The sequence below is a fragment of the Malania oleifera genome, chromosome 1, assembly GCF_029873635.1.
Source record: "Malania oleifera isolate guangnan ecotype guangnan chromosome 1, ASM2987363v1, whole genome shotgun sequence".
NCBI lineage: Eukaryota > Viridiplantae > Streptophyta > Magnoliopsida > Santalales > Ximeniaceae > Malania > Malania oleifera.
Window position 1 is genome coordinate 14,890,565 of NC_080417.1, and position 72,089 is coordinate 14,962,653.

The 72,089-nt window shown below is 34.6% G+C and overlaps 1 protein-coding gene across 1 annotated transcript; it reads left to right on the plus strand.

The window, feature by feature from the left end:
• Positions 1-33,091: 33,091 nt before the first annotated feature.
• On the plus strand, positions 33,092-34,998 carry LOC131154769 (probable WRKY transcription factor 7). Its single transcript, XM_058107536.1, has 3 exons — positions 33,092-34,080; positions 34,225-34,350; positions 34,594-34,998. The coding sequence occupies exons 1-3, from the start codon at positions 33,383-33,385 to the stop codon at positions 34,751-34,753; spliced, it is 984 nt and encodes a 327-aa protein (XP_057963519.1). The 5' UTR covers positions 33,092-33,382; the 3' UTR covers positions 34,754-34,998.
• Positions 34,999-72,089: the final 37,091 nt, after the last annotated feature.

Genomic DNA, 72,089 nt, shown 5'->3' on the forward strand with positions numbered 1-72,089 from the left:
GGGAAGTACAGGTCATAGAAGTCCTCCTTGAAAAAACTCTAGGTCATAACTGCGGGTACTGCCCGCTGCTCCTTCAGTAGCTTCACCGCTAGCCACCACTGCTTGGCCTTTCCTGTTAACTTAAAGGTGGCAAATAAAACCTTCTGCTCCTTGGTATAACACAGCACTGTCAGTATTTTCTCCATCTCCTGCACCCAATTCTCAGCCATGATTGGGTCAGCACCACCTGCAAAAGTAGAGGGATTCAAGCGAGTGAATTGCTCGATAGAGCAACCATGGTTCCTAGGTGAGCAGTTCTGTTCCTCGGAGTCCCACCTAATCTCTGCCCAAGTCTGTTGGGTTAAACCTCGCAGCAATATGGAAGTATCAATCTCATCTTCGCTAGAAGCTCCTAAATCATTATTTCCTCCAGCGTCCACGTCCTTACCTCTGGGATCCATCCTGAAGATAGGAGAGAAATGAATCTTCAATTCCAATATCACAATCTAATCGATGCAACATTAAACTAAATACCAATATACATACAAGTGCTCAATTTAAGGACCAGTCTCACAACTAAGAAACAAAATCATCTTTGGTTTGCCATGACTTTTCTGAAATCGTTGACTGCTTTAGAAAAATCACAAAAAGTCATCTATGTTTTTTTGCTTCCAGGTCACGACACAGATTCCTAAACCTTTCAACATCTAATCTACCCATTTCCTACCCTCTTTATCATTCATACCTATACTCTAGTATTACTCATCCCTAAAGTATGCAGAACCTAACAACCACAAGCTCTGATACCACTTGTAATGCCCCGAACCCGAGAGTGGGGTCGGGGTGTTATGTGTTCCATTCACAAATCTTTGATACCAAATGTAATGCCCCAAAACCAAAAATAGGGTTCATAGTATTATTTAAAATATATCTCTGATACAGCCTTGTGACACCCTGAACTTGCCAAGTGGGGCCCAGGTGCCACGTGTTCCATTTACCTGTACCTAGCTCTATATCATTTACGTAATGAAAATAATAACAAGTCCTTAACAATATACCAAAGTTTCTACATATATGTAATCTCAAAAGGTAATTTCCAGCAACCAGTATTCACAAACATTTATATATACATTTCTAAAAACATAAACAAACCCAATATATATATATATATATATATTCAACGATCTATACCCTCTCTATCTCTCTCTCAAAATTGCTACACCAAGCCCCAAGCTCACTGAGCTCGATCACGCAAAGGTCCTGAAAAAAATGAAATTCCATATCGGGTGAGACACATTTTAGTAAGTTGGAATCGATTACCACTAGTGTGTGGCTATCATAAGGTTTGTGTACAAATATACAATCATCATTTATAAAATTTTTCACAGTTATAAAACATTATCTGTCCTTACTCACATACATGCTAAATATTTTACCAATGAGAGTTCCCAAGGAATGGGGTGATTACCCGCCTATACAAGTAGCACCCCTCTGCTCTGATACCTTATGCAACCTATGGCTAAAACTGAAGCATATCAGGGCACTTACCTTACTCAATAAGCCCTCAAGTGGTTAGTTTATCTCATACTCATACACATATTCACACAAATGTTTACTGGCAGAAGTTCTCGAGAATAGGAAAGATTACCCGCTCATACAAGTAGCTTCCCTCTGTTATGATACATTATCCAGTCCGGTATGGCTACATCTGATACTTATCAAAACACTCGTCTTGCTTAGCAAGCCCTTGGATGGGGTGTATACTTCACCCCAAATAAATTTAATATGACTATATATATATATATATATATATATATATATATATATATATATATATAATACATTTATACTTTACTCTAAATCTGTTATCTTCGTAAAATTCATCTTTTCAAGTTCACATTCGCTGAGATTAAGGTGTTACATATCATCATACCTCAATTTATCTATACACATCATCATCAACGGGGCATTACGTATCGCCGTCCCCCAATACCTTTCTTAATATTACACATTACATTTATTCATTTCCCATTCGCTGTTTTCATATTATACCTTTGGTTAAATTAAACACTTATGCATTTAGAACTCACTACCAGATGGATAATCATTGTCATGCTTCCCCCCCCCCCCCCAAATGACGGGTTGTGCAGGCTGAAGGCTGGACGTAACCCTGGTCGGCCTACTAAAGCTAAATCAACACCACATTCTACAATTTGTAAGTCAAATTGGCTTTCCCACACTGGTCCAAACTTTAGGGGGAACTCTACCCTACTTAGCACAATCGACCATCCTATCGCCACACTCTCCACGTGACATGTGGGTGCACTATTTCTGCCAAAAAAACACACGCAAAACTACTGTGCATATCACGAAAAAACAATCCACCGAAGTTCTCAAACCATAACTTTGTAATTTAACATTCTCAATCATATGCAGTATACAATCACATCACATTTTAATTCTCAACACATTTTCAGTATTTCCTGCATCTCATAAATATATCATAATTCAACACAGTATATTTATTTTACTCATGGCACATGATTTAGAATAATACACATATTTATACATTTACTAAAAATAAGTCCACCCACATTCATCATTCACTTACTAAAAAAACAATTTAGTTATCTCCACAATTATCTAGAAAATTCGTTACTTTCATCTTTCCATTTTCACAAATAATAGCTAATGGACTGGTTGTCGTCTAGTTATGCCAGTATTGACTGCCACATGAGAGAGGTGTTGTTCAGACCGCCTGGAGAATAGGAAATTCATTTTTTAGGGTCATGTGTGCATTTTACACCATGAATCCTTTCTGCTATCCAAACTAGGAGGCTACTCCCTAAAGGGTGCCAAGGGTATATGGCGTTTGTGAAAGACACGCCAACAAAAGAATGGGAATTGGAGATGATTGTTGTAGTACGCGAGTTCCCTGACGTATTTCCAAAGGACTTGCCAGGTTTACCTCCAAACAGTGAAGTGGAATTTGCTATTGAGTTAGCTCTAGGTACGACACCTATATCAAAAGCTCCGTATCATATGGCTCCAGCTAAGCTAAGAGAGTTGAAAGAACAACTTTAGGAACTACTAGACAAGGGATATATTCGACCTAGTGTTTCTCCTTGGGGAGCACCGGTGTCATTTGTGAAAAAGAAGGATGGGTCGATGAGGATGTGCATCGACTACTGAGAATTGAATAAGGCAACGATAAAGAATGAATATCTACTACCCAGGATCGATGATTTGTTTGACCAACTTCAGAGCACGCAGGTCTTCTCCAAGATTGACCTACGGTTTGGGTATCACCAACTAAAGGTGAAAGCGGAGGACGTCTCGAAAACTATATTTCAAACCCGGTATGGCCATTTTGAATTTATGGTTACGCCTTTTGGTTTGACTAATGTACCTGCAACCTTTATGGATTTGATGAACAGGGTCTTCCACGAGTATCTAGACCAGTTCATTGTGGTATTTATTGATGATATCCTAGTGTATTCTAGGAGTGCTACAGAGCATGAAGTTCATTTGAGGCTAGTATTGCAAATACTTAAGGATAATAGATTGTATGCTAAGCTAAAGAAGTGCAAGTTTTGGCTAGAACAGATTACATTTTAGGGGCAGGTAGTGTCTAAAGAAGGTATATCAATGGACTTGAGTAAGATAGAAGCAGTAGTGGACTGGATGAGACCGAAGAGTGTAGTGGACCCGAGTAAAATAGAAGTAGTAGTGGACTGGACGAGACCAAAAAGTGTTCAGGAGGTCAGAAGTTTTCTAGGTCTTGCAGGTTACTACTGTCGATTTGTGGAAGGGTTCTCTAGTTTAGCAGGTCCTTTAACAAAACTCACGCTGAAGACCATGAGGTATGATTGGACGGATGAGTGGGAGCTGAGTTTCCAGGAGCTAAAACGGCGACTGGTCATGGCTTCAGTTCTGACTCTTCCATCCAATGATGGTGGTTTTGTTATATATAGTGATGCTTCGAAAAAGGGTCTTGGCTGTGTTCTAATGCAGTAGGGTAAAGTAGTTGCTTACGCTTCTCGTTAGCTCAAAGAATACGAGAAGAACTACCTAACGTATGATTTGGAATTAGCAGCGGTAGTGTTTGCACTGAAAATTTGGAGGCACTACTTGTATAGCGAAAGGTGTGAGATTTTTACCGACCATAAAAGTCTTAAATACTTTTTCACCCAAAAGGAACTCAACATGAGACAGCGTAGATGGCTTGATTTGATTAAATACTACGACTGTGTTATTAGCTATAACCTACGAAAGGCTAATGTGGTAGCCGATGCTCTAAGCTGGAAGTTTGTGGATGCATTTGTTTTGGCAGTGAAGGTTCAACATCAGATTTGTATGGACCTTGAAAGATTGAGTTTGGAGGAAGTAGAAGGAAACCATCAGGCTGTCCTTGCTAGCTTGGTGGTACAGCCAACTTTGCAGGAGAGGATCTGTGTGGCGCAGAAGGAGGATCCCGAGTTGGTTGAGGTTATGGAAGGAATTCAGAAGGGTTTGAAGCTTAATTTCAATATCTCTGGTGATGGGATATTGAGATTTCGTGGCAGGGTTTGTGTACTGAATGATGCCGTGATTAAAAATGGGTCATTCTAGAGGAGGCACATCATTCTCTCTACACTCTACATCCTGGTAGTACGAAAATGTACTGGGATTTGAGGGGATCTTTTTGGTGGTCCAATATGAAAAGAGAGATCGCCCAATTTATAGAGTAGTGCCCAACATGTCAGCGGATCAAAGCGGAACATCAGAGGTCGGCAAGACCACTTCAGCCACTTGACATCCCTAAATGGAAGTGGGAACACATCTTGATGGATTTTGTTACTAGTCTACCTGTGGCGGTACATAGGCAGAATGCTATTTGAGTTATAGTGGATTGGTTGACGAAGACTGTACATTTCATTCTGATCAGAGTCAGCTACTCTCTGAATAGGCTGGTAGAACTTTATGTGCAAGAGGTGGTACAACTCCATGGTGTCCCTATTTCTATTGTTTCATATTAGGATCCGCATTTTACCTCTCGTTTTTGGAAGAGGTTACAGGGTGCCCTAGGATCGCGACTTACGTTCAGTACGTCCTTTCACCCACATACGGATGGATAGTCGGAGAGGACTATTCAGATGTTAAAGGATATGTTACGATCTTGTGTATAGGATTTTGGTGATAGTTGGATACGATATCTACCGCTTATTGAATTTGCATATAACAACAGTTACTAGGTGAGCATAGAGATGGCACCTTATGAGGCTTTGTATGGTCGTCGATGTCGATCTTCGTTGTATTGGGATCAGGTAGGTGAGCGGCAGATACTGGGTCTAGAAATAGTTCAGCAGACCTCTGCAAAGGTCGAACTAATCAAGGAAAGAATCAAAGTAGCTCAAAGTCGACAAAAGAGTTATGCTCATACTCGTCGACGAGAGTTGGAATTTGAGGTAGGAAATATGGTATTCCGGAGGATCACTCCGATGAAAGGGGTGATGAGGTTTGGAAAGAAGGGGAAGCTAAGTCCTCAGTATATCAGGCCTTTTGAGATCCTTGAAAAGATAAGTTCGGTTGCTTATCGAGTGGCTCTACCTCCAACATTATCCAGAGTCCATGATGTATTTCACGTGTCTGTACTGAGGAAGTACATACCTGATCCATCACACGTACTAAGTTACGAACCTCTAGAGATTAGTGATGCCTTATCGTATGAGGAAGTATTAGTGCAGATATTGGATCGAAAGGTGCAGCAGTTACAAACTAAGGAAATACCTCTCGTGAAGGTATTTTGGCGTAACCATGCAGTGGAAGAAGTTTCATGGGAATTAGAATCTAAAATACGCCAGAAGTACCCACAATTATTTGATAGTACGTGGGTATATAGTAGTGTAGATGGTATAGATTGAATGGTATGATCTTTGGGAGAGTCTTGTTTATAGATGTAATCTTCCGATGTATCTTTTGTGTAACCACGGTATTCCTCCTCTATATGTGAGGGTATGTAATGAAATTGGGCCAAAGTCACTTTATAGGTGACGGTCGACTCTTTGTAAAGCGGAATAATAAGAAAAGTTTATGTTGAGCAATGGTTAGTAAATTTCGAGAACGAAATTCTTATAAGGAGGGGAGTTTGTAGAGACCCAAACCCAAAATAAGCTGGGTTCGTCGACGAAGGAGTCACGTTCATCGATGAAGTCCTTCAGAGCCTCGTTGAAGAAATTTAGAGCCTTGTTGATGAAAAAATACCGAGCGGGTCAAAGAAATATCTATAATTTGGGCTCGGCAATGAAGGGATGGCTTCGTCGACAAGCTATGTGGCGAATTCGTCAACGAGCTGACTTGTTGACGAATTGGACTTGGTCAAAGGCCCTATAAATATCCATTTTAGTTGCTTAGAAGCTAAGTTTCTTTCCAAACTCTCTTTCTCTCTCTACCAATGAAATTTCTCTCTCTCTCTCTCTAAGATTCTTCGTCGTTCGACACCCGTTTCTAAAAACGGAAGTTCTTGCGGTGATCAGAGGAGGAAGTTCTACAACTTTATCATATCAGATCATTATTTTGAGGATTTTCAGGTTTTTCTAAAAATCGCTGTAAGGATCTTATTTCAATTTTGATTGAATATTTGGATATGTTAGAATTGGTATATTCCCAAGAGGGGGGTGAATTGGAATTTAAAACTTTTTCACCTAGGTTAATTTATCCAACAACGGTAAATACACAACCTAGGGTCAGTTTATACAATTTCCAAATGCGTAGATAAGTATAACGTGGAAATTAAGTCATACACATCATTCATACATAACATACATGTGCGGTAAATATAAACTGCATGAATATAAACGAACACATGATATGTTATCAGGGTTCGGCCAACTGTGCCTGCATCCCCGCCTTAAGCTCGCAAGCTCGAGGATTCCACTAAAGGCTCACTTAAGGGTGGAGCGTCACCGTTTACAACCAGGTCAAATTAATACAGGGCTTACCTCAACCTTAACCAGGTCAATTAGCGGGGCTGACCTCAACCTACACGCCTTAACAAGACGACGCACCTAGCTTTCCTAACCAGGTCCAAGCCAATTCGAGACTATTCCAGGGCTAGTCTCCCTCTTCAGGCCCGTGCCTAGAATATACAACAAATGTGTATATAATCAGTTGGTACAGTGATTGTGCGTTCGTGTAAAGAAGATATGTACACAAATGCGCGCAATAACAAACACCACAATATGATTCAATATGTAAGCTCAATGTGGTTTAGATGGTTCAACTCTCAAAGTATTTTCTATTAGTGTAATGCGTACGTGAGAGTGTCGAACAAACAATCTTTGTATCACAAGATATGTTCAATATAATAGTTCACACAATGATACTAAACAGACAATATGTTTATTTCAATGAGCAGGTTTCCTCAATCATATGATGCTCCAATAATATATATGTTCGGTTTGCAAAAGATATTCAATCTTTGTATTCAGCAAAGGATATATGAGTTAATGAATATTGCAACAAAGATCACTATCACAAACACAAATATATTTTCACAAATATATCAATATAAATCACATAAGATATTTGAATATGTTTTGAAAATGATTTTGCAACCCAAAGACAGATACAAGCTTCCTAAGAAATTGTAATACAAATGTAATACTCAGAAGCTTAAGCAAGTCTTCTTAGGATAGGCTTATTAGCAAAAACCTCCTAAGAATCCTTCGGTTTAGCTCTCATGAAAATCGTGTCAAACAAATACAACCAAGAGAGCAAACCTTCCCAAACACACACTCAATCCACTTACAAATGATGTACGCACTATTAAACGATAAGCATGAGTGAATGGGGCTAAAAAATGAGTAGTATAGGGTATTTATTTTTCAAAAAATTCTTCTCTAATCAAAGTGGCTAAATCACTTTTAATATTCTTAAATGAACTCATATATATAGACGTAGGAGAAAATATGACCGTTGGGGACCTATTGGGTATTATTAGGAAAGTTTAATGAAGTTTAGAGCATTTTAACCCTATTTAAAAATTATTAATTGCGATAAAAAATCAGGGCAACTCGAGAGGTCCAGTCGACCAGAATAGGTTTGGTCGATCAAGTCTCATATGGTTCGGTCGACTAGGGAACTTTTGAACTAAGGGCATGGTCGACCAAGAGAGGGCGATTTCCCAATTTTCTGAGTTTCGGTCGACCAGACCAATTTGAACTGCCTGGTTCGGTCGACCAGACTACTGGGAATTCTCCCGAGGACCCTCCGGTCGACCAGGTAGTTGGAGAACAAAAGTTCTCGGTCGACCAGATGGTCAAAAGTTGACCAAGGAGGGTTTCGGTCGACCAAGGATATTTGAACTACCTGGTTCGGTCGACTAGGTGATCAAACTTTTGACTTCAGGAGGTTTCGGTTAACCAGGTGGTCAAACTTTTGACCTAGGGATGTTCTGGTCGACCAGACCCTTTTGAACTACCTTGGCTGGTCGACCAGAAGTGCACCATGTGTGCATTTCATCCCGTTTCAAAACATACAAGCCCTATTCAAGTGCCTAACAAACAAATATGTAAATGTGTGTGTCCTAGGGTCACTTGGGGTCCAATTTGAAGACACCGAAAAAGTTCGGTGTCGGTCGACCAAAACCCTAAGGTCTTTCTAAGGTCCTTTCTCATTCATGGTTTATTTGAGCTTACGTAGTAAATCATACATGTGATGTGTGTGAGCTTATTACAAACCAAATACCTACTTACTATTACAGAACAATTAAATATATTACAATGCTGAATTGTAAATTGGTCTTCAGGCTTTACTTGCTTTGTGCACATCTTGATCTTAACAGTCTTAGTTCCTGCATAAAACTCCAACACTCATTAGATACAATGAGTATTTGTCATAATCAAAACCGGACATGACCAATAAGGTCAATAATATAGTAGTCGAAATTATAGTAAGATTATATTCTGTGGTTTTTAGGTTTTGAGGGTCCCGGGTTGTCAATTTGGACCGTGTTCGTACGAAGTTTCGTTTCGAGTTTAAGGTAAGGGGAAATTGATTACAACAGCATTTTTGGAAAACTAAACTGCTAAAAATCTAGTTTATATTTATATGTATGATTTAATTGCTTATTTGCTAAATTCTACCGAGTAGAAATGCCAATTTTACAATTTTACGATTTTTGGTAAAAACGAGGATTTTGATGTATGATCTCCAAATCTTATGAAAATCATTCATTTGCATATAAACTATAGTAGGAGACGCTTAAATCTTTTACTTTTCCATTTAAATGGTGGTTACTGAACTTTTTATCATTTAGCGGGTTTTGGATTAAACTTGTGTGATATATATTGAAATGGAAATGTATGAACATTCTATACTTCATATATATGAGATATGGGAATGAAGTTTCATTTTGTTATACTAAGAATGTGGAAAATAGAGGCCAGTGATACACCGAGTTGTATCAGTAAACAAAAAGGGGTAAATTGAGTGGATAGGCACCGGTTTGAACCCGATGTGATTATCTAAATTGCGAAAATACTGGAATTACACAGGCTACTATATTTTGCTATAAATTGTATATATGATACTGGAATCATAGCTTGTGACCAAAAGAAGTTGAAAGAAACTTTAGTAAAAGGGGTTGAAAAATACTCCAGTTCGGGGGTTGAAATAAACTCCTAAGGCTAGGTACCGATATTGGCAGTACAGTGCAACCATACATGAGAAATCAGTATGGGTACGTTAGATGGTCGACCTGCGAGGAGTTAGTAAGCTGCTGGTAAAAATAAACCAGGGGGCGGTTGGACTGTAAAAGATGCTCGGCTTTGTCTACATGAACAGGACACTGTTAGAGGCAATTAGTCCACAACCCGTGCCATGGGGTAAACAAGCAAATTGTCATATCAAGCTAGAGGTGTTCTAATAATCATATGCATTACTTAAATACTTGATGTGCAGATAAATGTTATATGTTACAATATTATAAACAAATGTTTCAAATGTATGAGTTTGTATGAAAATGTGCATATATGCAGTCATACACTGTTGTAACACTTTCTTCCTTACCGAGAGGTGTCTCACCCTATTATATAACCTTTGTTTTCAGGTCCATCAGTACGTCGATCCTAGTAGCTAAAGGGACTAGGGAGATTGTATTTTGGTTTAGCTTATGTAAGCATTCGAATCATGTATTAAACTTAGATGAAGATCCTTTCTAAAGGATTGTAATAACAGGATTTATTCTATGTCTAGATTTATGTACTTGTGGATGTGTTAGTAAGCTCTAGTATAAGTCTAGTAGAAATTCCAATGAATGTTTATGTTTTTCCACAACATTTACTGTAAAGACTCGAAAAATTAAAATGATTAAAATAATTAGAAAAAATAATAATAAATAAAGAAAATAACAGATAAATAAATAAAAGGAATGGCGTGGGAAAAAGAAAAAAAATTAAAATTAAAGAAATTAAATTAAATTAAGATGAATTAAATAATTAGTTATTAAATTAAATATTTTTACATTGGATTTTAAAAAAAAAACTAATTGAAATAAAAGAATATATATACATATATAGTAGGTTATTTTATATATATATATATATAAAGTAATCTGAAGAGATAAGAAGAAAGAAAAAAGAAAGAAGAAGAAGAAAGAAGAAAGAAGAAGAAGAAAGAAGAAGGAGGAGAAGCCTCACGCAAACCAACCCCCCCTGCTCTGAATATTTTTCCTGCCAGCCACCTCCGTCTCCGTCTCTCTCTCTCTCGATTACTCGGCAAGTTTGCGACGGATCGGGAAACGGAAGGTGCCATTGGAATCCTGGTTCCGCTGCCGACATTTCTATTGGAGCAGATTTTTCATGAGAACGGATTAGGCACTACTCCTGAGTAATTTTTCCCCATTTTCTCAATTTCGCAGTTAATATGTGGTTAAATCGATGATTGGACACCACCATGAGGTCCTAGTCATCGTCATCATCATTTTGGCATAGATAATTTTCCAATTAGAGTTTTCTAGGCTCTACTCCAAAGCGAGAGTTGGATTTGAGAAATTTGTCAATTTGGTTAAATTTAACTGTATTATTATTTATTTAGGAATTATGGCCCTAGGAAATATTTAAATAATATTTTATTCAGGAATAAGTTATTGGAACTAGGAATTTAATTTCAAGGTCTGGGTGAGCGCCGCAGGCATCTTTTCGGGGTCCCTGTTGGTGTAGTTCAAGAAATTAGGTAAGGGAAAAAATATATATTAAATCATAATTTTTATGAATTTAATAGAAAAATAAATTGTATTATATGTACGTGTATATGTTTCGATATGGGTAAAATGCCAACTATTTAAATTGTATTTTTTTTTTTTTGAGTTTAGGGTTGTTTATTAGATATGTATATGTGAAAATGAACGAATGAAAGTGGAAAGAATTTTCTGATGAACTAAATAAGAAATGAAATGTATTTTGAGCATATAAATGTTAAATGTGGGTTGGCTTATTTTATGAGAAATATGTATGAATTTTACTACTAAATTGTGTGGCATGAGAATTTGTGCAAATTATATGTTAAATGTATGAGATGCAGGCTAAGTAAGTAAGACATTATGAATAAAATGTGACATGGCCTATGATGCTTGTGTGTGTTAATGCAACCATATAAACAGTTGAAAGATGTTGGGTAAAACAGCTGAAAGATGCTGGGTAAATCTACGACAGCTGAAAGCCAAGTTAGCATATCTAGCTCATTTCTATGTGGACTAACTGATGACAGTTAAAAGGAGTTGTGTTAGATTCTAGCGCATTTCTATGTGGACTAACAAATGACGGCTAAAGAGCGACTGTAGTACAAAGGAATGAAATGAAAATGTTATGAAATGAAATGACAAGGAATGACAATGCAATGAAATGAAATGTGAAATGTCAATAATACAAATGGGAAAGAGTCACTTAAAGTGAAACGAAATGCAAAGTTAAGTTATGAACAAAAATGAATGTGCATGAATGTATAATGATAGAAAAAAATGATGTATTATGATATTAGAAGTCTGTATGTACGTAGAACATGTTACGATTGGGTGAGGCGCACCTTTCACCTAAGGGCTTGCTGAGTAAGGCGAGTGCACTAGTAGCTACAAATGTGGCAGTAGCCGCATAACGTACTAGGGCAGAGGGAATCTACTTGTATAGGCTGGTAGATTTCCCTATCCTTAGGGCCTTTGCCGGTAAACTTTTGTATGAACTGTGTGAGTACGAGATCAATTTATCACTTGAGGGCTTACTGAGTAAGGTGAGTGCCCTGGTATGCTTTAGTTGTGACCTTTGGGTTGCCAAATGTATCAGAGTAGAAGGGTGCTACTTGTATGGGCGGGTGATCACCCCTATCCTTAGGTAATCTCATCGGTAAAATATCTTGCATTTGTTTGAATAGGATCAGAGAATGATTTCAAAAATTGTGTTAACGATTTTTAAATGTTAAATAATATGTCATATTATATACTCATGTTGGCCATACACTGTTTTAATATATGGTTTCTTCCCTTACTGAGATGTGTCTCACCCGAATATGAATATATCTTTTTCAGGATTTCCTCGAGATCGAGCTTAGAGAGCTCGAGGTTTTTATAGCATTATTGGGAAATGGAAAAAGAAAAGGGTATATTTCTATGTTAATTTTGGGATGCAAATATTTATGTTTTACGTCCTTATATTTTAAGTCTGTGGAGAAAAGAAAGTTTGTGAAAATATTGAATTGTTTTGGGAGTTATGTAGATTTATGGAAATACAGGTGATGGATGATTTAATATGGATTATAGTTAGAATTAGTAAACTCTGGTATTATGTTATAAGGAGATTATGGTTATGTTTTCTGCTGCGTATATTACGAATTATGGAAAATCAGGATTTTATTAGGATATGATCAGGCATAACGCACTGGACCCGGGTTTAAGGGTTCGAGGCTTTACATTTGTATTGTAATTATGTATGGTTTACACCCGTAGGTCCCTGTTTAGGGCGGGTTGTCTATGTATCTTGAACAGGTACAGGTATTTTGTATTTGGGTTAACGGTGCTGGTCCGTATAAAGGGCCGGGTTGTTACATTATATGTTGATGGTGAGATTATACATGAGTCAACTGGTATTGAGTACAGCACAAGGCCAACAAAGGCAATTCGAGTTAGAAGAATGATGAAGTTAGAAAGTTTCAAATGGAAAATATATGAAGGTTTAGATCAAATATTACATCTTAGAGTTGAGTTCAAAATATCCACAACGAAGGGGTGATGGAAATGTAGTCTATATCAAAGTCCCAATAAAGGATGATGTAGATGTGCTAATTGCATTTGACTCGCAAAGTTCTTGTCCTAATGTGTATATAGTTTAAATTCTTGTTAAACACATCTCTCAAAACATAAGTATGGGTGGAGCTTCAACTGTGTAGAGGGAAGCATTTTTTCATCCTCAATCACATAATGAATACGATATCGCTGAGACAAATAGGCTATTTGATCACCTTTCACTTGTGATGATAGCTATAGATTTGAATGATGTCCTGAGTACATCGTTTCAACTAGAATTTTTGTTAATAGAGTTTGGACGTGAGGAGACTAATTTGTAGGGATTTAATGTGGGACCTAATTTTTACAATGAACCCCAATAATCAATTGAGTATATGCATGACTAAAGTTTGGTTGGAGTTGTGTCAATACCAAACTTTCAAATGGTTCCATCAATTGTTATGAACGATAGGGTGGCATACACGGTTGAACCAATGCAACCTGATATGGACTTTGACCATGAATTAGACGAAGAAGATTATTTAAGGGAGGATTTTGAAGAAGCATAAGGTGGGGTAAATGAGGTCGGTGAACCAGATGATTATGGGTTCATCATGAAAAAAATTTCATGCTCCTGAGAACACAACTATGCGTCAGAGACGGATACACAATGTGCCTCCATTAGCATACATGATTGATGTCGAAGCCGATGATATCCGAACTCAATTTTAAAATTCTCTTAAGGGTACTCGATGGGATGGTGTCTCAGAATTTTATATGGGTATGATTTTTGACACAAAAGATGATCTTATACACTTTGTGAGCATGCACCATGCGCAAACACACCATAACTTTAGGGTGGTGCAATCAAGCCCAACTATATGGTTTGATAGGTGCACTTCATACGAGAGTTGCACCTTGAGGTTGCGTGCATGTCAATGTAGAAAACATGAGCTCTTTGAAATTACATAGTACAAAGGCCCACATACATTCATCAATGAGACTCTTTTGCAAAACCACCCATAGTTTAAGTCAACCTTAGTTATGAATGAAATAAAAGAAATTATTAAAAGTGATGTTGGTGCTTCAATTGTAGCTTTGCAGGCACACCTGAGGTCAAAGTATCAATACCATGTATCCTATAGAAAGGTATGGCTTAGGAAGCAAATGGCAATTGCAAAGGTTTTTGGAGACTGGGATCTTTCATATGACATGCTACCAAAGTGGATCATGTTATGTGTGAATCAAATCCTAGTACAAAGATGAAGTGGGTATGGGGAGATATTCCTAATGCTAACAACTCTGCTATGTTTGCATGTGTTTTTTGGTCATTTGTAGCCTCAATTAAGGGATTTCGTCATTTTCCTCCAGTTCTTTGTATAGATGGAACACACTTATATGGGAAATATAAAGGGAAATTACTAAATGCAATGACCCCTAATGCAAACGAGCAAATACTTCTTATTGCATTCACAATTGTTAAAGAGGAGAGGAGAGTCTGCGAACATGGTCCCGATTTATTTAGTGCATTTGGGATGAAGTGACTAACCGCGATAATATGTGTCTTATATCTGACAAACACTAGAAATTATTTGTTTCGTTCATCATAATGTTGACTGAAAACTGTTGTGTACACACCATAGATTTTGCTTGCGTCACGTCATAAATAACTTTAATAAGAAAGTGCACAATACCATGTTAAAGCATATGGTTGAAATTGCTAGTAGGGAACACCAAGTTAGGAAAATCAATAGTCTAATGGAAAGGATCCTAACAGAAGGTGCACCACCTGCAAAATCTTTTATTAAAGAGATCCTTCTTCACATGTGGATGCAATGTCATGATGGTGGTTGAAGGTACGAAAACATGACCATAAATCTGGTTGAATGCTTTTATGTCGTCCTGAAAGGAACTCACAGTTTACCAGTAATTGTCATTATCCAAATGACATTTTATCACGTTGTGCAGTACTTTAGTGCCTGACGGAAGGCATCTCGCCAAGCAATGGAGTCAGAGATTGGTTAACCCCAAATTTTTTGTTGCAAATGCAAAGAAGGGAAATGATGTATGTTGGAAATGAGGTTATAAACTTTAATATTGAAAGGGGATTGTTCAGTATTCAAATAGCACCACGCCAGCCAAATAAGGGTCAAAATGTTCATATTGTTGACATAAAGGGATGTCAATGTACATGTGGGAAGTGGCAAAACCTACACTACTAAAAAGTAAGGTGTATTCCCAAGAGGGGGGTGAATTAGGATTTAAAAATTTCTTTGCAAATTCTTTTTATAAGTTCCTTTAGTTAATTTTGAATCCCAACTATGTTTCTCTTCAGATGTCACACACAAACACAATGATTAAGAAACCTTTGAACTTTAACCAACTCAATCACACAAGTATAATTGGTTTGCAATGACCAACACTCAATCCAATCAATAAGATAAGCTTGATTTCACAATAAAATAGAAATTTCAACAAGCCTTCAAAAGTAAGATTTTGATATCAAACAAGTTACTTCAGTTTGAATTTGTTAATGAACTTTGATATTTATCAATGTACTTCCTTTAATCAAGATTTCTGCAATCAACGTACTTTCTTTAATTAAGGTTTCTGCAATTACCAAAGTCAAATTAATCTCCAGGAATTAACTAAGCATCCACACAATTTATAAATGCAGAAAATTAAAGAGAGTAGGGTTAAGAGAGTGACACCGTATTTTTTGAAGGTTTGGTCCAAGACCTACGTCCTTGCCCCAAGCAAACCGCTATGAGAATTTTCCTTTCCAACTTTTTTATCAGACCAAAGTTATAAGCTCTCTAACAAGAATCCCCTCTCGTTAGTACAATGATCCAATCCTCTGAACCGTCAACAAATCTCCTTAGCAAAACTCCCCTCTCGCTAGTCCGATGATTCAACAACCTAAACCGTCAAAAATCAACAAGATACAATTTGTGTACAACGACACTCTTAAAAGAACTTATTAGTACAATTGAATGCACAACAATGATACTTCAATTAAATATCAATATAGAAAGAAATGAAGCTCAGAAATTTATCACTGGGTTCTCTTTTAGATTTGAATTTCTCAGTAAGTGAGCAAAGAACCATGTGATTTGATCAGTAAGAATTTTAACAAGAACTTCAGCAGAGTGTTTGCAAAAAGAGTTTTTGAAGAGTGTGAACAATATAGCTTGAATGTTGTTTGCAATTTGTTGGTGTGTGAAATATTTAGGTTTCCCATGTATTTATAGATGAAAAAAGTTTCTATTTCATGATCCCCAAGTTGCTTTGAGTATTTCCCAAGTTTTCATAAAGTTTGGGGTCCAATTAATCAAATTTAGAAACTTTTCTTCGCTGTTTAAATTTGACCACTACGAAGTACAGTCGACTGGACTATCGGAGTCAGTCGCCTGCTTTTTTAAAAACCAGTGAAATTTTAAAGTCAGAATGGGGTCAGTCGCCTGAACTTATAGGGTCAGTCGACTGGGCCTACTTTGTGTTCCTAATTTATTTCAACATAAAAAGTACAGTTGCCTGGTCAGAATGGTCAGTCGCCTAAACGTGCAACAACATGTGCTTTTTCAATTTTGTTTCCAAAAACTTTTGTTAACTTTTATACTTGCCATATTACTTTGATACTTTTGAAAATATTTTCCGAGGTTTTCAAAATTTGGTCTCTAAGTCAATAATGAAACCTAAGAGCTTCAATACATTCATATCAACATTAAATGAAGTACTTATGTTGGCCTAATAAGACTTACAATTCTTATTTTGATGATAACAAATCAATTATATGTTTCAAGTAAAATTTTTTCAAGAAAGTGACAAAGCCCAAGTGCATAAAGAAGCCTATGGATTACAAAGAATTCTTGAAGAACACAAGTATAGTTTATGGATTACAAAGAATCCTTGAAGAACAGAAAGAAAAGCTTATGGATTACAAAGAGTATGAGGAATAAAATTATGCTGGTGAAAAGCTCAAATAAAAGATTGAAACAACAAAGATGATGGAAGAACAAGATTGAAGATTAAAGAATTATATTTTAGGATGTTCTTAATGTAAGTACTTCAAAGGTTAAACTCAAATATAAAGTGGTTTGAAGCTCATAGAAAATCAAAAATATTTTTTTTAAACATATATACTCTAAAAAGCATTTTTTTTTTTTAATAAATAAAAAAGGCTTAAAAAGAGAAGATTTTTTAAACCATGTTTTCAAACATATTTATTTCAAAATATTTGGAAATGAATTTTAGGAATCTTTGGGAGTAATGGATAGCTTCTAAAAACATTTATAAATAGTCAAAAGCTTCAAAGGTTTAAAAAAATGATCATAGAGGCAATATTGAAAGGTTTTTGAAATTAAGCAATTCTCAAAAGTTTCAGATCCAGAAATATTCAAAGTTTTAGATCCAGCAATTTTCAAAGTTTAAGATCAAGCAATCTTCAAGGTTTTTAGATCAAGCTACTTTTCAAAAGTTTTTAGATCAAGTGATTTTCAAATATTCAGATTTCTCAAAGGATCTAAAATTTTCTTGTGCTCAAACTTTCTGATCTGATATTGATTTATATTTTTGAAGCAAAGCTTTAAAAAATCAGAATCTTTCATTTTCTTTAAAAAATCATTTGGTAATTCATACTAAGCGTTGAGCTTCAAATTTCTTATATTTGAATTACTTTGGAGTATAAGTGAGCTGATCATTGTACTAATCTACTCTATTGTGAGAGTTCTCTTTTGTACACATTTTTCTTTATCATCATTCTTAAACGATTCCGAGTTGTTGAATCGTTGGACCAAACAAGGGGTTATTATTTGGAGAGGCGGGCTCTAGCCTGAGTGGTTGTAAATTGGTATTGTTCCACCAAGTAACGGAACTAATATAGTGGAATCCTTTGGTGTTTTTCCAAAGGCGAGGACGTAGGCTGTGTTGAAGCCGAATCTCGTAAAAATCTTGTTTCTTTCTCTCTGCTTTACTTTATATTATTTACTTGCTATTGTGGTATGATTTAAATGTGCAGGTTGCAGATTCTTAAGTGAGAAAGAAACAAAGGTACTTGATATTTAGAAAGTACGTTTTGATTAATCATTTGCGGAAACCCAAAAAGGGAGTACGTTGGTTAATCTGCGGAAATCTTGATCAAACAAAGTGCATACTAAGAGTTTACAGAAAAATCAACTAAAACTCTAATATTTTTGGTTGAGTGATTGAATTACGTTGATTTCATTAATTGACTTCTGAATTTTAATTTCAGTATTTTTAAGTGTAGTTATCATTTATATATCTTGTTTTCTGGGTAATTAAAATCAATAGCTTAAAAATCATTAAAATTTAAAAAAATCCAATTCACCCCCCCCCTCCTATTGGGAAGTTATTCCTCATTTCAACTTACATGAGACTTCTTAAGATTTAAACATTCTAAGCACTAAGTCTTCATGTTTATCTTTCTTTGAGTCCATCTTGTCTTCAAGCTTCAATATAATTTAAGCTTCATCAAGTTTTTCTATCTTTGAGCCCACGCTTTACATATACTTTAAGCTTTCATTTGACCACTTGTCTTTGGAGTATAAACTTTCAACAAAGCATGTGAGCACTTGATCTTGAACTCATATGCTTGATTCTTGAAACATCATCACTTAACCAAAATATGTTAAGTTCTCTTGATTTGTTATCATCAAAATAAGATTTGTAAGCCTTGTTAGGCCAACGGCTACCTTTGTTAACACTTGTTAGTTGTGTGTGGGTCGAGGAGATTGGGGTACAGTCACTATGTTTACCCTTGTTTCACAATGACCAAGCATTTTGCTACATATGCAATGGAATTCATCCCCGTCCTTCATGAAGAGTATTAGACAGATCTAGTTGCCCCAACATTATATGGAAATCAACAGTTGATTAGGAAAAAGGGTCTATCAAAGAGTTACAAACAACATAATGAAATAGGCATACGAGAGGGTAATTGGAAGTTGAGGTGCGGTTTCTACCACGAAGAAGGTCACAACCACATTCGATGTTAAAGGAGGACTGGAGGTTATGATGGAGTTGGACCATCACATTGATGTGTACTTAATGTGTATAGTATGTATGATTTTGCCTGTTTATCTCTGTACATGTTATTAGCATACTATTTATCTATGACTTTGTAATTGTTGTAAATGTGATGTATTAGCCTCCCTAATGCACTATTTTCTTACTATCTGAATAATAACCCCCTCCCATGAACATAGGCTTTATAAGTGAACCATGTGAATTGTTGTGTTCTCTGTAATATTTTTTTTGCCATCTTCTGAATTTTTTTAAAAAAATTATACAAGGTTGAATGATGTAAGACTTTTTAAAATAAGATATTTTTTAGGTGTGCAAATGATATATTTGTAAATACATAATTTTTTTAATTCATTGCCTTTAAATAAATGATACATTTGCAAAATAAAGTGGTAGTATTGTAATTATTTTAAAAAGAGAAAATAAAAATATTTGAACAAGCCAATAGTGTCAAAAATTGTAATTCTTTTTATTTTTTATATGAATTTTGCAATAGTGAACAGTTAACTATTTTTAAAAATAAAAAATAAAAATACCAAATGAAAATAAGTAAAATAATATAAATTTTTTATACAATTTTGCAATAGTGAAAAGTTCGCATCTTACTTCTCAAATTTATTGCAATAATAATAATAATAATAATAATAATAATAATAATAATAATAACAATTTTTATTATTAATTTATTGTTATTATTAATTGACTTTCATGATTTCTTGATATGAAAAAGGTAATATATGATCTCTTTGTTGATTAATTGAAAAAAACAATTAAATCAATATACAATAATGCACCAAAAAATAGAATTTAGTCCCACAAGGTCAAGGTCTTCTCTATCTCTGTGACCGTTGACATGGTTCTTGTTGCTCTTTAGGGACACCTTGCACACGTCACTGTCTTCCACGTCGATCTACATCCCCGTTAACATGTTATGTTTGTGGGATATGTTGCTACAAGCTAGCTTCGTGCTTCGACATTTCACTGAATATATCGAATGTGATAGGTGATGAAATCAGTAAATGTTGGTATTGCTAATGTCCCTGTTAAATTGGGGGTGGGTAGGATGGAATTGACTATAGCAGCTCCAGCACATATGATGTACTGTTCAATGCCCCATATGAATCCTGAGACGCGTGCAAGAACGTATATGACATATGGGAAGAAGAAGTCAAAGCTTGCTAGGGGGAGGTACGTGCAAGTATAAACTACTGCGCCGATGCTCCCCCATCACCCTGCGTGCACTGTGGCAGTTGGATCAGTAGCTTGCTAGGGGGAGGTACGTGCAAGTATAAACTACTGCACCGATGCTCCCCCATCACCCTGTGTGCACTGTGGTAGTTGGGTCGGTGATCCCCTATCACCTCAAGAGCGAGCCCCCCACGGCCTTGGTGAGGTCCAACACGACGTCTCTTAGGCAGCACCTTCTCTACAACTGCAGTGTCATCGTCTGATGCAGCATTATGTGCACCATCATCATCGACATGGCCAACCCTATGAACTGACTGGCGAGTTTCATTTGCCACAAACTGTATGCAAGCCATTGCCATCAATATAGTCGAACATGTCAGCATGCAGTCAAATAGTTGAATTTCCCCATCATATACTTTTGTAATAAAATGTTTTAAAAATATTAATGAGTTATTAAAAATAGTTATATGCTCACTACATGCATTAATAATTTATTACTTACTACTGTCATATGCAAACCGGCGGTTCTGCTGATGCGGCGAACAATGATAAACATATACCATTGACTATATCCATCCTCGGGCCATAAAGATATAGGCCTAAGGAGTGAAATCTTAGTCAGTATGTGTACAACATAGTTCAATCACCATTGCCATATTTGAAGGGTATGACTGTAGTACGTACACCAGTTGATGTTATAATTGTTGCACTGGTCACAATCGTGCAGATCCCCATAATGATCATCGGGGTCATACCCTATTTGAGGTGGACAGTGGATCTGCTGCCTCAGCCTGAATTGCTGAAGGACTCTGTCTAACAAGTGCCACTCCATAATTTGAAAGCGAATCAATGGAGTTTGAACAAGCCAAACTTTTACTCCACTAAAGTAGATACGCGGTAGTCTTGCGTAGATATCCACTGTGTACGACATCCATATAAACTTCTAACAAATGATATATGTAAGAACATTATTGAATATTAAATAATGACATTTATGATTTCAATGACAATAAAGATGTATTACCTGATCCTCACACATCATATCAATGTCAATTTGGTATGACCGTAGAGTATATGTTAGCTTTACCGTGATCCCAAGAGGGGGGGTGAATTGGTATTTTTAAAATTTAACCCCTAAGTATTCCTCTTAACACCAGTATATTCAATCCTGTGGTCAATTTAGTGCAAGTAAAGTAAATGTATACCAGAAAGTAAATAAAGAAATTTAATCAATCATACAAGCACCAGAAAACAGTAAAGAGATGGTGACACGTAGATATGTTATCGAGGTTCGGCCAATTGCCTACGACCCCGCCTTGGCTGACAAGCACAAGGATTACCACTATAACTTGCTCACTTAAACGGGTGGAACAGCACCTATACAAACCAGGTCAATTAGTACAGGGCTGACCTCAACCTTTACACCAATCCTTATCGGACTGGATACTGCCCCCTCAGGCCATGCCTGAAATCACTCAGATTTACAATCAAATGGTACAATGAAATAGTGCTTTCACGTAAAGCAAATTTGTACCCAAATAATATGCTCAATCACATACGCATCAAAAGCAAGGATATAGTGTAAGCTCAGTGATGCAAGATTTGTTCTATCAATACTCAATACAGTATAGTCAATATGAAGCTTAAGAGTATTCAACACAATACAATCAGTATGATGCTCAAGAAAAATCAACACAAGCAATGACTTGGAATCTAAACAAAATATTTCAACAACACATCAATATTCCAAGTATACTATGCAGATAATCAAACTAGTTTTTGAATGATTTTCTTCATTGAAATGAGGACAAAGCTAGTTTGAAAAGGTTGTTTGCTTGTTTAAAAATCTTTGCACACCAAAATCAAAGCTATTGGATACTTGCAATGAAGTGCAAATATCCTAAGCTTACTAGGTTATCCCAACACTAGATTTATAGTATGAAAATCAGTGGGATAAGCCTAAGCTATGCTCCCAACAAAATAAATCTCAAGCACACACAATAATGGGAGTATTAGCTCTGAGCAACAATCAAATAAACACTCATGAAACTCTCATAATCTTGGATTTGATCAAGCGGATGCAAGTTTGAGAGTATTAGGGCAAAAATTGGATTTTCAAAAGAGAGAGAATTTTTGCTAATCATCATCTAATCATGCAAATGAAGGCCTATTTATAGGCTGGTAAAAATTTATAACCGTTCGGGACACAATGGGAATAATTAAGAAAGTCCCAAATAATTAAAATTCACTTAGCCTATATAAACCCCCTTTTACTGCGGTTATTTTAATTTTAACCGGCAGGAGTTCAGGTGGCTGAACTGAGGTTCGGTCGCCCAAGAAGACACAGCAATAAAAGTGTTCTAAGCTAATTTGGTCGCCCATGTCTTGGCTCAGCAGCCCAAACAAAAGTCAGACACATTTGTTCGTAGGTTCGGGTGCCCGATCCTGAATTCGGTTAACCCAACTCTTGTATTCAGTCGCCCGGGGCTGATTTTGAACTGAAATCCTCGGTTGCTCGAGTTGGTGAATAGTCCCTTTCAAAGTGTTCAGGCGCCCAAAGAAGATACATGCATTTATGGTTCGGTCACCCAAGGGCTAGTCAGCTATTTGACTTTGTCTAAGTTTGGGCGCCTGAGGAGTTTTATACTCCAAAGGTTCAGTCGCCCAACACCTCTTAGCTTGCTTAGATATTGTCAATTTTAGCACAATTATTTCACAATCATATTTTATGCAATGTGTGTGTGAGTGTTGGAGCCTAGGGTCTTACTATGGTCAAGTTGAGCTCACACTATATCTTGTGTGCATAATGTGCAGGTGATAGGCATACAAACTATATCCTAAATTACTATTATAGACCTTATTACATAAATGACTAATATATTTCAATGTAAATTACAAAACTTCACGGTCTTCTTGTTTCTTCAAGTGCCATCAAGGAAGTTTGATTTGAACCTGCACAACATTTAACAAACATCAAATATCAATATTTGTCATTATCAAAATCGGGTGCGACCTATAAGGTCAACATTCTCTCCCTTTTTGATGATGACAAATACAACTAACAAAAATATGGGTTAAGCCTAAGAAGGCTCCCCCTTTCAATATGCATTCTAAAAAAATTATTTTACCCATTATTTTTGCCCCCCTTTTTTCATCTCCTCCTTTTGGCAACAACAAGAAGGGTCAATTAAGGTAAACCAGGCAATGGGTAAATGTTACGAATGTATAAGAAAGTTAGAAAGATTTATAAAAATTTTGGCAGAGTGCCATTTGTAAATTGGACTGTCCAAAATAAACTTGTATAAATAGTGACTTGTTTGAGGTTATATATCCTAGCAGTTTATCCACAACTACTCAAACAGTCCAGTAATGTCCAATCAAGCTAATAAAATTTCAACATGATCATAAGATGGACAAGTTGTGCATTACAAATGATAATCATTATTTATTTCATTCAATACGATTATGCAATAGATAAATATTTGACATGTGCACACAATCAATAATCAACTTTCATAAAGTCTAAAGCAGGAAGATAAGTCAAAAATAATATTAGTTGCTAAGACTTGAAAAGTTTCCATGATTGAGCTCCCCCTAAATTTATGCAAGTTATGAATATATAAGCCTAAGAAGCTTCTCTACTATGTATTAAGCCTAACTCACGTCTAATTTGTATGAACCTATCCTCGGGTAGTGGTTTAGTCAATATTTCTGTCCATTGTTCATTAGTGCATATAAACTCAAGAGCCACATCTCCTTTTTGCACGTGATCACGAAGAAAGTGGTGTCTAATTTCAATGTGCTTAGTTCGTGAATGTGATATAGGATTTTTAGAGATGTTGATTGCATTAGTATTATCACATTTAATCGGTATGGTTTCATAGTGCAATCCAAAGTCCACAAGTTGTTGTTTCATATAAAGAGTTTGGGCACAACAACTTCCAGCTGCAATATATTCAGCTTCGGCTGTGGATAAGGTAACTGAGTTTTGTTTCTTGGAGAACCAAGAAACAAGAGATTGTCCTAAGTAATGACAAGTGCCGCTAGTGCTTTTTCTATCAACCTGACTACCGACAAAGTCAGCATCAGCGTAACTAACAATCTCAAAGGTAGCATGCTTAGGATACCACAAGCCTAATTCTATAGTCCCAACTAGATACATAAGGATTCGTTTGACAGTTTTTAAGTGAAATTCCTTAGGAGCAGCCTGAAACCTAGCACACATACATACACTAAACATAATATCAGGCCTACTAACAGTGAGATATAGGAGACTCCTAATTATGCCATGATACAATTTTACGTCAACAGGGATTCCTTGCTCATCTTTTTCAAGCTTAATGGAAGGGTTCATAGGTGTACCAAGAATTTTGCAATCTTCCATATTAAATTTCTTCATCAAATCTCTGATATATTTAGATTGACATATGAAAGTTTCATAATTGGCTTGCTTAATTTGTAGCCCTAAGAAGAAATTAAGTTCACCCATCATGCTCATTTCAAATTCACTTTGCATGCATTTGGCAAACTCATTACACAACTCATCATTAGTTGCTCCAAAAATGATATCGTCCACATAAATTTGAACAATGAGCATATCATCATTTTTGGATTTGATGAAGAGTGTAGTATCAATCTTACTACGGGTAAACCCATTTTCTAGTAGAAAACCATTAAGTCTCTCATACCATGCTCTAGGAGCTTGTTTCAATCCATACAAGGCTTTAGATAACTGGTAAACATGATCAGGATATTTATGATTTTCCAAACCAGGTGGTTGTTCTACATATACCTCTTCATTAATGTAGCCATTTAGAAAAAGCGCTTTTAACATCCATGTGAAACAATTTAAAATTTTTAAAAGCGAAAAAGGCAAGTAGCATACGAATGGCTTCTAACCTAGTAACAGGAGCATATGTTTCATCAAAGTCAGTCCCTTCCTGTTGGTTATACCCTTGGGAAACTAGTCTAGCTTTATTCCTAGTTACTACACCATTCTCATCTTTCTTATTTCTATATACTCATTTAGTTCCAATGATGGTGTGCTCATTAGGCCTAGGAACTAGAGTCCACACTTTGCTTCTTTCAAATTGATTAAGTTCTTTTTGCATGGACATTACCCAAGACTTATCTTCTACTGCTTCTTTAATATTTTTAGGTTCTTCTTGTCATAAGAAGGCGGAATGATTTACTATATTTCTCAAGGAGGATCTTGTGGCTGCTCCATGGGATGGTTCGCCTATGATTTGATCTATAGGATGACTTCTAATGAATTTCCAATCTCTAGGCACCTCCTGATTTCCATTTTCATTATCTTCAAGTGATTTTTCATTTGCTTCTTGATTTTCACTTGCATTGTTTTCAATAGACATTTTCTCTAATCATTTTCTAATATCAATATCATCTTAGTCATCTTTATTAGAAAATGTATTAGACTCATCAAACACAACATGAATAGATTCAACGACAGTTAAAGTTCTTTTATGGAAAACCCTATATGCTTTCCTATCTAATGCATACCCTAGGAAAATACCTTCATTGGATTTTGAGTCGAACTTTCCTAGATGTTCATTATCTCTAAGCACAAAGCATTTATAACCAAACACATGAAAATAGGAAATATTAGGCTTATGGTTGTTCCATAACTCATAAGGAGTTTTATTAATTGAGGGTCTAATCAACACTCTATTCATAACATAGCATGCAGTATTAATGGCTTCGGCCCAAAAGTATTTAGGTAAGTTATGCTCATTCAACATGGTTTTACCCATTTCTTGCAGTGACCTATTCTTTCTTTCTACTACACCATTTTGTTGAGGTGTCCTAGGTGTAGAGAAGTTATGTGATATGCCCTCTAAGTCACAATATTTTTCTATGCTTTCATTTTCAAATTTCGTGCCTCTATCACTTCTTATGTGAGTGATTTTATATCCTTTTTCATTCTGAATTCTCCTACAAAGTTTTGTGAATTGTTCACATGATTCATTTTTATGTGCAAGAAACAATACCCATGTAAATCTAGAAAAGTCATCCACAATTACAAAAGCATAAGATTTACCACCAAGACTTTGCACAGAATTAGGTCCAAATAGATCTAGGTGAAGCATCTCCAAAGGTCTAGTAGTAGATATGAATTTTTTTTTTCTTAAAACTAGATTTTGTTTGCTTACCCATTTGACATGCATCATATATTTTATCCTTTACAAAAGACATCTTAGACAAGCCTTTGACTAGTTCTTTCCTAACAAGTTTAAACAATAAATCCATGCTAGCATGTCCTAAACGCTTATGTCACAACCAACTAGCTTCATTTATAGAAGAAAAGCATGTTACTTGTTGTGAAGCTAGCTTATCAAGAGAGGTAGTATAAACATTTTCATGTCTATTAGCAGTAAAAAGCACTTTGTGATCTGTTTTATTTTCTACCATGCATTTGTCATTTTCAAAAGATACTTTATATCTTATGTCACACAACTGACTTATGCTAAGTAGATTATGTTTTGGTCCATCAACCGGAAAAATATTATCAATAGTAAGAGACGAATCCTAACCAACCTTACCTACCCCAATGATACGTCCTTTGGCATTGTCCCCAAATGTTACATAGCATCCATCCTTGGGAGCAATTGATGTGAATTTTCCCTTGTCGCCGATCATGTTCCGTGAGCACCCACTATTCAAGTACCATCTATCCTTGGAGGATGACGATCTTAGGCATACCTGCAAGATAAACTAAGTGACTGATGTTGGTCCCCAAATTTTGTTGGGTCCACGGGGGTTAGTAGCAGGATCTCCCTTAACTAACCATACCTTCCTAATTTTAGCATGCTTATTCCTAAGTGGACAATCAAATTGAATGTGATCGATCTGTTTACATTTAAAACATATTAATCTATACTTAGGTTCTTTATGAGGAATATGAGATTTTGACTCACGTGTAAAGTGTCCTAAGTAAAGATTAGGTCGTCTAATATTTTCAATACCATTAAAACCAAGACCCTCTTTGCTTAAGGAGTTTCTTTGGGCACCAAGTAATTTTTCAAAACTTTCTTTACCCTTAGTGAATTTAAAAATGATTTTGGAACTATCCTCCAATTTCCTCTTAAGCTTAACTATGGTAATGTCCTTTTCTTTTAAAATGGAGGCGTGAGAGGTTTTTGCAATATTAAACAGTTTTGACCAATTCTTACATTTCTTTTTCAAATCATCATTTTCTTTGGTCATTTTGCCTAATAATTTAGATACACGAATATAGTCAAGTTGTAATTCTCTAAAAGTAGGCATGCAATCAGAATCAGAATCAGATGAATAAAATGAAGATAATGATCTAGAGGATAATACCTCATCTTCGTGTGCCATTAAGCACAGATTAGCGACCTCCGTGTGACTATGATCTGTATCCAAGTCTTTGCTGTTGTATTGGTCCCATGAATTGCTCGCCTTCATAGCTTTCTTCTTTTTCTTGATTTCTTTTTTCAGCAATGGGCAGTCTGGTTTGATGTGCCCGATTTTATTGCAGTTATAACATGTGGGAGCATTTGACTTTTCTTTTCTTTTGCTAGGCTCTCCCTTTTCAGTAATAGATTCCCTGCAATTTTTGAATGGCTTTCTGTTTTTCCTAAAAAATTTGCTAAACTTTTTGCTTAACATAGCCATATCCTCATTAGTTTCAGATCCACTGCACTCACTAGATATGTTCTTGGAGGTTTTTAATGCAGTAACTTTCTTAGCCCTGTTGTGCTCATTAAGTCTCTCATTTATGGACAATTCATAAGTAATCAAGGAACCTATCAATTCATCTAAGGTCATGGCCTTAAGGTCTCTACCCTCAGCAATGGTCGTAGCCTTGGCTTCCCAGAAAGGAGGTAAGCCTCTAAGGATCTTCCTGATCATCTCATATGTGGGATAGGTCTTTCCTAATGCATACAGTGAGTTTATGATGTGTGTGAATCTAGTGTACATGCTCTGAATGGACTCACCTACATTCATCCTAAAGGCCTCATACTCACCGTTCAACATATCTATCCTACTGTCTTTCACATCTCTAGTATGCTCATATGTGACCTCTAATTTATCTCATATTTCTTTTGCAGTAGAACATGCCATAATCCTGTTAAATTCATTTACATCAAGACTACACTATAAAATATTCATAGCAGTGACATTAAGACTAACGACTTTCATATCATCATCATTATATTCATCCTCAGTTTTAGGAACCCTAGCTGCACCTTTAGTTTTCATAGGGATATAGTTTCCCTTAGAGACAATCCTCCACACCTTCCAATCAGTATTCTGAAGGTAGATGCGCATCCTTTGTTTCCAGAAGGTGTAATTAACACTACTGAAAACAGGAGGTCATGTGGAAGATGGTCCCTCAAGGAAAGGGGTCATAGAACTATGAGTCATATGTGATCTTTTTGCAAAATAACAACTAGTTTATGCAATGTGGCTTTGATACCAATTGTTAGCTTTACCGTGATCCCAAAAGGGGGGCTGAATTGGTATTTTTAAAATTTAACCCCTAGGTATTCCTCCTAACACCAGTATATTCACAACCCTATGGTCAATCTAGTGCAAGTAAAGTAAATGTATACAAGAAAGTAAATAAAGCATTTTAATCAATCATACAAGCACCAGAAAACAGTAAAGAGAGGGTGACACGCAGATATATTATTGAGGTTCAGCCAATTGCCTACGTCCCCGCCTTGACTGACAAGCACAAAGATTACCACTATAACTTACTCACTTAAACAGGTAGAGCGACACCTATACAAACTAGGTCAATTAGCACAAGACTGACCTCAACCTTTACACCAATCCTTACCGGACTGGATTACTGCCCCCTCAGGCCACGTCTGAAATCACTCAGATTTACAATCAAATGGTACAATGAAATAGTGCTTTCACGTAAAGCAAATTTGTACCCAAATAATACGCTCAATCACATACGCATCAAAAGCAAGGATATAGTGTAAGCTCAGTGATGCAAGGTTTGTTCTATTAATACTCAACACAATATAGTCAATATGAAGCTCAAGGATATTCAACACAATACAATCAATATGATGCTCAAGAATAATCAACACAAGCAATGACTTGGAATCTAAACAAAATATTTCAACAACACATCAATATTCCAAGTATACTATGCATATAATCAAACTAGTTTTTGAATGATTTTCTTCATTGAAATGAGGACAAAGCTAGTTTGAAAAGGTTGCTTGCTTGTTTAAAAATCTTTGCACACCAAAATCAAAGCTATTGGATACTTGCAATGAAGTGCAAATATTCTAAGCTTACTTGGTTATACCAACACTAGATTTATAGTATGAAAATCTGTGGGATAAGCCTAGCTATGCTCCCAACAAAATAAATCTCAAGCACACACAATAATGGGAGTATTAGCTTTGTGCAACAATTAAATAAACACTAATGAAACTCTCGCAATCTTGGATTTGATCAAGCAGATACAAGTTTGAGAGTATTAGGGCAAAAATTGGATTTTCAAGAGAGAGAATTTTTGCTAATCACTTTTTGCTAATCATCCTCTAATCATGCAAATGAAGACCTATTTATAGCCTCGTAAAAATTTATAATCATTCGGGACACAATGGGAATAATTAAGAAAGTCCCAAATAATTAAAATTCACTTAGCCTGTATAAACCTAGTTTTACTGTAGTTATTTTAATTTTAACCAACTGGAGTTCAGGTGGCTGAACCGAGGTTCGGTCGCCCGAGAAGACACCACAATAAAAGTGTTTTAAGCTAATTTGGTCGCCCGTGTCTTGGCTCGGTAGCCTGAACAAAAGTCAGAAACATTTGTTCGTAGGTTTAGGTGCCCGATCCTGAATTCGGTTAACCGAACTCTTATATTCGGTCGCCAGGGGTTGATTTTGAACTGAAATCCTTGGTTGCCTGAGTTGGTGAATAGTTCCTTTCAAAGTGTACGGGCGCCCGAAGAAGATACATGCATTTATGGTTCGGTCGCCCGAGGGCTGGTCAACTATTTGACTTTGTCTAAGTTCGGGCGCCCAAGGAGTTTTATACTCCAAAGGTTTGGTCACCCGACCCCTTTTAGCTTGCTTAGATATTGTCAATTTCAGCACAATTATTTCACAATCATATTTTATCTAATGTGTGTGTGAGTGTTGGAGCCTAGGGTCTTACTATGGTCAAGTAGAGCTCACACTATATCTTGTGTGCATGATGTGCAGGTGAGAGGCATACAAACCATATCCTAGATTACTATTACAGACCTTATTACATAAATGACTAATATATTACAATGTAAATTATAAAACTTCACGGTCTTCTTGTTTCTTCAAGTGTCATCAAGGAAGTTTGATTTGAACCTGCACGACACTTGACAAACATCCAATATCAATATTTGTCATTATCAAAACCGAGTGCGACCTGTAAGGTCAACAGTATGCATGAGGACATATGATGTAAGAAATGATGCTAGCTACTTGCAATATATTATATTCATATAAAGTTAGAAAAAACTTATCATTGTTTTACAATATAAAAAGACACATAAATTTTTCAGTGTTTAGAAAGTAAAACACAAACTAACCTAACACCAAGTGGGTATGGTCCTTTGCCAACATCAACAAGAAGATGTGGTAGGCCAAGTCTAATGGGAGCAATGAAGGGCATCCGTTCTCATGCCCAAACCTATACAAGGAATAACGGACCTCGAAGTGAGTGTGCCCCCCTCAACCAACCTGACACATCTCTCTGTATAGCCACGTGAGTGTGGAGCTACCCTAACTATACCTGTATGTTATGTCTAAGTCGTTGAGGAGAGGTAGGAACATCAATGAGGCATAGTATTGCGACTTGTTAACAAATAACAAGCCGCATATGATTTGTTATATGTACGCTCGAGTGTACTATATTACTTGCTCCTCTGATGCATTATCATTGAGCTTTGGTAGGGTACTGTTCATCCACGCCATCAAAAGAGAGGAGCTAGATCGTTCCCTCCAACCAGTTGGGGGTTACATCTAAGGAGTCTAAAACATAGGCTAGGGCAGTCCTATGGTCTCACGTCCGTAACAATGTCGCCATATACAAGTAATCTCGTAATGATAGCGACAACTTGAAACGTTACTATCGCCTCACCGCAGGGAAAGTGAAACATTTGAGTCTCAGGCTTCCAGCACTCCAACAATGCTCGGTAGGGCGTTGTTCATCCATGCCATCAATAGAGAGAAGCCAGTTCATTCGCTCTGGCCATTGGGCGGTTGCATCCAAGGAGTCTAAAACATAGGCTGGAGCAGTCCTGCGGTGTTGTGCTCGTAACAATGTCGTCATCTACAAGTAATCATGTAATGATAGTGACATAATGTCACGTTATTGTTGCCTCGTCGTAAGGAAAGTGAAACATCTAAGTCTCAGGCTTCCAGCGCTCCAACAATGCGCTAATCAAATGGTGGTCGAGCCGAATGTACCTAATCCAGTACAATGGATAGAAACTCGCTCGTTGAATCCACAAAATGATTCTAGTATCAGCATGTCACTGCATCTTTAATGTGTGTGCACACTGATGCCCTTTAAAGGCGCCAAAATGATCCTCCTCCTATGCCCTGTAGGAGGGATGAAGAGCCCCCAAGTTAAGATGGAAGGATTCGTCGGACCAGGATCCATGTTGTGCAAACATATGAAAAAATAAGCGTATGCTTAGCAAAGACGTTATTAAGTATTAGAAAATTTGTATTATATATACCACAACCATAAACATATCTCGATATTAAATGAAATGGATGTATAAAATCAAAATAAAAATTAGAAATTAGTGAAGGTGGTGGGGGAGGCTGCAAGAGAAAGGAAGAAGAAAAGAGAAGGACAAGTGGGAGGGAGAAGGCAATGGAGGGAAGAATAAATAGATGGAGGGGGGAGAGGGGGCATGCGGGCAGGCAATGGGCGCAAGGAGGGCTAGGGGGGATGCCACGTTGTGTGGCATGCAAGAATTATTACTTTTTTTTTCTACGCAAAGGGCGTTAGTGGCCTTAAAAAGTACATAACTGACCCACCCTATGTTTGTATTTTCTAACCTTTTTTTTTTAATATCTTGGTAAAAAAAAAATATTTTTGTGATAGTTTCCAAAAATTTAAGAGCCACATTTTAAAAAGTTAGGAAATGTTAGTACAGAAATTATTTCTAGAAAATATTTTTTTTCAAGATTCACGTGGGCAAAAACAAGGTAGTCCTTAGTACAAACATTAGGTAAACTTAAGTGCACAAAACAAGAAATCAGAAAAAAAAAAGAAAAAGAAAAAAAAAAAGCATAGAAAATTAGTGATGTCGTAATGAAAATTGAAAACACCGGAAGGGGCAAAGTCAACTTTGTACACTTGCAAAGTAGAAATCAGTCCCCTTATTTTAGTCGTAGTCTCGTAGATCAGACGGCTCAGGACGGTCCTTTTGACTGCATCACCGCAGGCCGGCCCCGCCCTCCCCTGATCCACCCCCACGGCCCCACCCCAGCGAAGAGGTCAATGTCGCCACATCATGTATTCATGTTCGGGATTACCAAAAAGCCCTTCCATTAATTAATTAATTAAATAAAAATTTTAAAATGAGAGGTATTAGTGCTCAGCCATTGAGATCCTAATTTCTTCAGACTTGTGGGTGTGGTTGGACCATATTCGTACCTACGTTTGACGGCAGATGGCAATGCTACAGTGATTGGTCAGTCACACAGTGGACCAATGCTCTTTCCCCGACGATGCCATCATTATTTTGACAATTTGACCAGAGCATCGACATTAGAGTCAGTCACCTCCCCTGCCCTTTTATTTATCAACGCCCCTTCCTCTCCTCTCGATCTCCCTCTACTCTGCGCCTCTCTGCCTTCCTCTTACTCTGAAAATATTTTCTTCCTTTCTTATATGGTGTTTCGGTTCCAGACATGGCGGTGGAGCTCATGATGGGTCATAGGCACGACCACCGGTTCGCTCTCCCGGAGGGGAGAGAGACCGCCGTGGAGGAGGCCGCCGCTGCCGGCCTCGAGAGCATAGAGAAGCTCGTCAGACTAATTTCGCAGAGATCGTCCGTGGACATGGAGTCTGACTGCAGGGCGGTCGCAGACGTCGCGGTTTCTAAGTTCAGGAAGGTTATTACCCTTCTGGGTCGGACCAGAACCGGCCACGCGCGGTTCAGAAGAGCTCCTCAGGCTCTTCCCCTGAACCGGGACCAAGAGCAACATAGTGGGTCTGCTCCCGCTTATCCGGTTTATTGTCCCACGCCGATCCAGCAGGTTCCTCCGGTTCCTCACCATCAGAGCCAAAATTATCATCAGTCTCTGCACGAAGATCGCGTGGGGTTGCATAGAAACGGGGTTATTGACGTGAAGGAGGCGATCAATTTCGCGTACTCGCCGGCGATCTCTGCTGCGACTTCGTTTGTTTCGTCGTTGACGGGGGATACCGATGGTAAGCAGCCGTCGTCGAGTTCAGCGTTTCAGATTGCGAATCTTTCGCAGATGTCGTCGGTGGGAAGGCCTCCACTGTCGTCTAATTCGTTAAAGAGGAAGTGCGCCTCGTCGGAAAACGGTGGTTCCGGCAAGTGCGGTGGTTCATCCGGCCGCTGCCATTGTTCCAAGAGGAAGTGAGTTGTCTCTCTCGCTTTCTCTATCTCCTGATCTTATTTGTTCTTGCACATTTTTTTTTTTTATCAGTTATTTGCGTTATGATCTGATTAATTGAGCTCTGGTCTTCAGTATTGTGTTAACTTCTCGTCCAATCGAAACAGGAAACTGAGAATGAAGAGGGTAGTTCGGGTTCCGGCGATTAGTATGAAGATGGCCGATATTCCACCGGACGACTTTTCTTGGAGGAAGTACGGACAGAAACCCATTAAAGGATCTCCACATCCTAGGTATGCTTTTGTGCTTCCTTGCTTACTCTGTTCTTCACTGGATTCTATTAAACATTTATGCTGTACACCTTTAATTTAATAATTTACAACTGCCGAATCGCAAATGATTCTTTTTCTTGGGAAAACCAAAAGGGTTTCTCCAATCAGAGAATCAATCACTTTAATCACTTCAATTGCTCAGTAGCCAGTTAAGAGTTAATTTCCGATGAGTCCTGAAGAACAATTGTATTTGGTTGGGAACAGGGGATACTACAAGTGCAGCAGCGTGAGGGGTTGCCCGGCGCGGAAACACGTGGAGAGGGCATCGGATGATCCGGCGATGCTGATCGTTACCTACGAAGGGGAGCACAACCACTCGCTCTCCGTCGCGGAGACCGGCAGCCTCATCCTTGAATCCTCCTAGCTTCTTCCATGTATTTAATTTATTCCACTGCCCAACTGCATTTCTGCTCTGTGTACTATACCATATGGGTGGGTTTGAACTTCGAGGTGCAGTGTAAACAGAGTGCTGTGACAAACCCATTGGGAAAAAAAGAAAAGGAGTGTTTTGGTAAAAAAGTTTAGATTGGGAGATGGTGGATTTGTTAAAGCAAATCAAATTGCATGAAATTTGAAATTAATTAAGACATGGAAAGTGGGTTCATTCAATTGAGCGATCCCTTTATTTCTTTATTATATGTTGGGTGTGGTGTGTTTGGATGCGTGGTTCCTCTTGTTTGTCCTGTTCTGATAATTCGTCAATGCGCTCATGATGGGGTGTATGCGTTCAAATGGGGGGTAATAAAGAAGTGGGGTCTCGGTCAAACTATAGTGAGCGAGTGATTTATAAGGCATGGATGGAACATGTCGTGTTTTGGAGGGTTGACTAAGGAAACAAAAGGGGTTGGCTGTTGGGATGACCACCAATTAAATTATTTTTTGTATTACAAAGAGGTCCTTTAGGTACATTTATCATGGGAGGTCCAGGTCGAATTTTGTATTACAAAGAGGTCCTTTAGGTACTCTTTTAATTTGGTGTCCATGTCATGGGAGGTGGAGGTCGGTTTAGTGCTCTTTATCTTTCTTTTATACGAGAGTTGAATGATTGGGTTGAATTTAAGTTAGAGAAATGCATGTGATGTGGGTTGTGTTAAATTATAAGTTTATTTAAAAATTTATATTATTAGCTTGCGAGCTGGCAATATATATCAAGTTTTAACCTTTTCTGTATATGAAAAGATAAATATATGATAAATAACATTCGTGGTAGAGAATACCACATTAAATATTGGTAATAAGGTTAGAACTTAGGACCTCTTAGTAACCAATTATGACTCTATGTTAAAATCAAAAGTTTAAACTATTAGGTTGTGGACAAATAAAGTATATCAAGCTTTTAATATGATTTTATATTATATTTTAGTTAAATTAATGTAACTTTTTTAAAATTTGATGGTTCTATAAAACATTAGGTTAGAAGAAAGAAACAATTTTGGGATGTAAATTTATTCATTTTAAAGAAGTGTTATTACGTGTAAGTCATGCAGAATTCAAACATTGATATAATAACTTTTTGATTTGTCCATTCTAAATTGTATTAGATGCATTGAAAAAATCACATAATTTAAGATCTGAAAGTTGTGCTTTTAATTTAAAGGCAATTTATGTGCTTCTTTGATGATGTCACAAGACTGAGTTTTATTTGATAGCAAAAAAAGTGATTAAACTATCATTTTCTTATTTATTATTGATCTTTTAACTTATTCGAATATCTTTGGTCATGAACATTTAAACATAAGATAGGATACTTATTATAGTCTCAAGTTCGATTTTTTGGGTTCTGAGTATTGAAACTCATTCAACCCTTTAGTCCATTTTTTTTGGACTCTTTGTTGAGCTTTTTTAGAGGTCTTTTCTGCACCTCATTTAAGTAAAGAAAATTAGGGTTGACTGTGTAGAATTTCATAAGGTAGAAAGAGAGAGAGAGAGAGAGAGAGTGTGTGTGTGTGTGAGAGAGAGAGAGACAAAAAGAGGGATAACCACGTTGAGAAAAATATATGACTTTTCGCAATAGTGCGCATTTTTTTATCAATTGATGATTGGAGGGACATATGCAATTCGATCGAGTTGATTTTTTTGTCAATAGATAAATGACTCATAGACGCTGATTCTTAATGGTTAGATTGGTCATCCAAGCATTGCAACGTTAGATATCGACTTTTGAACAGTAACCATGTTGATAAAATTAAGGTTTTTATAATAATGTGCAATTTTGATCAACTTACGATTGAAGGGACATTTGTGGTCCGATCGAGCTGATTGTTTGTTAGTAGATAGAGGACTCATAGGCTCTGATTTTGAACAGTCAGATAGATCATCCAAGTATGGTAGCGTTAGATATTGACTTTTAAGCAGTAACTATGTTGAGAAAATTAGGATTTTTTGTAATAGTATGCAGTTTTGATCAATCAACGATTAGAGGCACATCTGTGTCTGATCGAGTTGATTTTTTGTCAATATATAGAGGAATTATAGACACTAATTTTGAACGGTTGTATTGGTCATCCAAATACTGTAGCGGTAGATATTGACTTTTAAATAGTAACTATGTTGAGAAAATTAGGATTTTTGCAATAGTATGTAGTTTTGATCAATCAACGATTAGAGGAACATCTGTGTCCGATCGAGCTGATTTTTTGTCAGTATATAGAGGACTTATAGACACTAATTTTGAACGGTCGGATTGGTTTTTCAAGCACTATAGCGTTAGATATCGGGTTTGAACAGTAACCACATTTTTGGTGAAATTCTCAACCCTTTTGAATTTTAAGATCTTTTGTTGCTGACTAAAAATAGAGTTATGTACTCGTTGTGATAGCTGAAAATTGAGATCTTGTACCCGCACTTAAATCATAGTGATGTTTTTGAGTGGATTCTTAAGTCTCGTGATTTTTATCCTTTGATTTAAAGGGATTTTCCACGAAAAATTATGTCTTGTGTGATTGATATTTGTGATTATTTTTGGATTGATTTTGTATTACTGAAAATATATATTTTTTGTGTTATTATCATATCATAAGAATTGATTTTGTTAATTGGGAGAGAAAGGACGTTCAGTTGGTTGTGCTTCCGCGTTTTTTCGATAAGTCTCATTTCTTCCCAACACGATTCCTTATATGTGGTTTGCCTCGGTGCGTTAATGGACAAGTGGCAATATTTTCATCATTCCGAAGGATTTATCCATATTGAAATTTTGGATCATAAAAAAAAAAAAAAAGCCCCAGATTATTATTTATTTTATGATATTAACATAAATATTTATATAATTAATTATAACTAATTTATTCTTAAAAATAAATATTTCACAAATTGATGACTATTGCAGCTTGAAAACAACATACTGTTACACCTCAAGAACTGGAAACTCATGAATTTGAATTCCGTGAATTCCAAATGAATATTGGATGGAGATGAGACATCCCCTCTTGCTTTCAAGCAATGAGCCAATAAAAACAAACAAATCAAAATAGGGGAAGACAGGGCACAGGGCTTAAGGGGGAGGGAACTTGGATTTCCATGTTTGGTGGGGTGGGAATTGAGCAGAATGAAAGTGGGTGGTGGGAAACTGGGAAATGGGAAATGAGTGGAAAGTCAAAATAAGCGGGGGGAAAGTTGAAGGGAGAGATTTCGATAAAGGAGAGGGAGAGGGAGAGGGACGTGGGGTCTTCTGAAAATGTTCCAAACTTGTCACGGCTCGCCTTGCCTTTCGCTTAACGTCAATCCTTCCCCATGCAAAAACTGGGACTGCGGGCCCCACCCTCATCCTCCCTCCTTCCTACATCGCCATCGTCATCCCGTGGGTCCAATCATATCCTGCCACTCAATCAACCCCCTTCTGGCGACGACCACATTTAATATTCGACTCTTTTCTATTTCCTCCCCCTTCAATTTTTCGTCGCCCTAGCATTCTACAACTTGGACTTTTAACCTAACGCTTTTTTCCACATTATAAATTTTTCTTTCTCAATTTGATCTTTGACCACATTTGAGGGTAAAAAGGGCTAGGGGTGCCCGTCGGTCAAAGCGTGCGTCCTATCTACAGAAGAAATTGGTTTTCCCCATGGTCTTTTGGGTTGAAAATCACTGGTACCATTTTTCACATTTGATTTGTTTTGTTTTGTAGCGAGGTAACAATTCAGGCGCATATTTTATTATTATTATTATTATTATTATTATTATTATTTTTAATGGACACTTTAGTAAAGTAATAATTTCAAAGGTGAAAGTCCCTGACTTATTAACGTACTCTTGATAATTCATTGGGATAAACTCTAAAAGAGGAATCGAACCTGTGATATTAGAATCGCCAAAGTCATAAGGCTCATATGTTATTATTATTATTTTCTAATAAATACATATTTTAATACTTCTTATTAAATTATAATTCATATTTAGAGAGAATATCCTCCTGAAATATAAAAGTTATTATTGTGTAGAGTATTTATCATGATATGATAAATTTAGTTTCACTAGTTTCTACACGGAACATGAAATATTATAATTATCTATGCTATATATAAAAGTATGAACTGTGTTAATTATTTTGTGGATCAACAAATATATTCTTATCTTTCAAAATAAAGACTAAAAAACTCCTCAAATATATTATCATAAATTAATTTCCATACAATTTTTAATCCCATTTTTAGAAGTAAATTTTTATTAGAGTAACATTCCCAGAAGAAATAATTTATATATTATATATAGAAGCATGGATAGTGTACATCATTTATTGTCAAATATATATATATATATATATATATTTTCGAAGTACAAATAAATATTCATAAAAAAAGGAAAATTTTATAATACATATGTATACAATAAAATAAATCAAAAAAAGATATAATTACATTTAGAATGTCTAAAAATTAATCTATAGACTTAAAGAAAAAACACTTTTATATAAGTATGATTGTAAATCTAATATTATTAGGGGTGTAAGTTAGTCCAACTTACTTGTGAGGTTCTTGAACTCGACTTGTCCCTTAACTCGACTTGACTTGATCGAGCCATTCGAATATTTTAATGAGTCGAGTTTGAGTTCAGTAATAATACTTGAGTCGACTTTTGAGTATAATTGAGCTTTTTAATTTTATTATTTTTATATTATATATGTCATATAATATATATTTTACAAATATATTTAATATTATATGTACATCATATATATTTATATTAGTAGTTAATATTAATTTATAATAGAGTCGAGCTCAAATTTTATTAACTTATAGTTGAGTCAGAGTTCAAATTTAACAATTATGAAATTGATCGAGTTTGAGTCAAGTTTCAAGTTTAATATTTTGGAGTCAAGTTGAGCTCAAGTAATTTACTGTATCGACTCGACTTGACTCAAATACACCTCTAAACTTTTTATTTAGATATCTACATCTCTATCTATGTTAGAATAAATTAATAAAATTTAACATTATATAGAGATATTTACATATATATATATTTTGATTACATAAGAACTTTAGCCACCAACTAGCCCTTCAGATCCCCTGGTGCGGCATCAAACCTACGGATCAGCGTCCTCCCCCTAGGTCTCGCTGATCAGGTAAAGTCCGTAATGTAAACACGACTTCCGTGCATCAGTTGGACGTTTGGTTAACTCGATCCCTAGGACACATCTCCCTTACCATCCACGGTTCTCGCTGGCTCACAAAAAACTCTCACATTCCATGGTCCCCACTGACTCACAGAACGAACTCTCACCATCCACGGTCCCTGCTGGCTCACATAGTAAATTCTCACCATCCACAAGTACCGCTGGCTCCGTGAGTGTATCTATTTGGAATTGAACCTCCGATGCTCCTTCTTATGTGCTGATGCCTCTCCACCGCGCCATGCCCGTGGGGGCGATATTTACATTTATATTTATACTAGAATAACTGGACAAAAATATCCATATATATTAAAATAAATACAAAATATTAATTAAAAACTAAATTCAACAAATAAAATTAAATAAAATTATTTTTTATAAATCTATTTAGATATGTTAAAATTTGAACCTAAAAAGAAATTTTATTTAAAATGGCATACAGACATATCATATATACGAGTATAAATGGTATAGATAATTTTGCAGATAAAAATAACAATATCTTTTAGAAGTAGGACAAGGATTTCTAAAAAAATATTAAATTCAATAACACTAGATAAATCCATATTTTAAAAGTTTTATTTTGAATAGGTCAAGATTTAATTTAGATTTAAAAAATTAATTTCATTCAAAAAATAAAATAAAAATAGTATTATAAATGTTAAATCAAATTTTACATTTTAAAATAAAATAAGTAGATACCTCTGATGTCTGCTAAAATTATTGTGAATTTTGAAACATTATTAGATAAATAATAATATAACTTATAAAAGATAAATAAAAGAAATGAAACAATAGACCTATAACTACTCTCCAAATAATAAATTTTAAAGTTATTTAAAATTTATAAAATTCATTAATTATTCATTAAGTAAATAAAAAATAACAATTAAGGGTATGCTTGGTCATTTTTGTTTCTTCATAGTGAAAAAAAATATTACAAAAATGCATTTACTTAAAGTTTTCTATTTTTATTGTCGGTTTTCAACTATTTGCAAAAAAAGTAAAAACCAAAATTTATGATTTTCAATTGTCTTACCAGCCTATTGATAGAAATTTTAATATGTAGAAATAGTTTTTTAGAATTGAATTATTCATTTATACAATTTAAAATAAAAAAAAATGATCATATGAATTTAAATATAATTAAAGTAAAAATATACATAAATTTCAAATAATAATAATGAAGTCAATTTACAAAATATTTTTATTATTTTTTAAATTATCATGCCAAATAAAATTTTTATTGTAAAGTAAGTTTTAAAAGGATAACAATTAAGTAAAATAATTATAATAATTTTTTTTTACTATAGTATTATTTTGTAATTTTATTATTTTAATCATATTTTATAATATTATTTGATTTAAAGATGAAAATGAGCATTTTAATTAAGTTTTAATTTATATTTATTTTATAAATATTAACCAAATAGGTTGCTGGCTTCTGGTTTTTAATTTTTGTTTCTATAATTTTTGACAGTAATATCAAATGGTACCTAAGATTTTTGGCAACAGATAAAAATTTAGAAATTTTAATAAAATTGGTAACATTTTCATGGGAAGAAGGCATTTATTGAGCTTTTACAAAATAAAAATAACAAGAAATCTACTTATTATTTTTTTATATATAATGTATTATGTGTAAATATATACTAAAATTAAACATGTCTAATCATTTTACATAGAGTACTCACGCCAAATCATATCTCATATTTTAAAACATTTTTCATGTTTCTATTTTACTGGTATCGTAATATTATCCCATGTCAATGCATGTATTTTATAATTTTTAAATAAAGTGTTAATTTATAGAAATTACTTTAAATATCCACATGTTAATATTTGGAAATTAAATTATGATAACATATTATTATTTTATTTTTGGAATACACCTAAAAATGATTAAAAATTAAAAAAATAGTTTGCACAACACTATTTAAATACAATCAACGCACATGACATATTGACTAGTATTTTTAAAAAATTCTTTTGTGAGTATTATGTGCATTTGATATCGATTCTAATACTCAGAAAAACATGATGCAATGACTTTATATATATGTGTTGCCTATCGATAAATTTTAAATTTAATATATTTTACTGTTTGAGGATTTAACCACAAAATGAGTTATAAAAAATAATTACAATTGTGAATTTATAAATTATTAAAAATATATTTTTTTTGCCAGCTACTATAATTAATTTCTAAAAGATCACTTATATAAATTCTCGTACATCTTCTTACATCTTGTTCGATTTCGCGCGTAAGAGATTATAACATTATACTTACATAAGAATCAAAAGCGAGGTTTAGTTTATAACCCATAAACCATTTTTTTTATTTTTTATTTTCATGTGGGATAACTTCATATTCCTTTTCTAGTCCAAATAAAATACACCAACATTCCACTACTTAATAGCAAACTAATCCATATATATTATATTTTAAAGCTATTATCATATTCAAACTTTTTAATACACTTAATATTCATGTATAACAAAGAAAGAAAATTTCTTATTCTCATAAGTAGCCCCCACTTTCCCATAAAATACAAACTTCTAATTTGTCATCCATTTAAACAAGTAATTTAAAAAATTCAATTAACATAAAAGTACTTAAACTTACAACAATAAGTAGTGCTTCGTTTATATTTAAATAAGTACTTATTTTGAAAATATTTTTTTTCTAAACTATTTCTCTTTAGAAAAACAAATATTTTCTTTATTTTTTTTTTTAAAAAATGTTTATCTGAAAAGTATTTATAATTGTTAAACTGAAATGGAAACGGAAAAAATATGAAAACAGAAAATGTTGACTTTTTGAGTCTGATCTCTAGTTTTGATTATGACAAATTACATGTTATTAATATGTGTGCCTAAGTACTTGAACATGTTAATCATTCATATCACACACATAAAAGTGAAGTGGAAGCCAGAACGGACTTAAAGCACATTATCCTAGCTGATTCTATGAAAAATCAAGAGTAAAATAAGAAGATATTTGTTTTAATCGTATATGTATGTTTATTTCATTATTTGGTATGTAATAATTTAGAGTCTTTAATATTTGCATCTCATGCATAATATGTATTTATGCTTAATATGACCGTAGATTGACTATAGGGATCCAAATGACCTTCTCGGTCGATCGACGTCGGATTTTTAGGGTTAACTCAAAGATCCTAGACTGAATTTAGGTCACAATATTGCATGAAAAAGTTTTCCATAATCTTAGAATTGATTATCATGTGAATAGGGGAACTTTATAAGAAGAAAAAGACCGAAATAAACAAGGTTGACATGTTTAGTTGATCGAACTCAAATACACAGAGATCTTCGATCGACCGACCACAAAATATACAACAATGCCCTAGTCGACCGAACTGACATGTGGGGAATTCCCAACGCTCTGGTTGACCGAACCTCCAGTTCAAATTTGACCTTGTTGACCGAACCTCCGAATTCGGTCAGCCGAACTTGAGCTGGTCGACCGAACCTTGGAAGTTTAAAATCGCCTCAAAAGTGGTCGACCAAAACCTCAGTTCAAAAATGTCATAGTCAACTGAACCCAGTAATTTGGTCGACCGAACCTCTCGAGTTGGCGAAATTTTTACCACAGTAAATTAAGGTTAATTTGTTTTAAACATCATTAAAAATTTTCCAAAATACCTAATAAGTCCCCAATGGTCAAAATTTGAGGGATATCTATAAATACCCCCTCATTTGCCTTGATTAGCAACAAATTAGCAAAAGTCATTAGCGAAAATCCTCTCAAATATTTTATACTCCTTTTGCTATATACTCAATATTTCAAGCATATTTTTACACAATCTCTTACATATTTATTAGAAAATATCATTTTGAAAAAGAGAGTTTGTTTTTCAAGTTCTCCTAACTTACAAATCAATTGCAAGGTGTAAGAAGATTTGTTTGTGGTATTGTGCATCATTTCAAATCATTTTCTTGGCATTACTCTCACACATTCATATACATTTGAAAAAAAAAAAAATTGAGAGTTTTTCTTGATTGTTTATTCACACAATATTTCATATATAAATATTTGATTGGGAATAACTTGTTTTTAGTTTCCTAGTCTTTGCATTCAAATTGCAAGACTTGAGAGCTTGCATATTTTAGTTGATAAATCTTTTACAAACTTAAATCCTAAGTATCTATTGTGATTATATTTGATAAAATATTTGTGTGATACTTGATTAGGGTTTTTGAGGTAACCTTGAATATTCACTCGTTGAATATATTATCTTGAATTAAATTTTCATGATCTCACTTGAGCATAAATCCTATAATATGTGAGTGCATAAATTGATTGAGTATAGTGGTACACATCTGCTTAGTGTAAGAAGCATATTTATTTGTACGAAAAATTTTATATCTATTGTATTCCAAGCATGGGCTTGAAGAGGAAAACTAGCCTTGTTGAATAGTCCCGGATTGACTTTGACTCAGTTAGGAAAGTTAGGTGCACCATCCTGGTAAGGTGTAGTTTTAGGTTGAGGTCAACCTCGTTAATTGACCTGGTTGTAAACGGTGCCACTCCACCCATTAAATGAGTCGTAGTGGAAACCCTCTTACTTGTGAGCTCGAGGTGGGGACGTAGGCAGTATTGGCCAAACCCTGATAACATATCATGTGTGCACTTTACATTTCAACACTTTATATTTACTGCTCATGTATGTTATTCTCAATTGTCTGTGAATGCTGCATATGATTTAATTTCTGCACATTATATTTATCTGCGCTTTTGAAATTGCATAGACAGACCCTAAATTGTGTATATATTGCAGCTGGAAAGTTTAACCTAGAAGATAAATTTTTAAAATACCAATTCACCCCCCTCTTCAGGATACGCCAATTCCAACAAAGAAAATGGAAAAGCCTTAAAGAGGATGAACTGTAGCTGAGTGCCAAATTCATTTCATAAAAAACACAATTATCACATGCTAAAATAATCCATTAAATACCACATGCCCATTATCCCATTAGAATGCAACAATTCCTTTCCTTCTATATCTATCCTATGTATCTATAAATAAGAACATTTGTGTTGTGTGAAGTGTACAAGTGAAGTGAGTGAGCGAGGAGTGTGAGAGTGCTGAACTGAGAGAGAGAAAAGTATGATAAAAGTTAAGTTGAGTGTGTGTCTCCTCCTCTTGTCTTTCTCCCAAGTTATAGTTAGGGCTGACTCTTTACAATATAGGTGAATGATTTAATTAGGGACCCTTAATATTTTGTTTAAAAATAATTTTTCTAACTTTTTGAGATGCAAAATTACTAATTAAAGTTTTATATTCAAGATTACATTGAGACTTGAAAAAGAAAGAATTAAATTACATTTACTTTACTTTTCAAATTACAATTTCATTTACTTTTCAGATAGTGGGAAAGTTAATGTATGGGAAGAGGTGACATCATAAATAACGTTAACATTAAAAAAAAAAATATTGGAGGCCCCAACTTTTGAGATAGTAGGAAAATCAATGTATGGAAAGATATGACATCATAAATAATGTTAATATTAAAAAAAAAAATTTGGGGGCTCCAAAAATTTTGGGGCCCTAGGCAAACTGCTCAATGGCCTTATGGTCAAGCCTACACTGGTTATAGTATATTTGATGTGTTCCATGGACGTAGGTTAGATTAGACCGAACCATGTAAATCTGGTATTCTTATTTTGCATACTTATTTTGCTTGTGTGTGTGATTATTATTCTTAGATCCCTAACAAGTGGTATCAGAGTTAGATCGAAACAAAGTCGCTAGATTGGAGATAAATTTCCAGATCGGAGCAAAGTTGCCAGATTGGAGGTATTAGAAGCTATATTGTGCTAATTACATGTCTAAGGAAAATTCTGTTTAGGAAAGTGGGACTTAAGCGGACCATTGTGACCCCCCACTTCCCTGGAAATTTGCCTAATGTAATTTAGCACAATCGTCACTGGGCTCCAATACCACATTAACAGACACGTCAGCACTAGGCCTTACTTCCATGTCAGCGCCGTGTAATCACTAGGTCCCACCAGTCATGTCAGCAGCTAGTTAACGACGTTAGTAACAACGTTAATTAACATCGTCAGTAACAATGTTAGAATATTCTATTATATGGGAGTATATTCCGTTAAGTTTAACGAAAATTTGACCGATTTTGACCACAAAGTTTGACCAAATTTTTGAGCTGATTCCATCTCTAGATTGACGAATCAAGATGTCGAACGAAAAAAGCTCAAAGATCGAAATGTTTAACAGCACCAACTTCGGTTTCTAGAAGATGCAGATTAAGGACTACTTATTTGGTAAGGAGTTGGACTTACCATTAAAGGGAAAGCTAGATTCCACGAAGGAGGATGAGTGAGAGTTGCTTGATCGAAAAGCTCTCAAAGCTATCAGGGTGACGCTGGTAAAGTTTATTGCCTTCAATATCAAACATATGACAACTACTAAGTCTCTTATGGATGCACTCTCCAACATGTATAAGCAGCCATCAGCCGCCAATAAGGTACACTTAATGAAGAAGTTATTTACTGTTGACTTTGGTGTATTCCCAAGTGGGGGAGGGGGTGAATTAGGTATTAAAAATTTATTCCTGAGTTCAACTAAACTAGCAACAGTAATACACAACCTAGGGTATTTCTAAGTATATACCAATTGCGCAAATAAATATAATGTGCGGAAATTAAATTATGCACAACATTCACAATATATCAAATATAATATACATGTGCAGGAATATAAAGTGCAAGAAATTAAAGTGGAGACACACAATATGTTATTGGGGTTTAGCCAATACTGCTCATGTCCCCGCCTCAAGCTCACAAGTAAGAGGATTCCACTAGTTGCTCTCTTGCGGGTGGAGCGACACTGATTACAATACCTTACAAGATGGTTCACCTAGTTATCCTAACCGGGTATGAACTAATCCAGTGCTCTCCTAACCAAATCTGAGCAATTCAAGACTTTTCACCAGACAAGTCTCCCTCTTTCGACCACACATCGGGAATACAACAAATAATCAAATGATGTGTACAATATATATGCTTTTCCAATAAGTAGATATGTACAAATATGCACAAGAAATGCACTCACAAATGATAAGGAATTAATGCTCAAGTGAGATTAGGTCAAACTATACGTCAACTCTTAACCAATGTGTATATATATTTGTATATATGTGAGAGTGGTACTTTTGATTCTAGATAGTATACTCAATAAAAGAATATTCAAAGGAACCTTGAAAACCTAATCAAATATTTCAGCAAGTATATGTTCAATATTAAGCACAATAAAGATTAGGAGCTAAGCAAGCAAGCTTTCGAATTTGGCAATAAGAGTGCCAAGACATAAAATCCAATAAGAGTTGTTCCCAAATAATATTTATCAATAAAAATATAATGGGAATAACTTTAGCTTTCTCTCAAAAATCAATTTCAGATAATGCAAGATGAGAAAGTAATAAGCCTTTAGAATGATGTAAAAACGTATACACAACAATAAGAAATTAAATTCCCTTTCAAGTTGCAAATAGATTGCGAGCAAGGAGTATAAAAATGCAACTCTCTTTTGAAATGATTTTAGCAAGAAAGAATTAAAAGAGAGAGTAAACAATGCTTTTGAAAATGAAGAGTATAAGTAATAGGAGCTCAAAAATTTTCAAGAGAATTTTTTGCTAATCAAATTTCTAATCTCTAGCTAATCAGGGCAAATGAAAGAGTTTATATAGTTTTTCCAAAAAAATATAACTGTTGGGGATGCAATGGGAATTTTGGAAAATATTAATTAAAAATTAACCCTAATTAATCACGGTGAAATGGCTGAACTTGAGAGGTTCGGTCGACCCAAGCTTTTGTCGGTCAGCCGAATAGACTCAAGGAATTTGAATTCATTTTAGGGTTCAATTTTTTCTGTGAATGTCCGGTTGGCCAAGCCAAGGTGAAAAACAAAACCTTCGTAGGTTCAGTCGCCTGTGAGAATTGGCCGGTTTGCCGAGTCGATCAATTCAGTAGGCCGAGGGTATTTTGAATTGATATTTTGGTCGGCCGTGGTAGCTAAAAAGAGTCATTTTTTAGGTTCGGTCGACTGTGGAAGCTTACTTCAAAAATAGGTCACTCAACCGAGCCTAGTCAAACTTGAAAAGTAAGGTGTAGTCCCAAGAGGGGGGTGAATTGGGGTTAAAAAGTTTCTTTGAATTATTTTGATAAATTGTTTCCCAACTTATTTTATTCTTAGCAATCACACAACGATGGTTTTGAATTAATATCATCTCAAAACAAAATTCACTTTTAAATCTTAATTAGAAAGTATATTAACTTGATCTTGCAGCAATTTAAATCCACACCCAATCAATCAATTAATGACCCAACACAATCCTTAAGTTACTCAAATAATATATGAATTGCAGCAGGGCTTTCAAGATTCAAATTTTGTTATCAATTAGGTTTCTTGATCAATGTTCTTCCTTTAATCAAGGTTTCCACAAACGATTAATCAATATACTCCATTTAAGGTTTCCGCAAAAGATCAATCAACGTACTCCCTTTAATTAAAAGTTTTCCTCAATCTCAATATCAATTTAATTTCCAGCACTTAAATAAACATCCACATAATTTATATATGCAGAAAATTAAAGAGTAGGGAAGAGAGTAAGATCTATATTTTTACGAGGTTCAGCTATACCTGCCTACGTCCTTGCCTTAGGCAACACACCTAAGGATTCCACTATACCACTCCTTTACGGGTAGGAGTAACCTTACAACACTCCTTCAATAGGTTGGAGCCCTCCTCTCCAAGTGATACCCCATGTTCGGTACAACGATTCAACAACCCCTGAATTGTCAAGAAAACAAGAAAAAAAAAACTTCTTGTGTACAAGAGTCACTCTCAAAAGAGGAGATTAGTACAAGTTAAAGTACAGCTAAGCATACTTCAATTTAAATATGAATGAAGAATATAATTGAAGCTAGAGATTGTATCACTGAGATCTTTCCTTGGATTGATTAAACTCAAAGTTTTATACTCAAAGATCAGTGAGAAATAGCTTAGCAAATATTAGAGAAACTCCAGCCATTATGTGAGCAAGAAAGCTTTTGGAAGAGTATGAAAGTTGTATGCTTGATTGTTGTTATGAATTCTTGGTATTGATTTGATTTGTGAAATCATGTATTTATAGACTTAAAAAGTCGTATTTTCATGTTTCCCAAGTTACTTGGAGTATTTCCCAAGTTTCGACAAAGTTTAGGGCACAAGCAACTTAATTTGGAAATATTTAAAAGTTGTTTTAAACTAGTCGTTACAAAGGTCAGGCGTCTGGAATCATTAGGGTCAGTCACCTGGGCTTTTGAAATTCAGCATAATTTCAAAGTCAGAATAGGGTTAGGTGGCTAAACTCACTGCAGTCAGTTGCCTGGGCTTATACTATCTTCCCAAATTAATTCAACATAAAATGTCAGTCGTCTGGACAATTAAAATTTCTATTTTTTAACCTTGTTTCCAAAAACTCTTGCCAACTTGTTTTGATAATTTTGAAAGATTTTTTTTGAGATTTTTTTTTTAAATATGGTCTTTATGTCCATGATTAACCCTAAAGAGCTTCAAAGCATTCAAATTGATTTTAATTGAAGTACTTACACAAGACTACCTTAAGACTTAAAACTTTTCTAAACTTGAAGTCTTCATGGATATCTTTGCTTTGAGTCCATCTTGTCTTAAACTTCAATGTTCTTTAAGCTTTCACGAGATTTTTCTGTCTTTGACCTCTTGAGATTTCTTTTGATCACTTTGACTTTAGAATACAATCTTTCATAACACTTATGATCTTGAATTCATAATACTTGAACTTTTTGAACTTCACATGTTTGAATTTCTAAATCATCACTTAAACCACAACATGTTAAATTTACCTTGATTTGTTATCATCAAAATAAGATTTGAAAGCCATGTTAGGCCAACAATCTCTCCCTTTTTGATGATGACAAATAAAGAGAAAAAATGAGCGCACATGTAACAATGCTAGGAAAAATAATCATTCATATATATCAAAATAGAGTTTTAGATGAAGTTCAAAGATTTATATATCATAATCAAGTATTAGTGCATCATAGTTCATTTTAGCATATTAGCATTAGTAGCAACAGATCATGTCTCATATATTTTGCATTTTAGCTCAAACTTCTCAATTTTCTTATAGTTCATCATTTTGGCTTAATCATCCTTGCTATTTATTTAAAATATGCTCTCATTTTTTGCTCTCATTTTTTTTGCGCTCTTCTTAAATTTCTCTCCCCCTTTTGACATCAATCAAAAAGAGAAAAATAACATAATCACAAGGATACTCAGAATAGTACACAACAATATGCATATTCATTCAGGGCAGCAAGGTGCACAAGGTAGCACGAATAACGAGAGATACATGCCAAAAAGAAAACAAAAACACAGAGATTTAAAGTCACTACATAGATAATTGAAATACAACAAAAAAGCAATAAATATATCAAGCATCATCATCCGCAGCAGCATCATTTTCTTTAGTACCCTCATCACTTCCTTCTTCAGTCTCCTCATCAGATGCATCATCACTAGGAGGTGCAGCGCTGATGTCCATAGGAGCAGTACTTCGAGAAGAACTAGCCCTATGCTACTCTATGCGACTAAGGCACTAATCAAGTGAGGAGCAAGTAGTCTGCAGTGAGACTATGTTTTCCTGAAGTGACGTTAGTCCTAAATGCATTTTACTACTAAATGTGGAGACCTGATGATGGAAGGGCACAAACCAAGATGGAGTGACAGGCTCAGGTTCTTGTTGCTGAGTTGGAGGTGGAGGTGCATCTTCTTGTTTCGGTGGTCTTCCCCCTTTTAGAAACCAACCCTGCTAATGTTTTACATATCCCATTTGTTTCATGCTCGGTAGGAGTGGTGACACTAAGGTGAGAAAATAACAAATTTAGGATACCATCATATGGAAGAGTGACTTAATGAGCTTTCAATTTGGACCACATCCTTTTCAGAATTAAGCTGGAAAAATCTAGTTTCTTCCCCTTTAACAAACACCACGACAAGAAACAATCAATGTAGGATATGTAATCATGTAAACCAACTTGGGGTAGGATATTGTTCGTGATTATTTTTTGAAGGATTTGTGCTTGGAGGTTCAACTGCTTATACAAAGGAGGATGTCCAAAGTATACTAGTTCTTCTACCATGATTAATAGTTGAAATTCCTTGGGGGTAAAACCTTGCTCCATAATCTATGATTGAGCAAGTGCCAGACACTCAAATTCTCCTAGGCTAATGTGTAAGATAGGAGCCAAAGTATATGGTGTTAGGGTGATAGCTTTTCCCCTAACCTCAGTGGTCAATACCGACTCTCCTTGTACCATATTCACATAAAATATTTTTAGTAAGTTTGGATAAAGAACTTTCGATTGATAAACCACAGAATTTTTTCAACCAATCTCCTGAAACAATGGTAGGATGTTTACAAATTCTGATCTAAAGAATGTGGTATCAAGGATTTTACTAAAAATTGGTTTTGTATGTATTGTTTCTTGGATTAAGGGGTGATCTCTCGATATTGCCGTCGTCTCTTCCTGAAGATGCACCACGGTTCGCTATAGTCTTGGTGTGAGCCATCGCGATTTCTGACGGATAGTGAACACACGAAGGGAAACCCTAGAAATCGTGAAGGAAAGGTGTAGGAAGATGATTTTAAGGCTTCAATCAAAGGATTTCGAGGCTAAAAAACAAGGGAGATCAAGAAAGGGAGGCTCAGGCGAGTGATAAAATAGTGGTCAGTTGATTGGGATCTAAAACGCTAGGGTTTTTGCGTGGAGAGTATTTAAGTTTTCAATAGTCCAGTTGCTTGGGGTTTCGAGCTCATGCGTCTGACATTTAATGAAATTCAATTTTCACAAGTCAGTAGCACTCCAGTTGCCTGAGGTCAAAATGCTCAGGTGCCTGACCCTCCTTTTTTCACAGTTCGTTTGACTGGGCTTCCAAGTTCAGTTGCTTGACCTCATAAAACTTTCATTTTTAGCTTTTCATTCAACATGAATTCTCCCTAAACAACTTCCCTACTATGAAATAAACCAAGCTCTCTTCTAATTGATATAAACCTATCTTTTGGAAAAGGTTTTGTGAAAATGTCTGCCCATTGGTCGTTTGTATTTATGAATTCAAGTAGTATATCTTCTTTTTGTCACGTGATCTCTTAGAAAATGATGTCTTATGTCTATGTACTTGGTTCTTGAGTGTGATATCAGATTTTTGGAAATGTTATCGCACTTGTATTATCACATTTTATTGGTATGATTGAGTACTCTAAATTAAAGTCTTTTAATTGTTGTTTCATGTAGAGTGTTTGTGCACAACAACTACCTGCTACCACATACGCAGCTTCAGCAGTGGATAAGGTTACACAATTTTGTTTCTTGGAGAACCAAGAGACAAAAGACCGTACTAGAAAGGGAGAAGTCCCACTTGTACTTTTTCTATCAATCTTACAACCTACATAGTCCGCATTCGAGTAAATCATTTCAAAACCGGTGTCCTTAGGATACCATAGTCCTAAATCAATTGTGCCTATCAAGTATCTTAAGATTCTTTTGATGGCTATTTGATGAGATTCCTTAGGAGCTGATTGAAACCGGGCGCACATACATACGCTGAACATTATATTCAGTCTACTAGCTGTCAAATATAAAAAACTTCTTATCATACCTTGAAAGTATTTCATATCTACTTGTTTTCCTTTTTCATCTTTATCAAGACTTATTGAGGTACTCATGGGAGTTCCTATGGGCTTGCTACTTTCCATGTCAAATTTCTTAAGCATGTCCCTTATATATTTTGATTGATTTATAAAAGTTCAATTTTTAGCTTGCTTAATCTGTAATCCTAGGAAGTAATTTAACTCTCCGATCATACTCGTCTCAAACTCATCTTGCATACATTTGGCAAATTCTTTGCATAAATCATCATTTGTTGCACCAAATATAATATCATCAACATAGATTTGTATGATAAGCATGTCTTTATTTTGGGATTTTATGAATAATGTGCTATCTAACTTTCCTCTTGAAAATCCATTTTCTAGTAAGAATCCGTTTAAGCTCTCATACCAAGCTCTAGGAGCTTGTTTTAACCCATATAATGCTTTTTTTTTTTAATTTAAATACATGATCAGGGTTATTTATGTCTTCAAAACCAGAAGGTTGTTCCACATAAACTTCTTCATTAATAAATCCATTCAAAAAAGTACTCTTTACATCCATTTGATAGAGTTTGAATTCTTTATGAGATGCATATGCTAACAACATTCTAATGACTTTCATTCTTTCTACGGGAGTAAAGGTTTCATTGTAGTCTATTCCTTCTTCTTGATTATATCCTTAAGCTACAAGTCTTGCCTTATTTCTTACTACTATGTCATTTTCATCCGTTTTATTCCTAAATACCCATCTTGTTCCAATTATTGAGGTGTCATTGGGTCAAGGAACTAATTTACATTCTCTATTTCTTTCAAACTAATTTAATTCTTCTTGCATAGCTACTATCCAATAATCATCACTCAAGGCTTCTTTAATATGTTATGCTTTAATCCATCTACCAATAACACATCATCAATGGTGAGGGAAGGTTCTTCACATATTTTACCAATCCCAATGATTTTGCCTTTGGCATTGTCTCCAAATGTGACGTATCCGCCATCTTTTAGCCTTAGTGTGGTGAACTTGGATTTGTCCCTGGTCATGTGCCTAGAACACCCACTGTCCAAGTACCATTTGTCTTTTGATGGGGTTGTCCTAAAGCAAACCTCAGCATTATGAGCCATGAAGCATATGTTTGTCATCTTTTGTTCACTTGTTTCGTTCTCTGATTCACTTGAGCCTGTATCATCCCATATAGCTTTCATTGCCTTCAGCTGTGGACAATCAGGTTTAATATGTTCAACCTTTTTACAATTGTAACAAGTAGGGGGTTCATTCTTATTTTCCTTTTTACTTGTTTCTCCTTTTTCAGATTTTAAGCCTCAAAACTTTCTAGCAAATTTCTTATTTCTTTTAAAGAACTTTCCAAGTCTTCAAGTGAGTAGTACTATCTGATCAATATCTAATTCGTTTTCATCTTCCTCTTCTTCACTTGAGCTTTCTTTTGTAGCTTTAAGGACTATAGATTTCTTGTCTTTACTTTCAACATTCCTTTCATTCATTGCCATCTCATAGGTGAGAAGTGATCCGATTAATTCATCCAAAGAGGTATTTTTAAGATTTGTTCCTTCCATAATTGCTGTGGCTTTAGGTTCCCAAATGGGTGGAAGACCTCTAAGGATTTTTCGGATCATCTCATATGTAGAGTAGTTTGTCCCTAAGGCATTGCGGGAGTTTATTATATGAGTTAACCTGGGGTACATATTTGTAATAATTTCATCCGGGTTCATCCTAAAAGCTTTATATTCACTAGTGAGCATGTCAATTCGATTGTCTCTTACGTCAACCATTCCTTCATAGGTTACTTCTAATTTATCCCATATTACTTTAGCTATCTTTGTGCAATTTCTAGGTTAAGATTCGCTACAACCTCGCTCTGATACCAATTGAAAATTAAGGTGTAGTCCCAAAAGAGGAAGGGGTGAATTGGGATTAAAAATTTTCTTTGAATTATTTTGATAAATTGTTTCCTAACGTATTTTATTCCTAGCAATCACATAAGGATGGTTTTGAATTAATATCAGCTAAAAACCAAATTCACTTTTAAATCTTAATTAGAAAGTATATTAACTTGATCTTGTAGCAATTTAAATCTACACCCAATCAATCAATCAATAAGCCAACACAATCCACAAGTTACTCAAATAATATATGAATTGCAATAGTGCTTTCAAGATTCAAACTTTGTTATCAATTAGGTTTCTTGATCAATGTTCTTTCTTTAATCAAGGTTTCCGCAAATGATTAATCAACATACTCCCTTTAAGGTTTTCGCAAAAGATCAATCAACGTACTCCCTTTAATTAAAAGTTTTCCTCAAACTCAATATCAATTTAATTTCCACAACTTAAATAAACATTCACGCAATTTATATATGCATAAAATTAAAGAGTAGAGAAGAGAGTAGGACCAAGATTTTTATGAGGTTTGGCTATACTTGCCTACGTCCTCGCCTTAGGATTCCACTATACCACTCCTTTACAGGTAGGAGCAACCTTACAACACTTATTCAATCTCCAAGTAATACCCCCCGCTCGGTATAACGATTCAATAGCCTTGAACCGTCAAGAAAACAAGAAAACAAGAAAAAACTTCTTGGGTACTAGAGTCACTCTCGAAAGAGCAGATTAATACAAGTTAAAGCACAACTAAGAATACTTCAATTTAAATATCAATGAATAATATAATTGAAGCTCAGAGATTATATCACCAGGATCTTTGTTTGGATTGATCAAACTCAAAGTTTTATACTCAAAGATCAGTGAGAAATAGCTCAGCAAATATCAGAGAAACTCTAGCAAGTATGTGAACAAGATAGTTTTTGGAAGAGTATGAAAGTTGTATGCTTGATTGCTGTTATGAATTCTTGGTATTGATTTGATTTGTGAAATCATATATTTATAGACTTAAAAAGTCATATTTTCATATTGCCCAAATTACTTGGAGTATTTCCCAAGTTTTGACAAAGTTTGGGGCACAAGCAACTTAATTTGGAAATATTTAAAAGTTGTTTTAAACTAGCAGTTATGAAGGTCAGGCACCTGGACTCATTGGGGCCAGGTGCCTAGGCTTTTGAAATTCAACATAACTTCAAAGTCAGGACAGGGTTACACACCTGGACTCACAAGGGTCAGTCGCCTGGGCCTATACTGTCTTCCCAAATTAATTCAACATAAAATGTCAGTCGCCAAGACAATTAAAACTCTTGTTTTTCATCCTTGTTTCCAAAAACTCTTGCCAACTTGTTTTGATACTTTTGAAAGATATTTTTTGGGGATCTTTTTTTAAAATATGGTTTCTAAGTCTATGATTAACCCTAATGAGCTTCAAAGTATTCAAATTGATTTTAATTGAAGTACTTACACAAGACTTCCTTAAGACTTAAAACTTTTCTAAACTTGAAGTCTTCATGTATATCTTTGCTTTGAGTCCATCTTGTCTTGAACTTCAATTTTATTTAAGCTTTCACGAGATTTGTTTGTCTTTGACCTCTTGAGCTTTCTTTTGATCACTTTGGCTTTGGAGTACAATCTTTCATAACACTTGTGATCTTGAACTCATAATACTTGAACTTTTTGAACTTCATATGTTTGAATTCTTGAATCATCACTTAAACCACAACATGTTAAAATTACCTCTATTTGTTATCATCAAAATAAGATTCGAAATCCATGTTAGGCCAATAAAACTTTTGACTTTTTGGCTTACGGAGTGTTCGGTTGACCAAGGCTTTTCAATTAAGCCAAAAAATCTGACGTCGATTGACCTCTATGGTCTTTTGATTTCCCTACATTCCGTCTACAGCCTTTAAGTATTAAATCCTATTATGCATGCAATGCATTAATACAAACCAAAAATAAAATGCAATTAACATAATAAAAATAAATGTCTTCTTCTTTCTTCTTTTTCCCCTCTATCATCCATGGAATACGCTACACGATATAAGCTTGAAGTATTTTATGGCTTCCATTTCCTATTTTCTTATGTGTGAGCTAGAATATAAACTTGTCCAAGTACTAGGCAAACACATAAGAAACTAGTGCTTTGTCAACATCAAAATAGAGATCGGACTCAAAAAGTTAACATTTACCATGAAATTGTCCATAGGTGAAAGTTTTAGTGGACATCTGAATAATTTCAACGAGCTTTCGAATTAACTCACCTTAATTGAAATCAAGTTTGACAATGAGATCCATGCTTACTGATTCTTAGTCAGCTGCCTGAGAGTTGGAAATGTATTATTATTGCGATCAGTAGTTCCGCAGGAAAATCAAAACTAAACTTTGATGAAGTTGTCAGTATGATTTTGATGGAAGAGATCAAGATGCAGTCAAACACTACTTCCACTTCAAGTTCAGCCTCTAATATGGAAATCCAAGGGAGAGATTCATGGAAAGGAAGTAGGCATGGTTGATTAAACAATCGCAGCAGATCTAGGTCTAGGCAATCCAAATCCAGAAATCCCAAAGGTTCCCAAGGCACAAAGAACATGCTAGAACTGTGAAAAGTTTGGTCATTTCAAAAATCAGTGCAAAGGTCCAAGAAAGGAATATTAGGTGAAGACCGAAGCAAATATTGCTTTAGAAGAAGGTGATATGTTGATATGCTCTTTAGAGAGTGAAAAGGAGTCTTGGGTCTTAGATTTTGGAGTCTCATTTCATGTCACTTGTAGTAAAGATTTCCTATATGTTGGAGAGTGCATCCATAAGAGACTTGGTGGTTGTCATATACTTAATATTGAAGGCAATAAACTTTGTCAGCGTCATCTTGATAGCTCCAAGAGCTTTTCGATCAAACAACTCTCACTCGTCCTCCTTTTTGGAATTTGGCTTTCCCTTCAATGGTAACTATAACTCCTTACCAAACAAGTAGTCCTCAATCTGCACCTTCCAAAAATCGAAGTTGGTGCCGTTAAACATATATAACTATAGGATTGAAGATTAATGGGTAATTGAATCTGGAGGCTTCAGGAAGCCCCTGCAACCTGTGAGGTTAACCCACTCTCTCTCTCTCCCTCCTCCATATCTCTCTTTCCCTTTCTCTCTCTCTTTCTCTCTCTCTCTCTCTCTCTCTCTCTCTCTCTCTCTGTCTCTCTCTTCGATTTCTTCCCGTTCTTCAGTTGAATCAATGATCAAACACCACCACGAAGTCCTAGCTTCGATCCTCGTCATTTTAATCAGACCAGATTTTTGATTTGGAGATCTTAGGCACAACTCCAAGACTAAGGTGAGGAGTACAAATTATGTTTGTTTCTTAAAAAATTTAGCCCATTAAATTGTAGTAATTAATTATTAAATTGTAGTATTGGATTATATTAGATTTTTGGAAATATTCCTGGGATTAAATTAAACTGGAAGATGGGATTATATTAAATTTTTGGAAATATTCTTGAGATTAAATTAAACTATAAGATTGGATTATATTAGATTTTTGGAAATATTCTTATGATTAAGTTAAACTGTAGGAATTTGATTAAATAGAATTTTTGGGGAATATTTTGGAATTAAGTTATATTGCAGGGATTTGATTAAATTAGTGTTGGCCTTACAAGGCTTAAAAATCTTGTTTTGATGCTAACAAATAAGTAGAACTTAACATTTTTGGTTAAGTGGTGATATTTCAGAACTCACAAGGATCACATATGTGAAAGCAAGTTCAAAGTGCTCATAAGGATCAAATGAAACTTATATTCTAAAGGAACATGATCATATAAAGCTTAAAGAATACTTAAAGACATGGATGATATATTAAAGCTTGACGACTATGAGAGGATGAACTTGACATTAAAGCTTGAAGAAAGAGTCAAGACAAAGCAAGTTTAAGTGTTTAAGAATGTCAAAAATCTAAGAAGTCTTTATGTAAGTACTTCTTTCGATTTCAATATGGATATAAGAAGCTCTTAGGTTAATTTCTTGGACCTAGATACCTTTTAAAATACTTGGAAAATATTTTTATAAGGTGAAAAGATATTTCAAAAAGGTCAAAATTATTTTTGGAATGAAGAACACTAAAAAGAGATTTTTCCAAATGCTATTATTTTTTTTACATCCACATTGAGGTGCATTTGTCTCTATAAAAAATCCTTATTTTAAAAAGTGTTCAACATGAAAGTTATCGGATTTTCTCTTACATTTATTTTGACTCCAAGAACACCTAATTTAGATAGAAAAAGTTATGATCAAAATATTGAAGGGGGGTTGAAGCTGTCAGGTTTTTGTTTTTGTTTTTTGTTTTTTTTTTTCCTGCGGAGGCAGCGTACCCTCAGAATACTGAACCTCAAGTTCAGACGTTCAAACCTAGCACTTTAGAAGACTGAACTCTACTTCAATCTTCTAACCCTATTTCTAGACTGAGTTTTTGAATGTTTTAAGAAACTTCAGAAGATTGAACCCGATAGTTCAGTCGTCTGAACATTGTTAACAAACATATATTTTTAAAATTTTTTAAATTCAAACTTATATTTCTTGTACTCCAAACTTTCTATAAACTTGGGAAACACTCCAAGTCACTTAGGGAACATGAAATAGACTTGATTTCTCATCTATAAATAACCCCCAAGGCTAAGGATTAATTACACCAAGAAAATACAGCAAACAAGCTTTCTTGCTCTCAAATCTCTCAATTCTCTCAAAGCTATCTCGTACAATCAAGTTTCACTATTGAGATTTGTTATGAATTTATCAAGAAAATTCGGAGTCTACTCTTAATTCTTTCAACCTAGAAAGAAGGCTTACAAAAATATCTTCTTGAGCTTCATATTTCCGTATTGTGAATTTGATTGAACTATATAGATTTAACTTGTACTAATATGTTCTTTAAGAGAGTGTTCTTGTACGCAAAGATTTTCTCTTGTTTCTTATTGTTCTTTGACGATTCTAGGTTGTTGGATCGTTGGCCGAGTGTGGGGTATCACTTGGAGAGGCGTGGCTCTAGCCTAGTGAAGGAGTGTTTGAGCGTGGGGTATTGCTTGTAATGGTGTTGTTCCGACTGAAAAGAAACTAGTATAGCGGAATCCTTAGGTATTTTCCCTAAGGCAAGGAAGTAGGCTAGGGATAAGCCGAACCTTGTAAAAATCGTGTTCTCCTTCTCTTTCCCTTACTCTCTTTAATTTCCAACATACATATAAACTGCGGGGATGTTATAATTTCATAAATACTACGGAGTTTGGATATTAAATAAACTTAAAGATTAATTTGTTTTTGGGCTTGTGGAAACCAAAAAGGGAGTACATTGGTTGATCAATATTTTACGGAAACCGTAAGAGAGTACGTTGATTGGTTAACACTCAAAGACTCTTTAACTAAAAGTTTATTTAAAATCTGAATTTTGGAAGAGTGTGGATGTTATATTACTTATCACCTTGAAAGACCAAATTCGTTCTCTACAGGGCTTGAGTCAAATAATAATTATATACAGGGCTGCAAAAAAACAAATATCTTGAATGCTTGAAAAACTGAGAATTGCCAAAAGAAGTTGTATTGTATATCTTGGTTTGGCATTTAGTGGTTGATTGGTTGGTTGAAATTTTGATTACTTGAGTTGAGATTGATTTGTAGATTGATTATTCATTTAAGTTTTTGTGTAAATCAACAAGAATTCAAGAAATCTTTGAAAGAATTAAAAGGATTAAAAATTTATTAAAAGATTTGAAAGAAATTTTAATAACCCAATTCACCCCCTCTTGGGACTACACCTTGGTTTTCAATTGGTATCAGGGCAGGGTTATAAAAAATCCTAACAAGTAGTTATATAAAGATATATATGGTGCACATAGGAGTAGCTCCCTTCGGAGAGGGTCAATCCTCAACCCAGCCACCCATCTTTTGTGGTTTGAATTATACTTTTTGGAAACAGCGCATGAGAATATATCTTCAAACTATGAATTGGAAAGCTTGGGAGGTTGTCACGAATGGTGACCTAATTCCCTTTAAACTAGTAGATGGAAAACAAGTTCCTAAGGAGAAGAAGGATATGATTGACTTAGATCACAAAATGCTGCAAGTTAATTCTAGTGCTATGAATGCTTTATATTGTGCTTTAGATGCTAATGAATTTAATAGAGTAATGACTTGCAAATCGGCTAAGGAAATATGGGACAAGCTAGAAGTCACTTACAAAGGCACTATGGATGTTAGGGATAATAGGATTGATATGCTTACAAGCAAATATGAAGCTTTTGGGATGAACCCGGATGAATAGATAACTAATATGTTCACTAGGTTCACTCACATTATAAACTCCCTAAATGCCTGAGGAAAAACCTACACTACCTATGAGATGATAAGAAAAATTCTTAAAGGGCTATCACCTATATGGGAACCAAAAGCCACTACCATAACGGAAGGAAGAAATTTGAAAAACACCTCCCTAGATGAAGTTAATAGGTTCTTTACTCACATATGAAATGTCAATAAATGAAAGGAGTGGAAAAACCAAAGCCCAAGAATCTACAACCTTCAAAGTTTCAAAAGAAAACTCTAGTAGTGAAGAAGAGATGGATGAAGATGAAGTAACCTTCATATCTAAGAAGCTAGCGGAAATTCTAAGAAGGAAAAATAAATTGAAAAGAAAATCCAAATTTGAATCAAATGAAGAAGAGGAAGAAGAAATTAGAAAAAAGAAATCTAACAATAAAACTCCTATATGTTATAATTGTAACAAAGTTGGACATATAAAATTGGAATGTCCATTACTAAAGAAAGAGTCTAAGAAGAAAAACAAAAAGGCCATGAAAGTCACTACTTGGGATAGTACAAGTAGTTTGGAATGTGAATCAAGTGACCAAGAGGTTGCTTACACTTGCTTTATGGCATGGGATGATGAGGAAAGCTTCTCATCCAATTCCTTGAATAATTCTTATAGTGATTCATCAAATGAATCCAATGATGAGTGTATGCCATCTTATGATGAATTACAAAATGATTTATTCAAAGTACATAAGATGCTAATCAAAGTAACTAAACAAAACACATCAATGAAAAACAAGATTGATGGGATGATGAAAGAGCTAGAATCAAGTAAGATTGCTGAAAATGATAAAGATTCAAAACTCAAGAAAATAGAAAATAAGTATGATGATGCAATAAAAGAATTAGAAGCTAAAAATTTTGCTGAAAAAGAAAACGACTTGAAAATCAAGAAATTAGAAAGTAAGAATGAAAAGATAATAGAAAACCTTCGATCCCTATCTTCTATGGAATATGAGAAAGACATATATACTTCTGAATTAGGGGATAAAATCACAAAACTATCTCAAGAATTAGAGAAATCACTAAAGAAGGTTGATGACAAGAAAGATATTGAGATAAATGATCTCAAAAATCAAATTGAAGATAAAGAAAAAATCATTTACAACTTCACAAAAGGAAATGAAAACTTTGACAAAATGATAGGCTCACAAAGGATGTGCTTAAACAAAGAAGGCATTGGATTTAATGGGGTTGAAAATAAAAAGAAAAAGATTCTTTACATAGGATATTTTTCAAACGCATCCAAGGATTATGCTAGCACATCTTCTAATGCCTACACTAACACCATATGCTACCTATGCAAGAAAAAAAGTCATATAAAGTTTGAATGTCTATTAAAGAGAAAGGATGTAAGAATTAAAAAAGTATGGAGAATAAAAGAAACATCACTTATGAAACCTACTGGAATCAAAATGATATGGGTACCTAGATAAAAAGCCTTGTATGAGACAAATAAATAATATTGTTGGCCAAAATCATAGGATGATTCATACAAGCTTAAAAATGTAGAGTTTTAAAATTTGGAAAGAAAATTTATATGAAAGAAAAAATCAAGTATATTACACAAATATTTTGATAAGAAACATTTTAAAGAATGAGAGATACTTGAAGACAACTTGAGCAATATGACAAAGCTAATGAAAATGAAATGTTGTGCTAATTTGCTATATATACTACATGTATGATCATGGCTTGACTCATATTAATAATGTATGGCTCATTATATTGCAAACTTGAGCATGATTATGAAGCTAAATCTTGATATAAGAAGTCTGGAGTTTGAGCATAAGATTATTGAGCATGAGCATGAATCTTGATATGAAATTAATTTTTAACTATGCATGCTAACAATGAATCAAGTGGATAAATTGGTTTTGTGTTGCTCTTTATATGGGTATCCATGAGCTATGAATGATATTTTTGATATCCATGAACTATGCATGATGTGATATTAGCTTTGGTATCTATAAAGTATTTTTGGTATCACATTTTAAAAATTTTAATTGGTATCACAATTTAAAGGGCTCAAATTGGTGTCACAAATTGATATTTAAGAAGGATAAGCATAATTGAACTCATGAGCATGTTATGATATTGATGATAACATGATATTGGTATTTGATGATTGTGTTCATGAGAACATACAGGATATGAATCAATATATGAAGCATGGATAATAAACTTAAAAGCATAATTGGTATCAAATATGAATATATTAAATTCAAGGGGAGTATTATGACTTATTGCTTGTATTATGTATCTTCCCTAATTACTAAATTGGAATCATAGTATAAATAATTGGAATCATGAATCATTATGCATGCTGAAGTTTAAAGTACTATACTTTTTATGGTTGCTCGTAGCCTTAATACTTAAAGTCTCACTCTTTTTGATTGATGTCAAAAGGGAGAGAAGTTTTGGGCAAAAATTGAGCATGATATTAAAAATTTATAAACATGATATATATATATATATATATATATATATATATATATATATATATATATCCAAAGGAGGATAAGTACTTGATATTGATTGGTATTAATATTGAATAATGTGATTTTGATATATGAGCATGATACGTGAAAATATTTTTGAAAATGACCTTGACATTGCAAAAATTGTTAAGATGATGCTTATTGAAAGGGGGAGTCTTTTTAAGGCTTACTCAAATTTTTACTCCTTGTTTGTCATCATAAAAAATGGGGAGATTTTTAGCCTTACAAGGTTTAAAATCTTGTTCTGATGCTAACAAAAAATGGAACTTAGCATTTTTGGTTGAATGGTGATATTTCAGAACTCATAAGGATCACATATGTGAAAGTAAGTTTAAAGTGTCCACAAGGATCAAATGAAGCTTATATTCCGAAGGAACATGATCCTATAAAGCTTGAAGAATACTTAAAGGCATGGATGATATATTAAAGCTTGACGACTATAAGAGGATGAGCTTGATATTAAAGCTTGAAGAAAGAGTCAAGACAAAGCATGAAGACTTAAGTGTTTAAGAATGTCAAAAATCTAAGAAGTCTTTATGTAAGTACTTCATTCGATTTCAATATGGATACAAGAAGCTCTTAGGCTAATTTTTTAGACTTAGATACCTTTTAAAATACTTGGAAAATATTTTTATAAGGTGAAAAGATATTTCAAAAAGGTTAAAATTATTTTTGGAATGAAAAACACCAAAAAGAGGTTTTTCCAAATGCTATCATTTTTTCTACATCCACATTGAGGTGAATTTTTCTCTATCAAAAACTCCTTATTTTAAAATGTGTTCACCATGAAAGTTATAGGATTTTCTCTTACCTTTCTTTTAACCCCAAGAACACCTAATTTGGAGTTGTATAGAAAAAGTTATATCCAAAATATTGAAGGGGGGTGGAAGCTATTAGGTTTTTGTTTTTTGTTTTTTTCCTAAGGAGGCAGTGTACCCTCAGAAGACTGAACCTCAAGTTCAGACGTCCAAACCCAACACTTTATAAGACTGAACTCCACTTCAGCCTTTTGACCCTGTTTCTAGACTAAATTTTTCAATGTTTTAAGCAACTTCAGAAGACTGAACCCGATAGTTCAATCGTCTGAACACTGGTAACGAACATATTTTTTAAAAGTTTTTAAATTCAAACTTATATTTCTTGTGCTCCAAACTTTATATAAACTTGGGAAACACTCCAAGTCACTTGGGGAACATGAAATAGACTTGATTTCTCATCTATAAATAACCCCCCAAGGCTAAGGATTAATTACACCAAGAAAATACAGCAAACAACTTTCTTGCTCTCAAATCTTTCAATTCTCTCAAAGCTCTCTTGTGCAATCAAGTTTCATTAGTGAGATTTGCTGTGAATTTATCAATAAAATTCCGAGTCTACTCTTAATTCTTTCAACCTAGAAAGAAGGCTTACGGTGATATCTTCTTGAGCTTCATATTTCCATATTGTGAATTTGATTGAAGTATATAGATTTCACTTGTACTAATATGCTCTTTAAGAGAGTGTTCTTGTATGCAGAGATTTTCTCTTGTTCTTGTTGTTCTTTGATGATTCCAGGTTGTTGGATCGTTGGCCGAGTGTGGGATATCACTTGGAGAGGTGTTGCTTTAGTCTAGTGAAGGAGTGTTTGAGCGTGAGGTATCGCTTGTAATGGTGTTGTTCCTCCTGGAAAGGAATTGGTATAGTGAAATCCTTAGGTCGTTTGCCTAAGGCGAGGATGTAGGCTGGGAATAAGTCGAACCTCGTAAAAATCATGGTCTCCTTCTCTTTCCCTTACTCTCTTTAATTTCCAGCACACATATAAACTGCGTGGATGTTTTAATTTCATAAATACTATGGAGTTTGGATATTAAATAAACTTAAATATTGATTTGTTTTTGGGCTTACAGAAACTAAAAAGGGAGTACGTTTTTTGATCAATACTTTGTGGAAACCGTAAGGGAGTATGTTGATTGGTTAACACCCAAAGACTCTTTAACTGAAAGTTTGTTTAATATATGAATTTTGGAAGAGTGTGGATGTTATATTACTTATCACTTTGAAATACCAATATCATTCTCTACAGGGCTTGATTCAAACAATAATTATATACAGGGCTGCAAACAAACAAATATCTTGAATTCTTGAAAAGCTGAGAATTGCCAAAAGAAGTTGTATTGTATATCTTGGTTTGGCATTTAGTGGTTGATTGGTTTGATTGGTTGGTTGAGGTTTTGATTACTTGAGTCGAGATTGATTTGTGAATTGATTATTCATTTAAGTTTTTATGTAAATCAACAAGAAGTCAATAAATCTTTGAAAGAATTAAAAGACTTAAAAATTCATTAAAAGATTTGAAAGAAAATTTAATAACCCAATTCACCCCCCTCTTGGGACTACACCTTGGTTTTCAATTAGATTTATGGGAATATTTTGAAATTAGATTAAACTGTGGGGTTTTGATCATATTGGTGTTTTTAAATATGTTAGAAATTAAATTTAAATATGGGAAGTAGATCATACATGCATTTTCTTTAGAATTTAATCGGTTAACAAGAGCGTGTGAGCCTAAAGATGTTAGGATAGTATTTTATTCTGAGATTGAGCTGATTAAATTAGGGTATGTGAATACAAGGATTTATGCGAACGCCGCAGGCACTGCTTTATGATCCCTACGGCCATTTCTCCAGGAATCAAGTAAGGGGAATAAATTACGTTAGGACCTTTTAGATATTAATTGATTAATTTAAAGTAGGATATGAATATATATTATACGGAATTTTTTGGCTTATTAGGCATATGAAAATAATGACTTTGAATTATTATATGTTTTTCTAGACAAGTATTATTTTATGAAATATTACTGAAAATCTGTGTGGCATTAGGAATGGTTTTGATCACTAAAAAATAAATATGTGAAAATATTATATGATGAAATGTGATTTATATTGAGATATAATTTATACATAAATTATGATATGATATATATACAGACATGTTTTACATGGATATGATGATATGAGTATATATAGATATGTTTTATATAGATATGATGAAACGAGATTTATACAAACATGTTTTTATCAGATATAATGATATGTGATATAAACGAACGTGATGATTTTATGCTAACATATATGATGAACAACCATGAGTTACAAATGAGATGTGTTACATACACATGGATACTCATGAGCTTGAACATGTTTATGAGAAATGAAAGCTTTTAGAAATATATTATTATGTATATTGAGTGGTGGAAATGAGAACCCGATTGGTTAATGATTTGAGAACACGGTACCGTTGCTAGTGATTGAGTTAGTGAAACCACACAACTTGGGGAGCGTGTTGGTATTAGAAATCGATTGAGCCTTCAGAGAGATGTTGACTGCCCCTGGGTCTGGACTAGGCTGCAGTGGGCTAATCTTACTATAGACGAGATATTTTAACTTTACCTGGTAGGCCAACCAGAGTTAAGTCCCGCCTTCGGACCGAACAACCTGATCATGTGGGATTATTACATGACGATGATATGAATGAGTTCCTCATTATAGACGCGATACACTCATATGATTGTTCTTGGTAGATATGTTATTTTGTACATAGAGATATTTACTGAGCATGATCAGTTTTTCAAGAATATATATATATATATATATATATATATGTATGTATATAGATATGAGTATAATTACTATGAATTCTCAGTTAAATTGATTTTTATATAAATATGATATGATACTCTAAAACTCATTTACCACACATTGATAATAATTTATTCCCACTTACGGAGAGGTGTCTCACCCCAAAGATCTTAAACATTTCAGGAAATTTAAGCAGCCAGGCGGAACAAGCTCCGAGATAAAGGAGACATAGTTCCTATAGTTCAGGGTATATGTTTTTAGTTTTTGGGAGTTTGGATATGTTGTATAATCCTTGGGATATCAGTTGGATTTTTTGGGAGTTATATGTATTTTTGTGGAGACTCTAGACCTCTGGTATTGTACATAAGGATTCGAAGTATTATATTTCTCCACTGCATTGACTTTGATGATGATATTATGGTAATAGAGATGCATGGTTATATATAAATGGTTGAAAAATTAGGGTGTCAGTTTTCGGGGACTAGGGTATAGTTGTTTGCCAATTTCTTTCTTAGGATATTATTGCTTTGTTTGTATTTATTGAAAAGTAAGGTGTAGTCCCAAGAGGGGAGGAGGTGAATTGGGTTTTAAAAGTTTCTTTGAAATCTTTTTACAATTCTTTTCCCAACTTATTGTATGTTTAGCAATCACACAAGGATGGTTTGAATTTCTATTACAATATCAGCTAAGAATCAAATTCACTTTAAAATCTTTATGAAAGAGTATATCAATTTGATCTTGCAACAATTTAAATTAACACCCAATCAATAAGCCAACACAATCCACAAGTTAAACAATTAAATGATGTATGAATTTCAGTAGTGCTTCCAAGATTTCAGTTTTTGAATATGTCAACTCACTCAACAAGATAAGATTGATTTTAATATGAAAAGAAATTAAGATTCCAACCAAGTATCCAAAACTTAGAAATTAAATAAATCGCTTTCAATATTAATAAGTCTTGGGTGTCAATCAATCAACGTACTCCCTTATGGTTTTTGCAATATGTATCGATCAACTAACGTACTCACTTTCGGTTTCCGCAATTCTCAAAAGAAAATTAATTTTTAGTAATTCAATATTCAATCCACGCAGTTGATATATTTGTAGAAAATTAAAGAGAGTAGAGAAGAGAGTGAGACCAAGTTTTTTACGAGGTTCGGCTATACCTGCCTACGTCCTCGCCTTAGGCAACACGCCTAAGGATTCGACTATACCACTCCTTTACGGACAAAGCAAACCTTTACAATACTTATTCAATAGGATAGAGCCCTCCTCTCCAAGCGATACTCCACGCTCAGTACAACGATTCAACAACCCTGAACCATCAAGAAAATAAGAAAATAAGAAAAACTTCTTGCGTACAAGAATCACTGTCAAAAAGAGCATATTAGTACAAGTTATAGCACAACTAAGAATACTTCAATTTAAATATCAATGAAGAATATAATTGAAGCTCAAATAATATATCATTAGGATCTTTCTTTTAACTGATCAAAATCTGAGTTAATGCTCAAAGATTGGTAAAAATAACTTAGCAAGTCTCAAAAAAACTCCAGCAAGTATGTGAGCAAGAAGGCTTTTGGAAGAGTATAAGAATTATAAGCTTGATTGCTGTTTTGAGTTCTTGATCTGATTTTATTTGTGAAATTATGTATTTATAGAGTTAAAAGGTCATATTTTCATATTGCCCAAGTTACTTGGAGTGTTTCCCAAGTTTTGACAAAGTTTGGGGCTCAAGCAACATAATTTGGAAACTTTTAAATGCTGTTTTAAAATAGCCGTTACAAGGTTCAGGCGCCTGGACACATCGGGGTAAGTTGTCGCGACTTTGAAATTCAGTATAATATCACGGTTAGAATAGGGTCAGGCGCCTAGACTCATAGGGGTTAGTCGCTTGGGCCTATACTGTCTTCCTAATTTTAATTTAGCATAAATGTCAGTTGCTTGACCAGTCAAGGGTCAGTCGCCTGGGCAGTTAAAACCTGTGTTTTAAAACTTGTTTCCAAAAACTCTTGCCAACTTGTTTTGATACTTTTCAAAGTGTTTTTTGGGGCTTTAAAAATATGGTCTCTAAGTCCATGATTAACCCTAATGAGCTTCAAAGCATTCATTTTGACATTTTATTGAAGTACTTACACAAGACTTCCTTAAGACTTAAAACTTTTCTAAACTTGAAGTCTTCGTGTATATCTTTCTTTGAGTCCATATTGTCTTGAGCTTCAATATTCTTTAAGATTTCATAATGTTTGTCTGTCTTTGACCTTCTTGAGTTTTCTTTTGATCACTTGGCTTTGGAATGTAATTTTTCATAACACTTGTGATCTTGGACTCTTATGCTTGAATTTTTTGAACTTCTTATGTTTGGTTTCCTGAAACATCATTACTTAAACCACAACATTTTAAATTACCTTGATTTTTATCATCAAAATAAGTTTCGAAAGTCATGTTAAGCCCACAATCTCCCCCTTTTTGATGATGACAAATAAGGAGCAAAGATAAGAGAACCTTAATAAGGCTCCCCCTTACAATAAGCATACTTTTAACAACTAGAGAAATATAATCATTCATATGTTCAATTTTCAAGATCAAGTATTAGTGTATCATAGTTCATATTGGCATATCAGCATTAGTAACAACAGATCATGTCTCATATCTCATATCATATCATCATTGGTAGCATCATCTCATATATTTTGCATTTTAGCTTAAAATTCTCAATTTTCTTATATATCCTTATTTTAGCTTTCTCCCGCTTGCTAATTATTATTTCAAATATGTTCTCATTTTTGCTCTCAAATTTTTCTCCCCCTTTTGACATCAATCAAAAAGAGAAAAATAGCATAGTCACAAGGATACACAGAATAGTACACAACAATATGCATATTCATTTAGTGCAGCAAGGTGTACAAAGTGTCACGAATATCAAGAGATACATACAAAAAAAAATAAAAACTAAGATTCAAAGCCAAGACACATAGATAACTGAGATACAATGCAAAAGGCAACAAATATATATCTAGCATCATGAGCCACGTTATCATCATCAGCTGCATCATCTTTTTCAGTACTTTCTGAAAACTAAGGTGTAGTCCCAAGAGGGGTGGAGGGGTCAATTGGGTTTTTAAAAGTTTCTTTTAAGTCCTTTTGTTTGTTTGTTTGTTTTTTTTTTTACAAATTCACAACCTTTAGTAAATTCAGCAAACACACAAGAGTTGTTTAATTTTAATTCTTAATTTGATCAACCCAAAATTCAATATTAACACAATTCAATGACAATCAAGCAACCAACCGATCAATTAATCAACTAACCAATCAATCAATTAATCAACCAATCAAAATACCAATGAATAAGCTATAGCACTTTGCAGTATTCAACGTTTGCAAAAACTCAAAGTAGAGTTTGAATGAAAGCCCTATATTGACTTTGATTAGAGCCCTGTTTAAAATTTTGTTTGCTTCCTTTTAACTAAAGTTTCCGCAAATGATTAATCAACATACTCCCTTTAAGGTTTTCGCAAAAGATTAATCAACGTATTTCCATAAATTAAAAGTCTTCTCAATCTCAGCCATTAGCTTCCTGCACTCAAATACACACCACACAATTTATATATGCAAAAATTCAAAGAGAAAGGATAGAGAGTGAGATCGATATTTTTATGAGGTTCTGCTCATACCCAGCCTACGTCCTCACCTTAGGCAAGACCGCCTAAGGATTCCACTATACCACTCCTTTCTGGGCGGAACAAACCATTGCAATCTTCTTAAGGGTAGAGCCCACTCTCCAAGCGATACCCCATGCTCGATACAACGATCCAACCAACCTTGAACCGCCAAAGAACTACAAGAACAGGAATAAATTCTTGGTGTACAAAGATACTCTCAAAACATAGCTGATTAGTACAAGTTAGAGTACTAATATACTTCAAATCAAATATCAAATAGACAATATGAAGCTCAATAATGAATATCACTGGAGTTTCTTTCATAGAATTGAGAAACACAGTAGAAAATCAAGAACCATAGGCTTTTAATCAGAAGAATATCAGTAGTATTCTTCAGCAAGAGTTTTAGCAAGAGAGGGCTTTAGAAGAATTTACAATATCAATGCTTGAATGCTAATTATATTATTTGGTGGTAAAAATCCTTAGTTTTAGGGAGTATTTATAGAGTTTTAGGAAGTAATTCCTTGTTTCCCACATTACTTGGAGTGTTTCCCAAGTTTTTACAATGTTTAGAATTCAAAAACTTATTTTTGGAAATTTTCCCGTTGCAGTTTAAAATTTAAAATTTCTACAAGTCAGTCGACTGGGTTAATTGACTAGGCCTATTCTGTTTAGGGTTAGTCAGTTGGGTTAGTTGACTGAGTCCATTCTGTTTGAGCAGAAATTCAGTTAAAAAAATTTTCAGTCGACTGGGCTTTCTAGTCAATCGGCCGAGTTGTCAAATTTTCACACTTTTCAATTTTTCAATACTTTGAATCCTTAATTTTTGAAAAACTCAAATGTAACTTTAAAAATCAATTTTTGAGGTTTTCAAAAATGGGTCTCTAAGTCTATAATGCATACTAAAGAGCTTCATATTTCCATATTGATATTGAATGAAGTACTTATATAAGACTTCTTAAACGTAAATACTTTAAGCAATAAGTCTTCATGCTTTTTCCATTTCTTTGAGTTCATCTTGACTTCATGTCTCAATATGCTTCAAACTTCATTTGTGTTGTCTATGCTTCCATATTCATTGATCTTTCATCTCTCCTCCAGCTTCAATATCCAATAAGCATTCATTTGATTGTATTTAAGTATAAGCTTTCTTCTTCAATGTTGAACTTTTTTTTTTTTTTTTTGAAACAATTATCACTTTAACCAACACAAGTCAAATTCCCTTGATTTTTTATCATCAAAATAAGATTCCTAAGCCTTACTAGGTCAATAATCTCCCTCTTTTTGATGATGACAAATAAGGAGTAGAAAATGAGTGAACCTTGATAAGACTTCTCCTTTCAAT

Coding starts and splice junctions, on each gene's coding strand:
- LOC131154769 (XM_058107536.1), top strand. CDS start 33,383: ATGGCGGTGGAGCTCATGATGGGTCATAGGCACGACCACCGGTTCGCT. Junction 34,081..34,224: donor TGCCATTGTTCCAAGAGGAA/GTGAGTTGTCTC, acceptor CAATCGAAACAG/GAAACTGAGAATGAAGAGGG. Junction 34,351..34,593: donor AAAGGATCTCCACATCCTAG/GTATGCTTTTGT, acceptor GGTTGGGAACAG/GGGATACTACAAGTGCAGCA.